The sequence below is a fragment of the Sinohyriopsis cumingii genome, chromosome 6 (assembly GCF_028554795.1).
Source record: "Sinohyriopsis cumingii isolate HCF-2022 chromosome 6, ASM2855479v2, whole genome shotgun sequence".
In the NCBI taxonomy this organism is placed as follows: Eukaryota; Metazoa; Mollusca; class Bivalvia; order Unionida; family Unionidae; genus Sinohyriopsis; species Sinohyriopsis cumingii.
Window position 1 is genome coordinate 136244999 of NC_142966.1, and position 72089 is coordinate 136317087.

The 72089-nt window shown below is 36.4% G+C and overlaps 1 protein-coding gene across 1 annotated transcript; it reads left to right on the plus strand.

Moving 5' to 3' along the window:
* The first annotated feature begins 5249 nt into the window (after positions 1–5249).
* On the plus strand, positions 5250–16860 carry LOC149798065 (heat shock 70 kDa protein 12A-like). Its single transcript, XM_089963148.1, has 6 exons — positions 5250–5356; positions 10563–10603; positions 10865–11167; positions 12980–13204; positions 14206–14356; positions 14663–16860. The coding sequence occupies exons 3-6, from the start codon at positions 11003–11005 to the stop codon at positions 15724–15726; spliced, it is 1605 nt and encodes a 534-aa protein (XP_089819274.1). The 5' UTR covers positions 5250–5356; positions 10563–10603; positions 10865–11002; the 3' UTR covers positions 15727–16860.
* Positions 16861–72089: the final 55229 nt, after the last annotated feature.

Below are 72089 nucleotides of genomic sequence, written 5' to 3' on the forward strand. Positions count from 1 at the left end.
CTTTAAGTTATGCTCAGATTTAATTTGACAGGATTTATTTTTTTAAATTATTATTTGGAATAACATGGTGCTAATTCATTTTTTCGCACTAAATCCCCATTTTTTAAATATTGTGAATTCACTCAATGACATTTTGGATTATATTATTGTGATACATTAAGACTGTTAGCATATAAATACTATTCAGCACTTTCAATATCGGAAATCACTCTGAACCCGGCTGGAATTCATTCGGAACACTCCATAATTGTGTTACTTGTGATAGAGGAATTAAGACTACTTGAGATTTATTTCACAGTATGGTACGTTCTTTTAAATTTTGACTTTGTATTCTGAGGAACTACATTACTTGTTCAATTTCAAAAAACGTGTTATTTTCGCTCTTTTCTGTAACTTAGTTTAAGACAGTAGAATCGTAACATGTTATTTTTTGTGTGTTTTTAAATATTTGTTTCTTCTTCTTCACTTCTTAGTAATAATCATTGAATTTCAGCTTGCTGTTAGATTCTCCCCTTTGATTTTCTTACCCTTCTTTGATTTACTTACAATTTACAATTTAATGTTTTGGCTTTCTGTGTTACTAAGGCTCTTTCTTATTGCGCTATTTACATCCTTGAATCTGTTATAGTCGGCAAATATCATATTAAATTCCACATCATTTATTCTATTCATCCTTGGCATTAATACCGTGTTCTACCTTGCCTTTAACGGCTTTTGAACCAACAAACAAAGGCTCCTAAATCAAATCATTCGCAATTCCGTTGATATTTAGTAGCCCACAGATAAATTTTGTTTGTTTTTGCTCTGATGTTGTCTGTACATGGTGATACTGTATACAGTGGTTGCGATGTTCAAAACAGTGGCAACCATGGTATTTTCTCTCCCTTTCAGATACAAGAAACAGATAACTTAGGCTCCTATTTAATGCTTGAAAAACGAGACTCTGTGTCGGACATATCAGAAGCATCGGGTATTGTTTTATTGTCCACAACATTGGACTTTTATCATTTCTTGTTTGCTCTTTAGCATCTGAATATATTTATCCCCTTTAGCCCACTAGCACTCCTTTATTGGCTTAATCGCATTGTTCTGTTATCTTATGTAAATAGATTTTGCTGTCATGGTTGTTATGTACATAATGCTTTTTCTAGAGTTATCACATGTTCTGTCAGAAAATCAATTGTAAACTGACTAACAAACGGAATAACCAATTGTATGGTTTCTTCTATACACTAGTTAGTTGCTTAAAAGAATACTGTATAATTATCTAATGCAATACTTGTTAGATGAGCTTTAGATTGTTTCAAAAGAATAATGTAGCCAATTCGAAAGTTTAATTTAATTGTTATGCATATCTATATTCTGGTAACTATAGGCAAATGACTGTATCAATAGTATGTGTAATTTTTGTTTATGTCTGTAAATTGCAATGATCATAGTAATAGATAACTAATGTTTGCATATGGGTATAAATTTTGTTTCAAGATAATAAGAGTGTAGATTGCGCAGGATCTAAAATTAGGTGTTTGTGATCAATATTAATAATAAGATTGATAATAAACCTGTTTATTATTTTGGTATTATTTCAGGTGGGTTGTTTTACGATGTCAGGTATTTGAAAAATGTCACCTAGTGAGTAGGAGAAAATGAGTTTTTGGCCCGTATGCTTGTATATAACGTGAGAACTGAACAATTGATTTAATTTCTATTTCGGATTCTTATTTCCTATGTTCTTGTTGTAAGATCAGTATACAATGCATTTAATATCGTGTTTAGATAATTTGAGAGGAGACATTTGTGAATTTTTGGAACTACACAGTACAGATTGGACTAAAATATTATTCTGAGACTATTTTGAATGTATTCGAAGGAATTCTTGACAATATCATTGTGACATACCAGGACTGCTGGCAGACTAGTACATTAGAGGAACTGTAATTTATTCGGAACGTTCTATTCTTGAGGACTTGTGATAGAACTTTTGGGTATTATTTTGGTTTTAATTCATAATACTGTAAGTTTTTCTTAAATTTTTATTATATAAATTTCATAATTAAAATATTTGTTAAGTTTTACAGAACTTACTGTTTGGCTATCTGTAATTTAGTGTATGACCATAGAGTTGCATGGTACATGGTGGTAATTAGGTTACCATTTATGACTGTAAATTGTATTTATGTATTATTTTTGTTTAATGTGTTTCTATAAATGGATTTCCATTTTTGCTTTCCTGTGTATACTGGTGATAAATAGTTATTACAAAACTTGTATGAAATGTACAAGAAAAGATGGAAACCAAATGCAAGTATTTAAACAAATAAATTAGATGAATCTACCACGGTAATAAAGTTAAGAGATAGGGGTAAATTTGGAGGACATGTGGGTTTTTTTATAAAAAAATAGGAGGCTTGTAGATTTGTTAAAACAATTTGGATGGTTGAGGATTTTTTTTAAATTAGAGGGTTGGAGGCCAATAGTTTTTGCTATTTTGAGTGTTCGTGGCCTTGTGCTAGTATAATGCTTTAGGTTTTTAAATTTATAAGGTTGTTGGAGGATATCAAACTGGTTATGCTACACCTTATATGTATCCACTAATCATTTTGGCAATTTTTGGAATGTAGACACTTCGTCAGAAGTATATTACCAGCGGCGGCCTTAGTAAACGAAGGGCCCGATTTGGATCATTTTGGCGTGGCCCCTGGATTTACGCGTGCAGCCCCCCTGTGAACATGGCACTTGGAAATAAACTTTTAAACAAGTTTTATATTATATTGAACTTAATATTTTCTGAGACCGTGTTAAGAGTACTTTCTCTCAATAGAGTTGTTTTAAAAAATTATTAACGCATGGGGCCCCTCTTAACGCGGTGCCCGATTGGGCCAAATTGGTCCAATCGGAATAAGGCCGGCCCTGTATATGACAACTGTAGTTATTAGTTATTGTTTTTATGAGGCAACTATGTTTAATAATGATAATAAAAGCTAATTCAAAGGAAGAAAACAAGGTGCTCCACGTGCAATATATACCTATTGCCATAAGCGTGGAGTAGAGTAAGTGACTGATTTGAAATATCAAAATGACAATGAATTACACGCTAATTCTGGACTCTAACATATTGATATTTTTGCAAGGAACATTGAACAATATGTGTGATTATCGAACAGGGTCTCCGCAATGATGTTGTACAAGCATAATTTGGTTGATGTTTTTAGTTTATTGTACTCGAATTTCAAATTTAAAATAGAGGTTTGCTTCAAATTCACATATATTATTACTTACAGTTTCAGGAATTCATACTTAGATGAAAGCTCATAAATTTGCTGACACGACTTATTTATATATTAGATTATGCATAAATTTATTGCATCATCATTATCATCATCATCATTACCATCATACTACTTATCTAATCTTTTCTATTCTCTTTCTGCGTCTTTTTTTTAATATTAATAGTATCAGTAGTATACCCGTTCTTTTCTAACTGTACCTGGAAGTAGCTGTACACATTTTCAAATATACTGTAATAATTTCAGTTCAATGTAACGTCACGTTAGTTTTTTTTTAAAAACTACCAAATATTGTCTCCATATTGCCAGAAAAATATGGACATATCAGATTTAATCTAATCAGTAATGTAAATAATGTAAAACTCCAAATTTAGCTATTTTAGACGAATATCAACAAATTGAATTGTACATTCAGTGTTGTGCATCCTCATTATCATAGACATCATTAATGCGCGCGCATTGGTTGTTGCAATCACATGACCAGGTATACATGACAAGGGACTCTGTAGTTAAAAACAAGAGACATTAAATGGGAATTATAGTGAATTCAAGCAAGGAATCCTTGGATTATATTAGTGATTCAACAAAAGACTGTGGGCGCATCAGTGCTGTTCAGGCCAATGGTTCCTTAGTACATTAGAGACTACGTATCACTACAGGCACATCAACTCCTTCAGCGTTGGAAATTATTTGGAATACCACAAAATAATTTTTTTCATTAGGACTTGTGTTAGACATTTTGGATTATTAGGGATTTCATTCGCAACACGGTCTTTTTAACACTGAACATTATACCAGAGAACACAATAAAATTGGCATCAAACACATACAAAAAACACAATACTTAAAATAACTAAATGAAATGTTATTTCAACTAAAACAACGTTTATTAAGATATGTTTTCATATAAGAAATATATTTACATAAACCGGTTTCAATACCAATTGTGAAATAAATACATATTTCCTTATATTTGACTAAATCATCCAACATGGTTTTACAACAGAAACTTGAAAATGTAAATAAAAGTCATTTTCGAATGAACTGGCATTACATTTTCATCAATTATGCATCAATGGGTGGCGATTTTAACTAGACAATATATCATTCGGTCATAATTTATCCTCATGTGACCACTATCAACGCTGGTCCGATAAATCAACATCACCACCTAATCCGTGTTTAGCATTTTTTAATGAATATGCGATATCATCCCTGAAACAGCAAGTCATTATTATTACATGTGGGGTTGATTTTTCAGCCTATATCAATACCACCGCTTACTATCAAATACCGCTGAGCACCCCCGAACATAATACAATTAATACTTGAACACCGAAAATAAAACTCAGTATACTCGAAACAGCTAGATAACGTGTTATTGCACTTAGACGACGTTTATAAAAACATGACGTGATATACCATTTAATGAGAATAGAAACAATGGAAATAGCTATTTGTCTATCAATCAACTTATTGATTAACGTCCAGTGGTTTGCCTTTTCGATTGCTTTACTAGCGTCAAGGAAAATGGAAACACGGGACTACCCAAAACTGAAAGTCAGTTTTTCCATAGGCCTTAATGATAATCTTTGGTGAAATAAAATATTTTCCATCCTAGTCAGCATGCGCATTTTACAGTGTGATTAAGAACGAAGTCATATTGTTAACTTGACGATACTCAATCCAGGTGCTCAGTTCCATTTAAGAGAGATAACTCTGTTGGAACTAAACACTGGCAAGAGTTATTCATCACACCATATGCATTTTCAACGTTGTGCATCACATTTTTTTAAACAAAATAATAAAAATAGAAAATTTCATAATGTCACATGTTGCCAAAAGACCTTTTTTCTTAAGCCTGAGAAAAAATATAGATCTTACATAATGCACCACTCACAGCTATTGTTGTTGTTTATTTCTGAATAGAATGTTCTTACACGTTAAGCTCCGCCCGCCCGAGGTTGTTCAAGTGTGAAATCCGACAGGGAATAAACATAATGCCAAGAGCCATTTACCTTTAACAACCAGGATCGAATCTGGATAGACGATACATGACTAAAACATAGGTAAAACATTACCGATTCATTATGTACCTAAGTCTTTGTGTTTCTGAAATCGAACTACAAGTCTTTTATATAATCACCCATGATTTCGTTATTTGTAGGACGTGGAACTAACCTCAGCCAAATGTTGAAATTGAAAGTAGGAAGTTGTGGTCTGTGCGAGTTCGTTTGCCATTTGAATTTAGCTAATTCAGTTTGATTTAATCTTTAGTATAGAGTTGCCTGTCAAAAAGTCCTTTCTTAAGCAGAAAGGTCACAATGAAAGCCAGCTGAATTTACTTTCTTTTGTATTTGAATATATCTAGTGAATCGTATGTAAATCTATAGACACAATTTACTTCCTGTTCTGTCGTCGTGCCTATGTTCTAATTACAGTGCATCATCATCATCATCATCATCATCATCATCAATAACAATAACAACAATGCGCAATTGCATTCATTCACCGTCACATACCCCGGTGATTTTTACTGCATATTCACAAACACCTCACCCAACCGTCTGTATTCAGCCCTACACCTAGACTGTGACGCTTGGGCCATTGTGCAAATTCCTTCACATTTATGTAGATTCTTCCTGTTGTGGCAGCATGCTAATAAGACTGTATGGTCTTAAACTAAGTAATTGAAAAGAGCGAAAACGAACTTTATTTGTAAAATTCAATAAATATTTTTTTCTAGAATACAAAATGAAAATGTAACATTAACTGACGGTGTTGCAAATTGAATCCCTAATAATCAAAAAAATGTCTGACACAAGTCATAATGAAAAAATATATTTTGTGGTATTCCAGATAATTTCGAACGCTGAAGGCGTTGATGTGCCTGTATTAGTAATAGTTTCTAATATACTAAGGTACCAATGACCTGAACAGTATTGATGCGCCAAAAGTCTTTTGTAGAATCACAGTAATATAATCCAAGGATTCCTTGCTTGAATTCAATATAATTCCCAGTTAATGTCTGTTTTGTTAATTACAGAGTCCCTTTGTCATGTATACCTGGTCATGTGATTGAATCAACCAATGCGTGCGCAATAATGATGTCTATGATAATAAGGATGCACAACACAGAATGATGTACAATTCAACATGTTGATATTCATCTAGAATAGCTAAATTTGCAGTTTTACATTATTTACATTACTGAGAGGTGGATTAAATCAGATGTTTCTATATTTTTCTAGCAATATGGAGAACATGTTTAGTTATTTTTTAAAAATGCATCGTGACCTTACACGGAACTGAAATTATTACGGTTTATTTGAAAAAATTTACAATAATTTCCCGGTAAAGTTAGAAAAGTACGGGTATAATAATGATAATAATAATAATAATATATTATTATTATTATTATTATTATTATTATTATTAAAAAGAAGACGCAGAAAGAGAATATAAAATAATAGATAAGTAATAGGATGGTAATGATGATGATGATGATAATGATGATCCAAGGAATTTATGCATAATCTAATATATAAATAAATCATGCCAGCTAATTTGTGAACTTTCAGTCTAAGTATGAATTCCTGATACTGTAAATAATATATGTGAATATGAAGCAAACTTCTATTTTAACTTTGAAATTCGAGTTAAATAAACTAAAGACAAACAACTTAAATTGTGCTTGTACAACATCATTGCGAGGGACTCTGATCGAAAATCTCACTTATTGTTCAATGTTGCTTGCAAAAAAATCAGTATGTCAGAGTCCAGAATTAACGTGTAATTCATGATTATTTTAATGTCAAGTGAGTCACTTACTCTACTCCACGCTTATGGCAATGCGTATATATTGGATACGTGGATCACCTTGCTTTCTTCCTTTGAATTTGCTTTTGTTATCATTATTAAAAATAGTTGTCTCATAAAAATAATAACTAATAACTGTAGTTGTCATATACAGGGCCGGTCTTATGACGATTGGACCGATTTGCGCCAATCGGGCCCAGCGCTCACAGGGGTCCCACGCGTAAATAATTGTTAAAAATAAATCTATTGAGAGAAAATAATTTTAACGCGGTCTAAGAAAATTTTAAGTTCAATATCATATAAAACTTGTTTAAAAGTTTATTTGCAAGTGCCGTGGTTGGGTGGGGTGGGGGCTCCACGCATAAATCCATGGGCGCCGCCTAAATGATCCAAATCGAGCCCTTCGTTTGCTAAGGCAGACGCTGGTAATATACTTTAGACGATGTGACTACATTCCTAAAAATTGCCAAAATGATTAGTGGATATATCTAAGGTCTAGCCTAACCAGTTTAATATCCTCCAACAACCCTCTAAATTCCAAATGAATTCCAGCGGTGTTCAGCGTGATTTCCGATATTAACAGTGCTGAATAGTGTTTATATGCTAACAGTCTTAATGTATCACACAGATATAATCCAGAATGTCATTGAAAGAATTCACAATATTTCAAAAATGTTGATTTAGTGCGAAAATATGAATTAGCACCATGTAAGTCCAAAGAATAATTTAAATAATAATTAAATCTGAATATAACTAAAAGACTGATTCCACTTCATATGTTAAGATATGAATGTGAAACTCTAAGATAATCAATCATGATATAAATACCTAAGACACAATCTAAGAACTAGCACTAGGGCCGATAGCCCATTTCCAGAACATTCGAAGTTATAGATAGAAGTATAAAGAACTCTGTCATCCGAATGGAAATTTCCATCAAGCTGTAAATAGAAATATTTCTAGAAAATTATAAATTCAGAATCAAATTTGTATCTTAGAACTCAAGTTAATTAAACATGTTTACACTGCATGATATTAGACATGTTGGGCAAACACCTACCCTTAATTATGGATTAGGGTCAGTCGCACAATGCAAATTATATAAACATAACAAATAACAAAGGATATAATACAAATAGGAAAGCTGCATCTGTTGGCTGTTTTGAATGCTATTTTAATATTCTATATTTAAATAGAAACCCACACCACCATGAAAGACTAGTATTAAGAATTGATATACTCGTTCATATCTAACTGCGAACAAAAATCGCAGGTTATACATTTCATTATATGGACCATATTTTGCACCTGATATTTACACTATTTCTAATGATCAAAAAGCATTTTGTTATATTAACAAAAGAATAAAACAAGGACCATTTAGTCCCAAGTTCATCAAACTTGAAATGTACATGAACATGCTCAAACAGTGAATTCTTGCTAATAGCGACAACGATGAAAGTATATATTTTGAAGAGTAACTCTACAATTTTAGCATTTTCAAGTAAGAAATATCCGTGTACAACAATCAACTATACTTTTTAATTATTATGATTCAAAAGGTAAATATTCAAAGAAATATCTGCAAAATCAGATAAAGTTTGTGAATTTTGAAAACACACATATGTCTGTTTATCTCTCTCTCTCTCTCTCTCTCTCTCTCTCTCTCTCTCTCTCTCTCTCTCTATATATATATATATATATATATATATATATATATATATATATATATATATATATATATATATATATAAGTCGTATAGAACTATTGCTTGTGAAAATTGAGTTCCACGATGATTACATTATATGTAATGTTAATAGACCAAAACGATACTATTCACAGATTCAGTGTCAACGATAAAAATGAAGGGGACTGAACCGACTTTTACAATATGCCTGTATCATTTTAGCATAAAATTATCTGATGCAGCTACACGTATTATGAACTTTTGTCTACCATTTAAATAACCTGTACACCAAAATATATAATTACACGTGGTATTAAAAACTGTATAAACCTTTCTTGATTGTATTGTCATTATCAATCCAACATTTATGTACAGTGTCCAGCAATATATATAGTACGACGTGAAGCAGAAATTGACGATTTGGACACGATAATTTAATGGTAACAGATCCCTTTGATAAATGAGATCAATGGCTAGAATTGCTTTTTAGTGTATATCAGAAAAATAATATTTTGTTTCCAATAAACGATTGTTAGAATTCAGATGAAGTGAATAATAGAACAACCACCTTGACAATGTTAGCATATAGTGGCAAATATATTGTAATATCTGTACGTATGTTTGTGAAAAAGTAAAATTATGTTAGAAAAACTCTTAGGGAAAGTGTTTGATCTCTAGTATTCTTTGATATTAAAGATAAAAGTTATATGGTAAATGTTGTTTATGCAAAATAATAAGATGACTGGTAATGAGACGAAAACATTTAAAAGTTAAAATAAAAAGAACATAAAAACGTTTCTAATTAGACTGGAATATCCGTTTTATTACAAAGTTATATAAAACAAAGAGCTTACATATCCTAAAGAGACGGTATTTTATGTTCTTGTTCTTTAGACATGCTTTAACTTGGTTTGCTATTGTTACTCTTGCAAATGAACTATATTTGTTAATGCACACAAAATTTTATCTACAAAAGGTTTTTAACCCTTTTGATCTTATATCAATTTTGTACGTGAAGTTTATTATAGTCCTGTAAAAGCATAGGTACTTTTAAATCTACTTCTAAAATTCCAAGAAAATTGGCATTATCTGTAGTGGACATTACGTTTGCTTCTATTACTATTGTATTTATTCATTGGTTGGCCATTTAAGATTCCAACAGACTTTGGTTGGCACGTGACCAAACCATACAAATGTTCATGTATATAAACATTATGAATAAATTTGGCCATGATTTATCGTATTCTCCATCATTTAGAACTTGCTGTCATTGATCCGCGTCGCTTCGCTCACTTGTTTTCAAAGCTGACGTCAGTAATCTTTTTCTTTCTATAATAATCTTCTTCTTGCTATAATAATCAAGCTTTGAATTGTGGGCTTGGTCATGATGGTATATGGACTGTGCTTGCAGGATAGGCGATGTGTGCCATTTAATCGTAGACTTGGTTTTGAATCTCCATAGAGTTATATATATGTATGTGTGTGTGTGTGTGTGTGTGTGTGTGTGTGTGTGTGTGTGTAAACGCCCTTACGGTTCGGGGTCTTCAAAAGTAAGAGTTGGTGGGGATGGGTTCAGGAGCAGTTTATTTTATTTTTTTGTGCATTTCAAAATAATCTTTGCTTTTGGAGTATTTTGTCTGAAGAAGCATACACAGATGAAAATTTCATATACAAACGTTTTTTGGAATTGGTGTATCTATTATTATTTTATGTTAAAATGGTTGCTGTACACATGCTTCAAGTAATCTTATCTTTCTTTATCTTGCAGGTTGATTTGTTCACCCATGCTGTAGCTTAAACACAGAAATGGTAAACACTTAAATTTGAATTTTCGACTATATACCGTAAAAGGAGAATAACACTTATTGTAAATATTATGTTTTCTTATGCCCTTAAGGACGATGTGATATGAAATTATAGCGAATTCGACAAAGTAATACTTACTCGAGAATATGAACTACATACATACGCTATATGTTATCTATATTTTATATATCGAAACAAAACGGTAACACGATTTGCGGATGAAAGTAAAACAGCAACAAACACTGTATTTTCTTCTATCCATAGGCATCAAAAACTATTTTTGTTGCCGCAATAGATTTCGGAACTACTTATTCCGGCTGGGCGTTCTCGTTCAAACACGAGTACGATACAGATCCAACGAAGATCGGTGCAAGGCAGTGGTATGGGGGATAACTCGTATCGATGAAGGCCCCGACGACCGTCTTGATAAATCCGGACGGAAGAACGTTTCATTCCTTTGGTTATGAAGCTGAAACCAAGTATAGTGAGTTAGCATCTGAGGACAACAATGAACACCAAAGATGGTATTACTTCCGTCGCTTTAAAATGATGCTGCATGGAAAAATGGTATGAAGACACCAATACCACCAAATCATCAAGGCATATTTAATGTCAATAGAAACGACAACAATAGCAACAATAAAAAAAAATCACTAACTAAATAATAATAATAATAATAATAATAATAATAATAATAATAATAATAATAATAATAAAATAATAATAATAATAATAACCATTCTTCTGCTGCTGATAATATACAAAATTGTTGTCAAGGTACAGGTCATTTTATAGATATGATCAGGTGTTTTAATTTATCGGGTGTCATATTATTAGAAGTAAAAAAAACCAGATTACTATCAAAATTGTCGAGAAACAGAGTGTCTAGGATGATGACAAACTGACGTTAAATGACGCATGTGTGACAAGACGCAGCGGACGACATCAGCAGGGCCGTGCCTTCGGCTTAATTGCATTTGTCCAGGTGAAATAATAATACTAATAATAATAATAATACTAATAATAATAGTAATATATTAATATTATTATTGTTCTTATTCTTCTTCCTGTTATTATTATTAGTATTATTAGCACTAGCAGTACTTGTAGTATTAATTCTCTCTCTCTCTCTCTCTCTCTCTCTCTCTCTCTCTCTATATATATATATATATATATATATATATATATATATATATATATATATATATATATACATATATATATATATATAGAGACAGACAGACAGACAGACACAGAGAGAGAGAGAGGGGGGAGTTAGAACAAACTTGGGAAATAACACTATAGTTTATATTATTACCAGTTCTAAAACCGGTGTCAGTATCTTGTATCGGAAAATAGTCGGTTATTTGGAGGCTATTTTAATAATAACTTTGTATGTACCTGATAATATAATAATGCATTGAAGCGTTTCGTGTTGAAATCTATGCAGATCATGCCTGAGCTTCATTTTATTAAAATCGAACGTTGTACATCATTTCAGGCTACAAATGGAGCTATTTAATATGAATACCAATTTTCTCAGCTTTTAAAATCTCCCTGAAATTGAAGTTTTAAACTTTTATAATTATCTTTAAAAGATAACTTTTGTTATTCAGTTTTACTTTTTCGTTTTGAAAAGCATCATAATTTCATGTTATGTCAGGACAAATTGAATGATAAACATTAGAAAGAAACATTTATATAACCATGTTTTCCATTGTTTTTCTTAACCGTTATTCTCTCGTACTGAAATGTTCGTTCTGAACATAAAGGTTTTTGTGGGTTACTGAGACTCAGAATAAATCACAGGATGCAATTACAGGCAGATGCGAAGTGGTTTCTCATCGTCCTTTCCTTCGTATCAGTAGGATATTGATGGGATACAATTATTAGGCAGTATGCGTAATCAAGTTTTGAAAGTCCATGGACGGCTGTACCAATAGATGCAATTTTAAATAGCTCGGTCAACTGTGCTTCTGTACAGGGTCTACATAATTCTTCGCGCTGAGGCAAGCCTATTGACAATTGTTGTGCACTTTCTCTCCTTATCATTACATTTTTAGCAGCGGTAGAGCTCCATCTCTAACAGCTTTTGGATATTTTGAGCATTGCTCCTTTTAAGAATCCTGCCACACAGTGCAGAAAAACTCATATACATGTTGCGTGCGTTATTAAGTCATGTCTCAAACAACATAACTAACTGTTGACTGACGCCTGCTCATAGCCTTTAAGGACTTCTAAATGTATGGATCAGAAGTCTTCATTTTTCATAGATCATAGTTCTATTAATTGAAAGATACAACCTTCCACCAATTTCCTAATGGTATTAATTCAGCCTTTATTTCAGAAATCACATATACAATTATCTCTTGTACACAGGGATTGGATAGAAATGTAAATCTAGATGACGAAACACAAAAATCCTTGCCAGCAAAAACAGTCTTCTCGCTTGTTATTCGTTATCTGAAAGATGACATGTTGAAAAACAGCAAAGATCGACTGTCAAGTGGGCACATCACAGAAGATGAGATCACGTGGGTCTTGACCGTGCCTGCCATCTGGACTGATGCCGCCAAACAATTCATGAGGGAGGCTGCAGTTGAGGTTGCTTTAACAAACGCGTATCAATTTGAACTATTATCAACCTATTTATAGCAGTTGAATATTAAAGTACTATGTTTCTAGAATACTGATTCTAATATAAAGTTTTCATTAAGTTCCAATAATTTTTATGAAATTAAATCATATTGCCATTGTTATTTTGTGACATATATTGCGTAAAAGCTTACTTATTACCGTGATATCCACCTGTACGTCTATTGCCAGGTGATGATCGTACAATCTAGAGTAGATGTCATAAGATCAGAACTTTCGAAATCTATTTAAAATGTTGAATTATTTGTTCCACGTATTGATCGAAAGTACTTATTTGTTACTGAACATTTTCTGTTAAGTTGTGGAATGACAAGGGACAATACTTCGCATGGCTATGAATATATTATTATTTAAAAGTAAAGCAAACATTTCCGATCTTTGATATTATCATACAGATGAGAATGATCAACTGATCTATTTTGTAGATACTAACAGGGGCGGGTCAAAAAATTACGGCTATGCTCCATCACGCTTTTCTGGATCAGACACTGACAGATTCGTGCGTTTAGCGATCGTGTACGTCTTTTTAAGCATTGTGGTCGGCTGAGAGAAAGATCTGATGAAAATTATAGTAGGACCAATTGCAGACCTCCAATCTGAAAACCAGAACGATATAGCATATTATCAGTAGTTATAGATAAATAAAGTTTTGATACATTTCAGCCATTTCATTGTAAATGAAAAGATAATTTTTTGTATATGGTTAAATATTCATGGTTGTCGTTGCAAAACAAAATTACGAACTACATAATGACTCAGACACAATTTTAATCCAGTATACACACTGATTTATTTCCCCACACTACTTCAGTGACTAGCTTTCTGTCCAAGCATTAGTTTACTAATTCTTGTGAATGAAAGGGGCTACAGATAAACCTCTCCATCCAGTAGAACAATTCGATATAAATACATTTTACTTTTGTACAAAATTCAATAATTGTCTTTCTCAGGCCGGGATTAAAAACGAAAGCCTGAAGATAGCACTAGAACCAGAAACAGCGTCCATTTTCTGCCGCCTTCTCCCAGTACAAAAGATGGTCGAAGGAGGAGGAATGGCTTCTTTTAAGCCGGGATCAATATACATGGTGCTGGACGCAGGAGGTTAATTAATCGCTTCATTATATTTTCATTAATTTTGCGTTGCTTCTATATTAAGCTAATATTTTATAGTAAAGCTAATATTTTATAGTAGAGCTAATACTTTATAGAAATCTGTAATAATATACTTTTCTTTCATTTATTCCATAAAAGTAAGGTTCGAAGATAATTACGTTTTGACACACTCTCAAAATTGTAATGCAAATATTTGTAACCAATACACAGATCATGAAATATTTCTCAAGAATACTTTTTGAAGAAAGTAAATATGTAACGCAGCACATTTAGATTTTTATGTATCTTACATAGGTGGAACCATAGATATCACCGTTCACGAAGTTTTGTCGGATGGAAGACTGAAAGAGCTTCATAAAGCCAGTGGTGGAGCATGGGGAGGAACTCAAGTAGACGAAGCCTATAAGCAATTTTTAATTAGCCTGGTTGGAAATCCAGTCTTCCAGCGCTTCCAGCTTGAGAACAAAGAAGACTATCTGGACATATTCAGAGACTTTGAGATAAAGAAGAGAGATATTGCTCCGGATAGCAATAATAAAGTTACAATTCGATTACCGTCCTCACTGAAAGAAATCTTTGAAGATGAATCTGGTGAAGATCTTCGCACAGCCATTTTGCAGACAAGATATGCCAACGAAGTGTCCTTGACAGGTGACAAGCTTCGCATAAATGCCTCCGTAATGAAAAGTTTTTTCTCTAATGCCATTGAAAGTACTGTATCCCATTTGAAGGAGCTGATGAAAGACAAGATTGTCCGCAGCGTATCTAGCATTCTGATGGTGGGAGGGTTTTCTGAGTCCAAGATGCTTCAACATGCCATTCGTTCCAGCTTCCCTAACCTCAAAGTCGTCATACCACAGGAGGCAGGATTAGTGGTTTTGAAGGGGGCAGTAGTTTTTGGCCATAGTCCATCTTCTGTTTCACACCGTGTCTGCAAATACACATACGGCGTTGACAAATCAGTTCCGTTTGACATTGGCAAACATGACATCAGGAAGCGAAAAGAATACGATCATGTACCATATTGTAATGACATATTTGATAAGTATGTTGAAATAGGCCAATCTTTAGCATTAAATGTGACTACTACAGAAAAATCTTACATACCGACGTACGAAAGTCAAAGTTCCATTGGGTTTAAAATATATGCCTCAACCCAGAAATCCCCAATGTACGTCACAGATGACGGATGTGTGAAGCTTGGATATGTCGACATTAGTATTCTCGATAAAAGTGTGCCAAGAGACCAGAGAAGTGTTATTTTCTCTATGACGTTTGGAGGTACAGAAATCGAGGTTACAGCAAAGGAGGAAAGAACAGGAAATGCTATAAAGGCAACTGTCAATTTTCTTGGTTAAATTGTAAGTGTAGCGTATCTTATAAAGGACCTATCTTCATAAAGGTAGTAAAATATAAGTATAATCATGTTAAGGACATCAATGAGCAATATAAACTGAAGGTGTATTCAAACAAAGGAGCCATACATGTTAGCATGTTGTCTATAATTAACATTATCTTCTATATTATTTTCATACAGCAAAGAATTATCGCTGAAATAGTATCAGTATGTGTATTTAATTTGCATTGTTAGTTAGTTTTTATATCTTTTTTATTTCCTTATATGCTATTGATAATGTAACATTATATGTCGGACTTTACCTTGTCCAAAGTCAGATTCATTTTCTACTTAACCTGAATCACTGATTTTTCTAAATTCTGTAAACACCTAATACATACATAAAATATTATCTACGTATATATGTTTAATATTAGAATCATTATAAATAGAAGTAAACATATTTGTTTGGGTCTGGGTCTATGTTATTGGAATTCCCTTATAAATTTACCTGGTCTACCGAATACATTTCCACATTCTATATTATAACTGTAGTAATAGACTTTTAATTATAATTAAGATTTTATCTTGTAAACATTAAGAGCTTTCTATAATTTCTTTATCCATTAGGTAATAGTTTTGTTTAATAGAAAATGCTAATTTTGACCTGACGTGAAGCAGAGGAAAATATTGTCTTGTTTTTCTAGAGATTAATTATTCGTGGTTTAAGATTTTAGCAGAATCAATTGTATTATTGTTGATCCAATAGTTATTTTAGGCTGGAATTTATTTATTCAAATTATTTAATACAAGTGGTTCTTATCCGGAAATACAAAGTGCTCAAAAATAACATTCTTGGAAATAGAGACTTGAATTATAATGAAATTTCAAATAAGGCTTTATTTTTAGATTGTATTATTGTGCTACAATAAAAGACTCTAGGCATATCATCACTACACGAACCACTACAGTCACATCAACAATTCCAGTGTTGGATTTAATCTGGATTTCCACTAAGGTTTACTCAGAACATAAATCATTAGGGTGTATGTCCTTAATTTTAGTATTATTTGGAATTTAATTCGCACTACCGAAAGTTATTTTTACATTTTCACTTTGTATTATAAGGAAATAAATTGTTTATTCAATTATAAAAGTTTGTTGTTTCTTACTCTTTTCTATTACTTCTTTTAAGACTTTAGATTCGTAATAGAATATACTTATTTAATTACATCAAAAGAAATGTGTAAGACCATTTTTCCAGGTGGTTCTCACAATCAGTTCTTGCGGCTTCCTACAGAAACTCTTCCTCGTTCATAGTAACAAAAAGAAAATAGTTTTTGTTATTACTAAATGATTGCAAAATAATTTGTCTTTCAGTTATATAGAAACTGGAATAGCAACTAAAATTGTGGGACTACTCGGCCAATAAAGAACTCGGCCTACCCTAATTGGCCCATTATATACTCAGCCTATCGGTCAACGATTTATACAATAGCAACACGGATGTAATGTTGCTTTTGTTCAACTGCCATTTAATGTTTTTAATCTTTGTACTTATTTGCAACGGTCATTAATTTGCATTAGAAATACAAGGAAAAGATCATAATCCCAGATTATTTAACTTATATACAGTATAATCAACATTTTAAAACTGGTACACAGTGTATTTAATTTGTAGCTCTCCGCTCCATGTTCATGTGAACTTACAACTAAATTAGGGTACTCTTTCTCCGTCACTGTCAGCCTTTAGACACTCCGCGTGTCGCAAATCAAACAAAGACTGCACTATTGCATTGTATAAAAGATATAAGATATGTATTTCATTCCTTATAAAGCTGATATATGATTGGTCAGATTAGCGCCACGTGTCCCCATATTCCTGTTTGCTTTATAACTTGAAGCAAAGAGTCATTTAGAAGTTTATGCGAAGAAGAAGCCGGGGCCTTAACTGTAGATATATTCTGCAAATATTTTAAATGGAACATAATATATGGCTGACAACTCAGCCTAGAAATCAGATCTAGGAGGCTCTAAAGGAAATGCAAAATTCATAACGTATTATAGAAAAGGTGCGTTTAATTACTGGGACGTGATACAAACTGTAGACATATTGTCCTTTCCGATATTGTTACAGGACAAGCTGACTTGGTGATTAGCGTGGCAAGCGAGTTCTTTAAGAACAATGACACGATTTGACCACAGTGGCAGGGAGTGTTAATCATTTTGATTCGCCCGTGTGAAGAGACATAACACAATCGGTTGTATTGCCAGTTGATCACATTTGTTTTCCTTGGTTTCAAGCTAATGGATGTGAACTACTTTATTAACAATGTCTTGGGTGACTTACGTTGATATTCCGTTTCTGACGACTTTTGACAGAGTTGTCTGCCATAAACGACCTCTAAAAGGCGTGCAATGGAAAGTGAACACTAGCAGTTATATTTGTTTATTCCTTGAACAAAGCTGGATGTAAAGCGTCATATGACAAGTATTCTAATGATTTTAATAATAATTAGACTGATGACTTTAATAAGATCTGACTTTAACGATTTTTTTACAGATTTGTGTCTTTCAAACGACTTAGAATAGACACCACACATGCTCGTAAACACTGCCATATTCATTGCTTTGTGTTTGACTTAAACGAAACCTGATTTGTTAACATTTTCCTCTGCAATGTGTGAGATAAATTGGATGATGAGCTAATATTGATAATAATTTACAGAATTAGCAACCTTGAACAATTTGAAATAGTCACGGAATCCCAATATAATTGGACACGTAGCATATTTGTTTAGTTTTAACCAAGTTTCCTAAACGCTTTATTTCAGTAATATCGATTGAATCTTTCCTCCAAAAATACAAGTACAATCTGACGGCCAATTTTGAATACAATTTATTTTCAAGCAAACTGACTTGTATGACTTGGTTCGAGATGGAATGTTTAGGTCTTAACTGGGTGATAATTTTAGTCATTATATATGTTACCATGTTTGGACAGACAGACAGACAGATATATAGATAGATAGATAGTCCTGTATCGGAGATTTAGAAAACGAAGGAATACACTTATAGCGACTGACGTTTTCGCATACAACATGGCTTGGTAGGACACTTTTTTACGTCTTGGATCCGATTTTTTACAATTCTCAGCAGCCTGCAAACTTTAATTACGAAAGTCCTTACTATTAGTAAATATGTACATTTTGATACCTTTATCTATCAATATACAGAGTAAAATGCAACAATTTATTTCCATGATAAATAATACACAAATTCGTGCAATTTTGCTTTTAACTCTTGTGTCCCATATGCATCCTAAGTGGAAGCTTCCCGTCCGATTGGTAAGTCGATTCGTAAAGGCGGTTCGTCTAATATATGCAAATTAGACTATTGTTACAACAGAAACACAGATGATGGTGAAGATGAAGACGTTTATATGCAATTCAACCAGCAAGACCTGTATTATACGATCACACGGAAAAATGTGGACTAATAATCATTATTTCTATAACATAATAACGAAAATAGCTTTGCGTTGGCATATGCACACAATTACACTCTGAATATCCCTCTGCTCTTATCTACTCATAGTATTTAGGTATAAATATATGGCATATGATACATTTTAACAAGTTTATATTGTAAATCATACAAACAACTTCTATCCGTGTTAGTCAGTTATTATACCAAGAACCCACTGTACCTTTTGTCGTTTTGCCCGTAATTTTTCCATCGCGTTGATTACAATGTCAATGTCACCAAATGTCATGTAAACAAGGACGCTTCTTTCATTGCTTGGAACACTCTTGTATAGAATATCGATTGTCACCTTTCCAAGCTTCATACACCCCTCGTCCGCCACGTACATAGGTGTTTTTTTTTAGTTTATGCATGTATATCAGATCCTAAGGCTATTTGATATTCCCTAACCGAAGTGTAAGGTTGTTCTTATGTGGTCTCACCTAATGAAATAGACTGGCCAACTTCGACATACTTTGCCAAAATATCTGTACAGTACAGTTCATCTTCATACTCAGTCCGTTTCTTAACAACGTGTATTTTCATCAAAGTTTTGCGTGACGTGCCAACACTGTAGGTATATTTGCTGACACGTTGTGCAATGGAGAACAGGCTTTGACCGAAAACAACAGCTCCCTTAAGGACTATCAGGCCAGCTTCATGTGATACGACAACCTTGACATCGGGAAGGTTAGACTTAATTGCGCCTTGAAGAATCGTTGATTCGGAGAAACTGCCGACCATAACAAGGCTGGAGATGTCCCGGATTCTGTCATTCATCGTCATCTCCTTCAAATGCGAAACTGTGCTTTGAACAGCGTCGTCAAATGCGAAACTGTGCTTTGAACAGCGTCGTCAAAGAGATTTTTCATCACCGAAGTATCTAAACGAAGTTTGTCGCCTGCCAGAACCATCTTGTCGGCGTACCTAGTCTGTTTGATCAATGACGAAGATCTTCTTCGGTTTCATCTTTAAAAAGCTTTTACAAAGACGATGGAAGACGAATTGTGCCTCTGTTAGTGTTGTCTGGAGCAACATCCATCCTTTTTACTTCAAAGTATCTTAGCATGTCAATGTAATCTTCTTTGTTCTCACCCTGAAAGCGCTTTAAGACAGGACTCCCAGCAAGGCTAATGATGAGTTGCTTGTAGGCCTCTTCAACTTTAGTCCCACGCCAAGCCTCACCACTGGCTTTGTAAATCTCTTTAAGGCTTCACCCAGGCAGCGCTTCGTGGACAGTGATATCAACAGTTCTACCTGAAAAAAAAACAACGTTTGCATTTATAATAATATAAAAGAATTCCTTTATGTAGTTGTTGTATGTGTCTAATAAAATATTTAAAATACTGGAATGATTTAAAAAGATGAGATATATTGTATAAATTTAACTATCAGATATAGATATAGTGTATGTATATTATAAATGGTCCTCTCGTTTTCTGTTTCTTTGTTTATGTATCAGAATTATTTACAGTGGTCATGGGGTATTAGCAGTTTCTCGTGTACGATGCAATACTAAAATGTCGAAGAGCTTCTCATTTATCAGAGCCTTGAACGCTTTTCAGCAACATATATGAAAAGAATGATATCTTAAATGACTGCAATTAACTACCTCCAGCATCTAGCACCAAGTACTTTGAGCCAGTCTTAAATGAAGCCAGTCTATCTCACTCATTCATTTTTCTACTGGAAGAAGGCGGCAAAAATGGACCCTGTTTCTGGTTCAAGTACGATCCTCAGATTTGTGCTCTGAATTCCTGCTCGATAAAAGAGTTATATAAAAGTATGTATTCAATTGTTGTAATAAAGAGTAAACTACAATGTCATATTGCAGGGCCTTGACGTTCTCTCCACTCCAATAGTCATTTTGCTTTCATTTGCTGCAGAAAATACTAAACACCTATAAATTAGAAGAAAGGCATACTATTAATAGTATTACTTTTACAATTTTTTCAAGAATGGTTACAGTGTTATAATAATCAACCATACAGTTACACGAAACCAAATGAACATGTTAGTGTATCATTCGTACTGGTTAGAAAACAAGAAATTAGCATAATAGTTGAACAATTATAAATTTCACCGAAACCAAAGGCAAATTATATCTTAATTGGTAAGGTACGTTTCTGAACTAACCTCATTAGCGGCTTCCCTCATAAACTGTTTAGCTGCGTCGTTCCAAATGGCCGGAACCGTTAACACCCTCGTGATTTCATCTTCGTTAATGTGACTAGTGGCTAATCGATTTCTGGTGGACAACGAAAATATAGTCTTTGCTGGCAAGGATTTTTTTGTTTCATCTTCCGGTCGGCATGTAAATTTATACTAAATTTCATTGTCTTCAAAATTTTAGGTACTTGCATAATCACATAAGAATGAATCCTGATAGATACTCAGAATAGAAAAAGACTTATAAGCTGTTCTATTCGCAATACGAGCTGCGGGGTTCGTTATGGCCATTAGTCGCCTCAAAACAATACTGGTTGCCAGTAAAACGGAAATATATTTTATGTAATAAATACAATCGTACTCGCTCGCCCGCTTTCTTCACCAGCCGGGAAGTTTACATATAATGCAGTTTACTTCTTTGGGATAAGGTATTCATTGAATACATTTGTACAAATCTATCGTTCTACGATCTGCATGACATGTGCCCTATAATTATGTTGTCAACACATTTTGCAAATTCGCCTTTCCACAGTAATATGAAAAAGGCAATGTATGATGTATGCGTGCTGACCTAGCCTGACACTATGATGATTGTTTGAAACTCCATTAGACGTCTTCTGGCATTTTACCTGTAATTTCCTCTTTGCATACTTTCTGTCAATTTCTTAAATCATCATAAGTCTTACTGAATCGTATCGAACTAATTTAATGTTATACTTCTCTCTCTCTCTCTCTCTTACAATACCTTGCTTTCATTATGAAGACGAACTTAACCCCCATTGAGTTGAGTCTTTCTATAGTTATAATATTAGGCTTCGTCTTTCTATTATTTGTAGACATGGTTAATTTAGTTATATGAAAAACGCCCCTTTTCACTTGTGGTTTCGGTACATCTAGGTTTTGAAGAGCGTCTGTTTTTAAATGATGGTATGTCTATTATGCGCCAAGATTTTACAATACCGAAATAATAGTGTTGGTGCAAAAGCATGTAGCTGGCATGTGATCTCCAAATAACAATTTTCATTGTTTTCTGCAGCTTATAAAATCTGTAGCTTTTTGTACACAAGATTATGTATACATACAAGGTAGCCTACGACTGAGTTAAACGTTTTTTCGCTAATATGAAACATACGAATGCATCATCTATTCTTAGTATTAGAAGCAGCAGTAGTAGTACGAGTGGTATTTGTATAGTGTCTTACCATTTTCCCACTGAACATCATCTTAAAGCGACAGAAGAAGTACCATTTCTTATATACCGATCTGTTTTCCTGCGATGCTAATTCTGCGTATTTGGTTTCAGCTTCATAGCCGAAGGCTGCCATATTCTTGCCATCTGGCTTTATCAAAACTGTCGTAGGGGCCTTCAGTGAGATGTGTTGACCCCCAATTCACCTTCTGTCTGACTAGCCTGACACTGGACATCTGGGTAGCTTGAATATGCACACTTTGAAACAAAGAGAAAAGTTGTAGTTTAGTGCATGTATATGGAAAGCTTTTGATGATGTATGTATTTATCAAAAACTCATATTATTACATTCCAAGTAAATTAGATCTACTTTGTCATACAATATTCCTAATAGTAAAACTGAAACAATTATGAAGATAACCATTGATGTTTTGAATACAAAATGTGGCAACTTGTTAATCATTACACCATGATATAGACATATAGCATGATGTCCGATCCAGTCACATTATCCTGACGCCAGACCGACCAGTCCTAACACTAACCTCTTAATGCTGAGCACCAAGCGAGGCAGCTATTAGTACCATTTCTGTAAGTCTTTGGTATGACTCGACAGTGGATCGAACCCACCACCTATGGCGGACGCTCTAACCACTAGGCCACCGGAGCGGTTTGCAAATATGGTGAAGAATAACTGGATAATTTATTATGTATTTTGTTATGAGGATCTCTGCATGATTTCCAAAGTACACAGTTATGCTTTCTCAACAAACTGGATGCCATTGACTGCTCCCTTGCTGAATAGCTAGGCAAATATCATGAATTTAATTCTGACACGCTTATTGCAATTGTGTAAAATTCTGGAATGACCTTACCATTTTACTTTTAAGATTTAGTTTTTAAATTTATTTTACTAATGGTCAGTTACATATATATATATCAGTGTTATCTGCCTGATGTTGACTGGAAATCATATATGGACCAGCTTTACATTTTTTTAACTATTTTAGGAAATGCTGCCATTTTTTAAGGATGTAACATGTATACTATAACACTGAATTCTATATAATATTATACACAACTGACTAAACAACACTATAAAGAAAATGTTAGTTCAATGTCTTCAAATAACACAAAACATTTAATTTGAAGCATTTAGTCCAGAGTTGCCAAGCACAGTTTATGAATTGCAAAGTCACATTAAATGAATATATGAAGTGTGCTGCTGGGACAAATTTGGGATGTTCTGTGCATGTTTAAAAAATACAATACTTAGACACTGTGAACCGTGCAACAAATGTCGTACAACTAAATTCACCCTAACTGAGTTTTGTCACTAAGATGTTTGACACATTCTAAAAGTCATCATTAATGCATGTGTGTGTGTGATTTGGATTTTTAATGTGCCTTCAATACTTTTTAAGTCATATCGCTACCATTGCTGCAGAGTGGCAGTTTTATTCATGTCTAGCACTTGTGCATCATGCCGCAGACATGTAGCATGATGTCCCACCCAGTCACATTATCCTGACACCAGGCTGACCAGTCCTTACACTAACCTCTTAATGCTGAATTCGAGACAAGGCAGCGGCAAGTACCATTTGTATAAGTATTTGGTACTACTCAGCCGGGGTTTGAACCTGAGACCTCCCGCATTAGAGATGGACACTCTATTTAAGCCACCGGAATGATCCATGATTAATACACCATGATTAAACACTCTGACGCTGTTATTGCATAATTCACAAAATATCCCATGAAATAAAACACAAATGAAAACCATAGAGTAAAAACGAAGATTTCCCACCTTTAATAATATTACCAGCACAGTAATTACACATATGCATGCATACACATAGACTTGTGTGTATTTCAACAACATCACATACAATGAAACTTAAGAAATAATAAAATTAACAATAGAGTTACCTCATTCTTGATTTGTCATGTTTGATAATAAATCAAGGACGATAATTATGGAAAGATAATGAAGTATCTAAAGCTGATTCTGCATTCTATTCAAAGGAAGGAATCTTCATCTTCACAATCATCTCCGTATTCTTAATATTGCCTAAAATCTATTCATTACATCTAGATTCTGTTAAGTAATGGAATATGATAACATCAGCTCACCCCATCACAACGTGTCCTAAATATTCAAAATTAACATTTATACTGCAAGTAAACCATGTGCACATGTGCAAACACACGCACCTGTCTGTAGTACAGTACATTGTGATATACCAGATAATCATTGTCTGCAGTACATTGTGATATACCAGATAATCATTGTCTTCAGTACATTGTGATATACCAGATAATCATTGTCTGCAGTACATTGTGATATACCAGATAATCATTGTCTGCAGTACATTGTGATATACCAGTACATTGTGATATACCAGATAATCATTGTCTGCAGTACATTGTGATATACCAGATAATCATTGTCTGCAGTACATTGTGATATACCAGTACATTGTGATATACCAGATAATCATTGTCTGCAGTACATTGTGATATACCAGATAATCATTGTCTGCAGTACATTGTGATATACCAGATAATCATTGTCTGCAGTACATTGTGATATACCAGTACATTGTGATATACCAGATAATCATTGTCTGCAGTACATTGTGATATACCAGATGATCATTGTCTGCAGTACATTGTGATATGCCAGATAATCATTGTCTGCAGTACATTGTGATATGCCAGATAATCATTGTCTGTAGTACATTGTGATATACCAGATAATCATTGTCTGCAGTACATTGTGATATACCAGATAATCATTGTCTTCAGTACATTGTGATATACCAGATAATCATTGTCTGCAGTACATTGTGATATACCAGATAATCATTGTCTGCAGTACATTGTGATATACCAGTACATTGTGATATACCAGATAATCATTGTCTGCAGTACATTGTGATATACCAGATAATCATTGTCTGCAGTACATTGTGATATACCAGATAATCATTGTCTGCAGTACATTGTGATATACCAGATAATCATTGTCTGCAGTACATTGTGATATACCAGATAATCATTGTCTGCAGTACATTGTGATATACCAGATAATCATTGTCTGCAGTACATTGTGATATACCAGTACATTGTGATATACCAGTACATTGTGATATACCAGATAATCATTGTCTGCAGTACATTGTGATATACCAGATAATCATTGTCTGCAGTACATTGTGATATACCAGATAATCATTGTCTGTAGTACATTGTGATATACCAGATGATCATTGTCTGCAGTACATTGTGATATACCAGATAATCATTGTCTGCAGTACATTGTGATATACCAGATAATCATTGTCTGCAGTACATTGTGATATACCAGATTATCATTGTCTGCATTACATTGTGATATACCAGTACATTGTGATATACCAGATAATCATTGTCTGCAGTACATTGTGATATACCAGATAATCACTGTCTGCAGTACATTGTGATATACCAGATAATCATTGTCTGCAGTACATTGTGATATACCAGATTATCATTGTCTGCATTACATTGTGATATACCAGTACATTGTGATATACCAGATAATCATTGTCTGCAGTACATTGTGATATACCAGATGATCATTGTCTGCAGTACATTGTGATATAACAGATAATCATTGTCTGCAGTACATTGTGATATACCAGATAATCATTGTCTGCAGTACATTGTGATATACCAGATGATCATTTTCTGCAGTACATTGTGATATACCAGATAATCATTGTCTGCAGTACATTGTGATATACCAGATAATCATTGTCTGCAGTACATTGTGATATACCAGATAATCATTGTCTGCAGTACATTGTGATATGCCAGATAATCATTGTCTGCAGTACATTGTGATATACCAGATAATCATTGTCTGCAGTACATTGTGATATACCAGATAATCATTGTCTGCAGTACATTGTGATATACCAGATAATCATTGTCTGCAGTACATTGTGATATACCAGTACATTGTGATATACCAGATAATCATTGTATGCAGTACATTGTGATATACCAGATAATCATTGTCTGCAGTACATTGTGATATACCAGATGATCATTGTCTGCAGTACATTGTGATATACCAGATAATCATTGTCTGCAGTACATTGTGATATACCAGATAATCATTGTCTGCAGTACATTGTGATATACCAGATAATCATTGTCTGCAGTACATTGTGATATACCAGATAATCATTGTCTGCAGTACATTGTGATATACCAGTACATTGTGATATACCAGTACATTGTGATATACCAGTACATTGTGATATACCAGATAATCATTGTCTGCAGTACATTGTGATATACCAGATAATCATTGTCTGCAGTACATTGTGATATGCCAGATTAACTTTGTTAGTCCAGCTTAAACATTTTCTAATAATTCATCATCCTTCTGCTTTGTATACACACGTGTGATGCGAGAAGTTTACAAAATGGCATCCTATGAAACTATCCAAGTATTGTTGAAGATTTATGACCATAAATCCATAACTGAAAAGCGTGGCCATGCAAAGTTAAAACACAAACCATTTAACTGGGAGGGAATACCACTGCTTTTTTAGCGGTGGGAACGTATTAAATACTGGAATATATTTACCCTGTAAAAAAGGTACAATATAGAAATATCATTAAATAAGATCAACTCTTACATCTGTGAACTTTTCTTTCATTGCTGTTTTCACCACTTGCAGTAACATATGCTTCAGCAACACAGGTCATTGAAAATACACGTATAATATTAAAATAAATTAACATAACATTGGATTGAATAAGATAAAATATGTACTTACCATAGTCTTTAATAACACTGGATTGAATAAGACAAAATATGTACTTACCATAGTCTTGAATAACACTGGATTGAATAGGACAAAATATCTACTTACCATAGTCTTGAATAACACTGGATTGAATAAGACAAAATGTATACTTACCATAGTCTTGAATAACACTGGATTGAAATAAGACAAAATGTGTACTTACCATAGTAATAACACTGGATTGAAAAAGACAAAATGCGTACTTACCATAGTCTTGAAGATCTTATCCCTCCAAACTGATATAATGGAATGGACTGTTATAGACCCTGATCTATTCGCGAAGTTGGCAGAACACATAAATTGGCTGTGTTTGTGAATGTCAGCAAATCTGCTTCCATACGTTATTCAGGCTATTCCTAATGCAAACAGGCTTCATAGGGTGGGTGGGTGTGGTATTGCCAGATATCATGTATAGAACATAAGTGGAAATTGTTACATTATTTACTAAAAAACAATGACAATGAAATGTGCAGATAAAACATGATTTGTGGAAAAGATATTTATAAAACCTAAAATAGGCAATCTGATACTGCATTTTATGTCCCACAGATAATAACAGGTAGATAGAACTGAGTGACTGCAGCGTAATTATAATGTTGCATAAGGACTAAACAAAATGCAACAAGTGTTCCATTTTGCATACACGGGGCCTTATATACACCACAAGTGGCCACTATCACGAGGCAATATAATGGAGGCTGGCATATTTGGTCTATGGTGAGTCAATTAGATCATGTGTAGGGAAGAGTTTAAACTTATTTTATTTGCTTATATACATTTATTAACATTTCATGCACTGATGTTAAATATTTATTGGTTTTGTTTTATTTATGACATCTGAAAAATTTGGGTCAGTCTGTTTGTTGGTGCTACAATGACGTCACTGGTAAAGACAATGGGTGCTTCATAAAGCAGAATTAGAAAAGGTCATTTATTGCCACTAGTGGTTGACATAATCTTAAGTATTGGCAAGCCTCAAAGGAATTGAGTCAACCAAGAAATGAGAACAAAGAATAGTATCATAGCGTCATGATTAGGTGTCCACCATTTCAGTTTAGAAAGATGAAAGAAATATTCGCTGAAGCTAAAGTTCACTAACATTGTAGTGGACTGCATTTCAATTAGGCAAAATAGAAAGTCGCATTTATTTAAGAAAAAAGATAAATTTAAAATAAAATGGTCTGAAAACATTTTGGATGGTTAGAGAATGATAAACTTAGAATGTCTCAAAGATCATGTTATTGACATCCCAACTCATTTTGCTTTCTATCAGAGAGCCCAGGTGATATTAGAATATAGTGGCCATACTTTAACCTTGCAAACTGAAGTCATAAATTGGGGACTAGTTAGAATGTATGGTGTATTTGCCACAGTGACAGTAGCAACATTAAATTGAATAGTCAGGCTGTCACACAGATGTACAGAAGATGCTTAAAGATCAACTTGCTGGGTTTTTAGAACTAAGATATCTTTTATTTACAAACAGCATTTGCAGAAAATTTTCAATTTCTCAAAGTCAGAAAAAAATCCACTTCCCTTGCCCCTCAACGGATTATTGATAAGTGTGAGTGACATTTCAGTTTCATTGTATGCAGACTCCATATTGATGCACACTACTTCAAAGTCTGCGGAAAAAAACCGTATTGAGTTTTATTTTTATTCTAAGTTATTCTTTCATGAATTCACTCTTAAGTGCAACATGATATTTTTGATTGAAGTAAATAGGATATCATTATTACCAAAATGTATAGCCATTTCTTCACAATCATAGATGGGCCTCGAGGGTTAAGTGGTCTAAAGCGATCACCAGTACGGATCATTGCCATCTCACCTCTGTCTAGGTGGGTTCGAGTCTCGGGTTCGGGCAATGTGGGTATGTGATAAAGCTTGCCAGTAGCTTCCCGTAGGTCGGTGGTTCTTGCCGGGGTTTTCATGGGTTATTCCTCTCTCATTTATACTGGCCGCCATGTATAGCCTATCTTGTACTGACAAATCGCATTTAACCCTACAACAACAATCACGATCAGAGTACTAACCCCTACCCACCTGTACTTATTTGTTCATCACTAAAAGCTCTTAATTTGCCTACGAGTCGTTAACCTATGCAACGATATTACTTTGCCATGAATTATCTTTCCAAGATAGTTACTATAGCAATATTTATTGGACTTGGGCATTTAAGGTTTTACGAGAGGTTGCTTTATTATTCTACACTGACGTATCACAGTTATCTCTTGGCCAGCAAGTAGGTCTCCGCTTTTTTCTGACAGCGTAAAAAAGCGACGGTCAAACTGTTGGTCTAGGTTATCTCGTTTGCTATGCCAAAACGAAATGAAACAGCCACAGTGGGTCTTCGAAACGTGTATGTTATTGTATTAAAAAGTAATCAATACAAACTGTAATTGGTGCATTATGTTAGAGTTTTAGTTTCTGTTAAGCTTATAAAGTTGATTATACATTGGCATTATACATTAATAATAATTGTAGCAATGATCACCGTGAACATAGTTATAACACCCTTAATGTCTCCTTGAGTGCATCTAGTAGCAATGTTCTTAAACTCAGCAATTTAGTTTCTATTAAGGTTTTACACATAAGTCATTTAAATATTCAGTGCATTCATAGAAAGATAGATCAAGCGAAGTTATGGTTAACCTTTCCGAATAATAACATACATTTATTTGGACTCTCAGAAACAATGTTAACAGAAACCCAGGTTGAAAATTTCTTGTATACCAATGGCAATGACAAACTTTTTCGTAGGGATTTGAAAGCAGGAGGAGGTGGGCTCCTTGGGTATGTTAGAAATGGTACTGTTGAGAAAAAGAAGGGAAGACCTAGAAATGCAGGAAATATAACCTACTTAGCTGGTTATGTATACAGACCCCCATCATCACATGCTGACTGGTGTGAACTTCAGATAGATGAAATTTCAAATGAAGAGAAATAAATTTACATTCTAGGCCATATAAACAGATACAATCTAAAGGATCAAATAAAAGTGAATTCGATGGATTTTATTTCTTCGTTGGTATGGAGCATCTAGTAAATGAACCCACCAGAGTAACATCTACCTCTAAAACACTTATATACCATATTTATATCAACACAAAATAAAACTGTTTTGGAAGTAATGGATTCAAAGATTAGTGTAAGTGACCACTTTGAAATTTTTCTAACATGTAAAGTCGATAACAAATGGGGAAAAAATAATATCCATAAAACCATTACTTATAGATCTATTAAAGACTTTGATAATGTTAAATTTCTGGAAGATATGAAACAGACTCCATGTAATACAGGCCAAATCTTTGAAGATATTGATGTTTTTTGATACTTGGGCGGATCTTTTCATAAAAACAGTAAACAAACATGCCCTTTAAAACACACAGGATAAAGAAAGACCACCAGCCAGGCTGGATCTCCCCAGAAATTGTAGATGTAATAAAGCAAAGAGACCAACAACTACAATCTGTGTGAAATCAAGTTGAATATAGAATTTGGAGGAATAATGTTAATTAAATGACACGTCAAGCCAAACAAAACATTTCAAAAAGTGCTGGATGAAAATAGAAATAACCCTAAAGCTATCTAGAGAGTTTTTAATGAGTTTGGTGCAGGGAAATGTAAGAGTAAAACTGAAATTGTATCCCTCAGTCACGAGGGCATTTATACCGATAATCCAACTGACATCTCAAATATTTCTAATGACTTTTTTGTTCAAATAGCTTAAAAACTTGAAGAACCCAGAACTTCATCTGATCATCTGGAACTCAAAACATTTTGTTCTAAAAATACCAAATAACAAAACGTTTGAAATTCCTGCAATGATTCATGAATTTGTGTTGAAATATGTTAAAACACGGATGATTGCAAAGCTACAGGACTTGATATGATTGGACCAAACTTACCAAAAGTAGTTGCACCTGCAATAGTAGAGACTATAGCTTTTATTTGCAATGAATATATTAGGTCTAATAAATTTCCACAGACATGGAAAACTGCCAAGGTAACACCACTGCACAAAGCTGGAACAAAAGATGATGTAAATAACCACTGACTCATCTCGATCGTTCCTTGTCTTTCTAAATTACTTGAAATAAACATGTACATAATTATTTTCTCAACTAGTTGAACACTTATGATATTATTCATAACAGTCAGTCTGGCTTTCGACAGAATCACTCATGTGAAACTGCACTTATATCTTTGATTGATAAATGGCTAAAAGATTTAAATAAAGAAGAAATGGTAGACACCGTTATGGCTGATTTTCTGTAAAGCGTTTGATCTTGTAGTCATGAAATTTTGCTTGAAAAACTAAAAATCTATTAGTGCAATGAAAACACCCTAAACTGGTTGACTTTGTACTTAACTGATAGAGTACAAAAATATCATTAAATGGTCAACTTTCTAAAAGTAAAGAATATTAAGTGTGGAGCACAGCAGGGCTATATCCTCAGACCTCGGTTATTCATTCTATTTTATCAACGACTTACCTCTTAAGATAGGTACTTCATTTTCTTCTAATGACCTATATGCAAATGATAACTACACTGTCTGATATGGGTAAACCCAAACCTGTACTTGAAAAAAATTTACAAGATGCTCTCAACAGACTTAAGGATTGATGCAAGGAAAACAGTATGATCATAAATACTGAAGAAAAAAAACAACAAAAGCCCTACTAGTTACAACAGAACAAAAACGAGCAAGGCTGGATAGAGACAAACTCCAGGTTCTATCTGACAATGTGAGCTTTAATATGACATATCATGATACAATTCTTGGTTTTTCGTAGATAATCATCTTACTTGGTATGTTCACGTTCCGCATATTTCAAAAAAATGTTTTTTCTTATCTTTGGCTACTGAAGAAAATTTTAAAAAATGCATTCCTCTTCAGTATAGGGTCATATGTTATAAAAGTTATATTCAGCCATATCTGAGCTATTGTAATGCAATTTGGGGTAATAACTCTAATTCAAATATAGCAACACTTGTAAGACTAAAAAAAAGACATGCCGCTTAAGTATAGATCAGTGAATTGACAGTTTCCAAGATTCAATAAATAAGATAAACATTTTAACGATACATGAAAGAATATTTCTTAGAAATGCCAAATTGATGTCTAAAGTATCCAGAAAAGCCATTCCTGTCTATCTAAGCAATATCTTTCACCAACGAGATGCTGATAGTACTCCAAATTTAAGATCCATTAGAAGTTTTAAAATATACTTTATACCAAGGCCAAAGAAAGAATTTTTTAAAAGAAGTTGTAAATATACTGGTCGACTGGTATGGGACAACATTCCCAGCGACATAAGGCAGGCTCCTACCGTTTCTTCTTTTCATAATCGACGTCTCAAACGGATGAAATCTTAAGACAATTGAATAGTTACAGTAATAAAATATCGCCTGCTTTTCTGTACTTTTGCATTATGTTCATAGTTACTTTTTCACTGCAGGAAATATTTTTGTTTTTTGGAATACGTTTATGTGTTCACAGATGCTTGTGCATATGTTATAGGCATGATATTTTGATTTAATGTCATCAAGTCTGATTTTTCACATCATGTTGTATGTACTGTATATATTGTACAATATATTGTACATAACAGCTGTCACGAAATTGTGTACGATTTATATCAATATGTATATGTGATCAAAAATGCCGCGTACAGCGTCACCCGAGGGTGGTTTATTTTTATCGGCTCTAGTTATTTCGAAATACTGAGCGCGACTCAACCCATGCTACGTGTGCAAATTGCCTGCAGTGAACACCTAAGTACCTGGCTGCGCATATCTGTCACAGCTAGTATACATATAGAGCAAATTCTCTATAAACAAATTGCACTACCACGAGTCTTGTTAGGAAGCTTACCTCTTTACAGGAGCAAAGGAAAAAGCGCACGAAAGAGTTTCTCCCGCTAAACCAGGACCGGCATGGCAGGACAAACGATAGTGATCACTAGTACTTCTAACGACTTTTGTTCAAACCAATAACGAAGAACAACCCCCCCCCCCAAAAAAAAAAAGAAAAAAAAAACCATCATACCGGAAAAGACATGGAACGAACAATTACTCTGATTCAGGATATCGGAAAATCGAAAATCGAAAAAGCAGGATAAACACGGAAACGTACATGGACTTTGATTCAGAATAATGGAGTGTACCTTGCAAACAACAAATCAGAATGGAATGTACATGGAACGAACAAGGACTTGGATTCAGGATATTGGATTTTGCTAAAAATATTGTTAAATACTTCTTGTGAAGTATAAAGGAAGTTCTAAAGAAATGGATCTAGTTTCATGACTTTGGAATTGAAAATTACTTAGTATTCCTTAGGGAGTATACCCCGCATAGCACAGACTCTGCAACGGAGCCACACCCAGAAGACTCAGAGAGAACCAGGAAAACAATGGTGCTTAAAAGGGCGGAGCCAAATAGACAAGAAAACGAACTAGCATGAATTAGTAAGTTGGTTATAACTTTCAATTGGCCAAAGTAATACCTGCCAATTATTTCCAAATCCGATTTTTGATTTAATAACTCAGATAACTTGGATTTACTTTGGAATTGCTTAAGGGAATAATTCTCCTTTTTAATTTGTTATAGCTCGATATAATTTTCAATCTCCCGAAGGAACATTTACCAATTTTTTCTGGTATAATAACTTTGTCATTTTAACATACGACTTAAAACTATGAACTGACAATGTATAATGAATTAATAGATCGCTATAACTTTAAAAGTTATATAACAACTCAGATAATGTGGTTTTACTTACGGAATAACTGTCTCCTCTAATCTATTGGAATTGTATATACAACCATATACCACGAATTGATTTTGAAGTTCTACGGCACAAACAAAAACAAAAACAAACTTAAAACATAATGTTATTCTATGGCATAAAGTGAATACAAACACAACAAACAAAACATATAAGCAACACGCACGCACAAACAGAAAAAAACAATGCATATTAGACACCTTATTCATTTAATAATTTCGGATTAAAGGAACAACCTATTCCAAAATGATATACAGAAATGAAAAAATAACAAAAATACAGGAAGTGTTGGGTTTTATGCCTTTTAGGCGCTCAAAAGAGGAAAATCCAGAACCACCCCCACCCCACCCACCCCCCACCCCGTATCTAATAAAACAAATAAGACAAAACACTAAATTAAATACTCTTTCCTAATGGAAAAATCAAATTAGACCAAACAAGTGCTATGGCACAAAATATACCAAACCATTAATACATAAAATAAACAAATAAATTATGCTAAGGCATAAAATAGACACAAGCAACATGCACTCATAAATAGAAAAACAATGCAGTATAGACACTTAGACACTTTATTATTTTATCATTTTGATCTGAAGGCAAAACCTTTTTTTCAAACATGTTAAGCCTTAAATAAGGAATAAAAACAGAGATGAATTTGACCTAGATAATGCCGTCCATACACAAATATGGGGACAATATACAACATCAACACAACGAACAACACACATTGGACTTTCCTGACTCTGGCAGAGTCACTATTATAGCAAACAAATAAGCAAATAAAGGGGAAGAAAACTACCTCAAAGTCTCCTAAGTTCATATGAGAAAATGGAAATCAGGCCCACTGCCAGTCCAGGCAAAGGGAAGATGGTACATTTTCTCCAAACCTCAAAGGGATAATTAAACCAATGACATTTGACGAACAATTAAATTATTTTACTATTTTATTATTTTATGACACAAACATTTATAACAAATTGGTGGGTGGACAGAGAACCATAGCATACAACACTATCTGGAAAATAACCAGGATGCCACTTCTATGTCCTAGCCAACGATATGTGTTGGGATGGGACTAAGAGGTGTTAACACTCTGCATTGTGTACTCCAGCCATAAGGGTAAGTGTTAAATTTATATTTCATTTTATATGTGAAGCTTATTCAGGTTTTAATGTCAGATCGTGTAATGATGCATTTACTACTACGCAGATTTGAAATGTTGTGAACATTGAATTGCAAGCTGCTATTAGAGTTACATTCATTAGCATGTATCTCAAGATTTTTCAGTACTCATTATTATGACCAGTTTGGTTTTATTGTAGCTGTTCTGGACTGTCTGAAGTTGTTCAGGGCTGTTCAAGGTTGTACAGAGCTGTCTGAAGCTGTTCAGGGCAGTTTAGGGCTGACGGTAGCGGTGTAGAGCTGACTCTATCTGTTTAATGCTGCGTGATGTCTATACGTACGTGTCTGTACACGCGACGAATTTAGACGTAGCCAATACAAGGGTGATGTATCCTGTCTGTACGTATGTGTATACGTATGTCTGTACATGTGATGAATCCGTGAAGGGTGTGATCGGCCGATACAAGTGTAGGCCAACACAAAGACTCGGTGAAACTGTGTGGTTCATGAGTTTATTATTCATCCGACTGTTCAAGTGTCAAGAGGCGTATGTTTGTTCCAAATGAGGTTTCAACTGAGTACATTTTCAACTGCATGAGATTATCTTGAATCTTATTTGTATTGTATGAGATTATGTGAAATCTCGTTTACAATGCATAATATAGGAGATTATGTGAATCTCACTTACAGTGCACAATATTATTTGAAACATATTTGAATTCCTTAAGATTATTTGAGTCTTAATCATATTCCACACGTGATATTATGTGAATCTCTTACATTGCTTAATATTGTTTGAAACATATTTGAATTCCTTGAGGTTATTTTCGTTTTTCAATTTGTGAATGTTTGTGTTGGATGATTGGATCAATCGTATGTTGAGAGCATGACAGAATCATTGTATTTATAACATTTATACATTTTTATTAATTCGTTTTATAAATTTCCATCGTCCATCACATTGTCTTTGCGCTATTCATTTAGTCCAAAACCAACTCGGTTTATATCATGTTACAATACAAATGAAAATAAGTAGCAATAAAAACTATTAGGTTTATTTTAGTGCTTACTGGGAGAGTTGGTAGGTATCTGTTTATCAAATGTTTGCTCCTAATATGTACCATATTTAGTAATGATTAAGTAGTACCCATATTTCCCCTCATACATCCAGGAGTTTGTTGTATTAAACAACGCATGTGAAGCGTAAGCATCCGTAAAAGCCAGATGAATCACCATACAAGCAATAGCAAAAAAACAGAATGTGTTAAAAATTATATCACTCTGAGATATCGTATTCTTTCACAGTAAATTAGTTAAGTTATACATTTCATTTGTTTCGGCATTTATGATAACATCCAACACACTTGTTACAAGTTCACATCCACCAAGATATTTTGTATCCTAGTTACTAACCCAAAAACAGCAGAGCAACAAATCGGCATAGGTTATGTTGCCGCTTCTGAAAGGAAGCTAAAAGGTTTTATTTCAATAAACTCAATGCCGGGCATAATGCAAGTGACCTTTCAGAAACTGCCCGAATTCCGAGCATTAGCCATGATGTTGAAGTCAGTAGCAACCACATTTCCTGACTGAGTAGGCGAAAATGATGCGTTTTTGTCGAGTCCAAGTAAGATATGCCAGTGGTTAGCAAATCTCCATGAAAAATCAGATTAAATTGTTCAATTACAGAGATGATAATCTAACCCTTTGGCTTACTGTCTTCTTGTCAGCACCAATTCAGTAGATTTCGGGTTATAGAGGCCAGTGTAATAAACTCGTATCTGGATTGCTTCGGTTATTAGGTTGGAACCACTGCATATATAAAACTCTAAACGTCACATCATACTTACATCCGCTCTATTCTCCAAATAAAATGCATGTAATGCTTTGAAGAGCAGAGCAAAAAAGAGACAGATAACACTTGTTTTCTTCAGTGCATAAGCGGAGTTGAACAAATGGAAAAGTTGCATATTTAATAAATTATAAAGGTTATTAAGCTGAAGAGAAACAACAATAAATAAAGCGGAAACCACCATGGGACAACATCTCAGAACTGGGGGGTGACTTTCCCAATCGCAGTATGACGATGTCTCCGACCACCACTGGGGGACTTCGCCTGACATTTACGATGAGTTTTTCATGGTGCAAGTTCTCCATGGGGTGAACTCTCCACGACTCGTATCTCCATGATGCAAAAAGTTCCAGAACTCCCTAGAATTCATTGCAGGTTAAGTAGGCTCACCTACCAACAATGAATGTTATGGCACCAAGCAGCAGGAAGGGTGAACAGACCATTTTGTAGAAGCGTCCAAACACCGAAATAAGCCTTCCTAAAAAAAGGGATTAATAACTTTAAAAATTAAAATAACTAACTACATCGAGGGTTCTCTCCAAGAGATCCTCAAAGAGTTTCCCTCTTGTGGGTTAGTCCACTTTATTTCTCCGACCGTAAACTCGTCAAAGCGAGTACATTACAAAAACGAACCAACTTGAGGTCGCACCCTTCCTGTTGCTGTAATTAAATCATTATGTTGTAATAAATAATGGTACATCCGGAATCTCAAACTTCAAGGATATATCGAGAACGATTAGAAGCAATTAAGAAATTTCTTCCTGTACTCATTCAGGAAAAAACCTAGAAACGCAGCAGGAAGCACAAAATGAGTACGAAGAAGACACTAAAAAGCTATTTAAATCCGTTACTTCAGCTACTGAAATAGTTACAACTGTCATCAAGGAGGATATTCTTCCAGTATCAAAACAAACCGCAGCGCAGACTGAAAAAATATCAGCGAGAACTAAAAAAACAAAGGATTTTACGAGATCTTCCAACTAATATAGCTGCAGCTCAATCTCCACCTATCGGTAAAGAAGAACTTACACTTAAACCTAAAATAGAAAGAGGAAATATTGAACTGATTAAAAAGTCTAAGGAAGGGTTTGTCGAAAATATTAGAAATACTAAAAGAGAAGAATTACCTGGAAGAATATTACTTAGTATATTTAATAAATCTAATATTTTAAAACCCGGTCATGACAAAGTAAGCGATGATAATCTTACTAAATGGATATATCGCATATATAAAAATAAAAAACAGGCCAATGATGCGGATTTGGAATATAGAAGTCTTGATGAAAAAGTAAAAAGACTTTATAGAGAGAAGCTGGAGCAAATAGAACAAAAGCAACAACAAAGACTACAACCCCCCCCCCCAGTATGAACTTCCTCCACCTCTGCAACGAACAGAACAACCTCCTTCACCGCAGCAAGATCCCTTACAATCCCCTGAATCGTAACAACAAATAGAACTCGAAAAACATTCCAAGAAAATGTTATCACAACCTGTAATAATGTTTACCGACGAGGCTCTTGATATTTTTATTGACCGAGATAAATTAATCGATATTGCTGCGTATCTAGAGAAAGATATCTAAAACCTGAATATTCTAAAATGATAGATGATGATAAAAAGTGGGTTCCTTCAATATATTTTGCCTCTAAAAACTCGAATATTAATATAAAGGATCCAGAGTACGTAAAATTTAGACGGGATATAAGTGACAAAATATAACGAGATACACGACAATCTCCAGGGAAAAAAATGGTGCTACTGGCAGTGGTTTGGGAAACAATCTTGATTGTTCTGATAATATCCTCAATGACGTGTCACGGTTAGAAGTTCTTATCGGGGGAAAACGTGCCGGAAATAACTCACCAGAAATAATTAATGAAACAGCTCATATTTGTCGGCGATTATTCCAAGGTGGTATTATGGATATCGTGTTTACCGAGAACTTATCGATGAACTCGTTGATGATTACAGTGACTAGTTGTTACCATGATTAGATAAATGGTAATTAAAATAAGATGATTTACACAATAATCATCTAAATCCGTACCGGTCAGAGCAGTAAACTCACGATTACCAATCTACAGAGCAACTTACGGAGATGGACTTGGTGATGTTGTTCAGGAATTATTTAGAAGGTTAGCTCCAAAAGTAGCGCCTGTTGCAAAACAATTATCAATGAAAGTTATTGATGTTGTTCGTGAAAAAGCTCCTGGTGCAATTATCAATGTTGCTGGTAAGGCGTTCTCGGCGATCAAAGATAGACTAGCACGATTAATGCGACGAAAATCACAACCACCAGTAAAACTACCAAGTACTGAAATTATGTCCGCAGACGTCAGTAAAATAATAAATCAAGCTGCATATCAAAAACTGGTGACATTAGCAGATCAAGGAATAGGTGAACCAGGGAATAATACTTCAAGCTTAATATCAGGAAGCGGAATTTCCCGAACGCGGTAATCCACGTGTTAAACGAAAACATTTATAATAAAATGTTCAAGCGCATGCCCGACACAGCATTTGACATGGAAGTACCTGTCCTTAAAGATGAGTCTCTACGTGATTATCAGTTTTATTATTATGTCGCACGATTACCAGATCAACGTGGGAGAATTGAATTACAAGTTCATGACACAAGTAGATATTTTCTACCCGCTGAGGATTTTATTGAGGTAGCAGGTAAAATTGTAAGAACAAACGATGCTAATTACGCAGATGCAGTACAAGTTGGTTTTGTCAACAATGGTATTATTGCATTATTTGATAGCGCCACAGATATGATTGATGGAAAAAAAATTTAATCGATTCAGAAAGATTTTGATGTTGCTACAACAATAATTGGTCTAACAAGATATTCTGATGATTATACAAGATCAGCAGGTCCCACAAAGATGTTTGTAAAAGACAATACTGCTCACCCCGATGATAATCCGTATAATATAAGAAGACCAAGAAATTTTGCAGGAAATGCTGACGTTGATGTGGCGGCAGTAGTTCATGGTTCTAATCCAAATTTCAACTTTGGATTTTCTGCGCGTAAAAATATGTTGCTAGGAGCCAACAGAAGTTTTTCATGTACAATTCGACTATTGCATATTTTTGGATTTTGTAGGAATATTAGAAAAGTTATTTTTGGAGCTAGACACACGGTTGTTTTGGTAAAAAAAGGGTGATGATAATGATGCTCTGTGCAGACCTGCCCGTGATGCTGGTAAAGTAGTATTAACAAAATTTTACTTGTGGATCCCGGTGATGACTCCAACGATCGCAGAAGAACAAAAATTACTTTCTTTCATGGGCACAGGTGGTAAATCTTTGTTATCATGCTTGAAAACAAGCACGGATAGTATACAAAGTGATACTAACGGTCAGTTTGCATGGCATATAGCATCACAACAAGGTGTTTCTGCACCAGGGCATATTTTTATTGCGTTTCAGAATTATGATCGTTTAAATAATCAAGAACGTACTCATATGATATTTGACAAACTAGATATCATAGATATTTCTTTGCGAATAAACGGACAACAAGAATCAACAGAAAATATACAACTTAATTATGAACAAAATCATATAGGACGTGTATATCATCGTTTGATGTCATTCATGGGACGTGATCAAAATGTGGATACCGGTTTGCAAATATCACAACATGATTTTAGAACTTTGTATCCGATTTATTATTTTTCATTGGAGCATCTTGATCTATCAAAACAATCTGTCGTTGATATACATCTCAAAGCAACATTAAATACAGGTGGTGTTGATTACAAGAGTAATCGCGGTCATACTTAGTGACAAAGCCATGTTACTTGAAGGTGGTAGCGGTCGAATGAGAGTCGTTGATGCACCAGTAGAAAATCTATAATCATTATTTAGAGCGTGACAAGTATTTATCATAAAATGTCATACAATCACGTTAATGTCACTCTGACTCCAGGTCAGGTCAAGAAACTTCAATCAAATTCAACAAAAACTGCGGAACAAAAATAATGTTAAAACAAGATCAGATTTCTAGTGGTGGTCCAAATAAACTGTCACTAACCAAGAATCAGATTAAATACTTCAATAAAGCACTAAAATCAAAAACTGGAGTTCAACTTGTTCTTTCTCCGAATGCCATTAAAGATATGGTGAAAACAGGTGGTATTTTCCCACTTCTCGCAGCAATACTAGCGTTAATAGCTGCTGCCGCTCCAGCTGTCAAAAAAGCAGCTGCGTTAGGTGATGTTGGAACCGCTGCTGGAATGGCATTAAAGAAAGCACCAGGAAAAGGATATAAAAATAGGATCTGGTCTTAGATTACCAGGAACTTACCTGGGGAGAGGCCTAAGATTACCAGGAACCTATCTAGGAAAAGGTCTGAGGATTCCAGAAACCTAAACATCACACTGATGCCTTGATGTTGCTACACGATTAAAAATAAAAAATTTAGAGGTGTTTTTATGCGAGATTAATTACTGAAACAATCGAACGAACTCGAAACATGTATTATTAATCTCGAATCAAATTCAGGACTCGGTACTCATTGGGTATCATACGCGGTTGATCCACGAGGAATCGTTTATTTTGATTCGTACGGGTTAGCTCCACCACGTGAGTTTATCAAGCATGTTGCACCGCTTCACGCATGAGTTTGGTATTCAACGCTACCCACACAAACAATGACAGATCCGCCAATATGCGGCCGTGAAGCAATTAATGTATTCTATGCTATATCAAAATCATCCAAACCGCCAAATAATGTCGTGCATGATTATGCAAGCAACCGATTCGTTTTAAACGGATCTTTGATCTTATATAATGGTTGATATTTACGGAAGAAGATCTTCTTCTGCCGGCGTTAAAAAAAAGAAAGATGACATTGGTCTGTTGAAGTACGCGACTAAAGATGAACTCGCTGATAGTATGAATCTTGCTGAAGTTGACCCAGATGAGGTTGTTATTTTTCAGAATCGATATAGTAAACTAAAAGCTAGCAATATCAGGTGGAATGATACAGTTCGACGAGTACTCGGTGCGGTCACGGATGACATCCCTGTATTTACTGACAGCGGAAAAATCAGGAATTCAAGTATATCATTTACAACTATCAGAGATGAAATTAGAAGAAGCGTTGCTAATCGCTTAAAAATATCTGTGACACAATGACAGATGAACTCAGTATGAACGGAAATAAAATAGTGGTTTTAAGAGATCCAACATCCGACGAAGACGCAGCAACAAAAAAAGATGTAGACATTAACTACAGCACCGTTGACGGTAAATTATCCACGTTGCGAGCCGAGTATGACGTTCACGTAAACTCGTTTACAAGTCTCCATAGAAATTTTAGAAAACTTAACGAAACCGCACATGAATTTTTTTGGGAATCCGTTGACCATTGACGCAAAACTATCTGATATTAAGACTAACATCGACACAACCAAAATAATCACTCGAAGATATCAAAAGTAACATCGACACGATTAAAAAAACAAAGGAAGAAATCGTAGCGGGGATTCCTGATATCGTTCACAAAATTAGTCTGAATAAAATTCCATCCGGAATAACTCCCGGGCATATTACCAACATAGTATACACAGTATTATCTGGGTTCTCAAAATGGTCAAAGAAAAATAAAATTCTTAAATATACCTCAACAGTCACTAGCGTGTACAGGTTGTCTGTGTTCAGTGCTGCAAAATTTGAGATATTTACAATGTATCCATGGCGACATTCCACCGATAGGTTTTCCGGGGTTGTGTCTGTTGTATTAAATAATGGAACCGAAGAAGAATTTATACTGGACGCAGCTGATAAGACATTAAACGCAGCATCTTACTGGTGGTGTTTGGAATTTGTAGCTGAAACACCTCAATTATTTACTGCATAAAATAATAATGAGTACCCCAATTGATGATGCATCTCAATACAAGTACAATCAAGCACGTGAATGGCAAACATCGCTGAAAGATATCGTCGAACAATATACGGTAAAACTAAAAAAATATCGACGACGATTAGTTATCGTCGACGTGATTGTTTATTCAGAAGCCGCTGCTGTTGCTGGAACCGGTGTGATATTATCAACAATGACAATGATGGCACCAGTAGCCGTAACAATCTGTATTTCAGCTACAACAACGACTGCAGGTGTTCTTAATATCATCGCAAAAAATATGTACTTGTACGAATGAAAAATTATCCGATTACATGATAAAATTACACACGGCGACGGTCGCATACTCCAAATTATCTTCGTTGTTATCAGCAAGTCTCAGTGATGGAATTATATCTGATTTCGAGTTTTCATAGATGATTAAAATATACGACTACGCTGGTATTAAAGGTACGAGTAATAATAATGACATCAGTAGAGCTACTCCAGCAGACCGTGACTAACACAACTCCACCAAAAACAACGATCATTACCGTAAGTTCGACTAATCCTGAATTTAGCATAAACTTTCCAACTGCAATTCCAGTAAAAGAAATTGCACTAGCACACTTACGAGTATATCATAATTGGCCAAACATCAGATCGAAATCATTTAATGGTACACCAGCAAATAATTCGCTTGTATTTGCTAATAAGAACAAACCCGATGGAACTCCCGATTGGCAGGTTGCTGGAATACCAACTGGTAGTTGTCAGATTGAACAAATCAACGATGAATTTCAGCGTAGAATAAAATCAATAACGGGAAAAGAATCAAAAATAGCAATAACAGTCCGGGGCTCCGAGTGGCCGAGTGGTCTAAAGCGTTGTCCGTTACGGACCGTTGCCATCTCACCTCTGTCTGCGTGGGTTCGAGTCTCGGTTTCAGCCAATGTGGGTATGTGAGAAAGCTTGGCAGTAGCTCCTCGTGGGTCGGTGGTTCTTTCTGGAGTTTTCCCGGGTTCTTCCTCCACCATTAATATTGGCTGCCATGTATAGCCTATCGTGTGCTGAAAAATGGTGTTAAACCCCACAACAACAGCAACAACAATAATAACAGTCCATGAACCAACACTGTCTTCTGCAATCGAAAAAAATTCTCCTGATTATGTCGTAGATATTTATCAATCATCGATAAGATCCGTACTAGGTTGGCCTGAAATCCCGCCAGAGTACCATGAACCACCAGAACCGAAGTTAAATGATTTTATCACAAAGAAAAATATATTTACTGAGCTTCCAGAATACAGAAAAAAAATTATCCATGGTTGTACATTGGTACACATTTTGATGATGTAAGACGATATTATATATCATCGGATGGTACAAGACTTCCTATGATAGACAAAAATATATATAATTACAAACCTGAATCTCCTACTGATCCATATATTGATGAAGAATTTATTAATGGTTTTTCTGATAAAATGAAATCTGATTATTTATGAATCTTCAAAATTTATTTTTAGGTATTATACAACATTACAATAGTGATATAATTCAACAAATAGTTTCAACAATAGAACATTTATAACAGGTTACATCACATCTTGAGTTCGTTAATAAGGTTATTACCGAAGAAGTAATTTTAGAAGGTAGCGAAATAGTTAAAAGAATTGAACACAAAATTGGGGAGGAAAAACAATAATTATTTGGTACTGGGGCTGTTAAAAGTGGGGCTTTTATTATTATTCCAAAAATTAAAGAGGAAAAAACAACACTTAAAACATTATTTACTAATCATTATAAGATAACTGACGCGGATGTACCAACGTTCATATTACCAGGATTTTCCACAGACGAATTTAAAAAATCTCTCATCGATCTTATCAATAAAAACTTTCCTAAAATCGTCGAATCATGGAGAAAAATAGCCCCACGGACTCATAATATTCTTGGATACAATAGCGAACCACACAGAGGCGGACGTCACGTCTCACCGGGAGTAGTTAATATAACATTAACGATCGTGGTTAATCTAGTTTTTGACGTAGTCGATGGCAGCTATCAAATAGATCTTGGAAAGTCGAATCACGCACAACAAGGATATATTTTATATACGTTCACACGACAAGTTCCCCTGGAAGTATAGTCGAGCAAGACCCAACTAATCCTGTTTATCTGCGGTGTCATAATACTATGTTAACACGAATAAATTTTAAATATACAGACCAACTTGGACGCTTAATTGATCTATGGGGATAGGAATTAATTCTAAATCTATATGTAAGATCTTCGATCTAAGATCGTAAGATTTTTGTCGTATTAATCTTTGATCAGAAATATTTTATCAGAAATATTTCATTTTATCAAAAATATTTTATATTATCAGAAATATTTATTTATTCTGAAATATTTTATTTTATCAGAAATAATTTACATTTATTCTGAAATATTTTACTATTATTCTGAAATATTTTATATATTCTGAAATATTTTATTCTGAAATTGATGGGGTGGTTGGTACTTAAAATTGTGTAAATCGATCAGATTGTTCATTCTGATGGGGTTGTTGATACTAAAAATCGTGTAAATCGATCAGTTTCTTAATTCTGATATGTAGTTAGGTACTCAAAATCATGTAAATCGATCGCTTTTGCAAACAATACTACAAAAAATATATTATTATTATTCTGAAATATTTTTTATTGTTCTGAAATATCTTATTATTCTGAAATTGATGGGGTGGTTGGTACTCAATATTAACAAAGTCAATCAATTTTGTCATTCTGATGGGGTGATTGGTGCTTAAAATTATGCAAATCGATCAGATTTTATGAGAAAAAAATATTTCAAAATAATAAAATATTCCAGACTAAAAAAGTATTTCAGAAAAATAAAATATTTCAGAATAAAATATTTCGAATAAAATATTTCATCATAATAAAATATTTCAGAATAAAAACATATTTCAGAATAATAAAATATTACACTTGCTCGGTCGCTTCACGATCTGACATAATTTTTCTTCATTGTCTTACACGAGCATTAATTGTTTTCTTTGCCTCGTATTCACGAGATAACGCCAGTCTATTTTTTTCTACTGTGGCAGAGAGAGAGGGACGAATTCCTTGACCTGATCATCTTTTACTGCAGCTAGTGACTGGAACATCGCGCCTGAATTCGTTATATAAACTTGGTTACAGACGGCAGTGTGATTCCGTTCTCATTTTTACTTTGTTCTAAAAGTTCATAATCAGAAATGATTTTTTCAGGATTCAGTTCATCAGATATATTAATACCGCCTTTTTCTAATTTTGTAATAGCAACAATTATATCATTGATATTTTCGTGATTCATTATTTATATATATATATATATATATATATATATATATATATATATATATATATATATATATATATATATATATATATATATATATATATATATATATATATATATATCTTTAAAGTGTTCGATATATGATTTCTTCAGCAATAAAAATATTCCCATATAAACTCTTAGCCTGCCACCACATTCTAGCAAATTCAGAAGATACACATAAGGACAATACAACCCTCATATAAACTCCTAGATCGCTACCGCATTCTAGCATGTTTAGAGGGTACACGAAACACAACCCCTATGAGAACCCCTAACCCGTCAAGCAACGGTCTAGCAGAGGCTCAAGAGGGCTTGTTTGGTGAATGATGACTCAGACAGCACAACATATAATCCCCATATAAACTCCCATCCTGCCACCACATTTTAGCAAGTTCAGAGGACACACATAAGGACAATACAACATATAATCCTCATATAAACTTCTAGCCTGCCACCGCATTCTAGCAAGTTTAAATGGCACACGAAATATATACAAACTTAATAATGTATAACTTATTTATAGGACAGAACAAACATAAAAATCTTAATTAAGGACGGCACAACACGTAGTATATACATATTTATAATAAGTACGGCACAACACTTAGTATTTATAATATTTACATATGTACAGCAAGGACAATACAACATATACGGGGGCCTTCTCTACACTCAACAGATTTTGACACATCCCAAGTAATCAGCCCGTGGGTGATACAAAACATGTATCCACCACTTGGTGACGTGGTGGGAGGGTGTTTCTTTTCTGTCGAGTTTCGAGGCTTTAGCGGAGCCCCCATTTAATTATAAAAAGCGCAAATAAGCGTAACCATAGATAGATAGATAGATAGATAGATAGATAGATAGATAGATATACGTTTCAGAAATTATTATATAGTTTCCAATAGTTGCCTACAGTTACGGTTTCTGAATAGATCTTAAATATTTCTACATTAAAACAGCGGTTTCTGAATAGGTTGTAAAATATTTCTGTATTAAAACAGCGGTTTCTGAACAGATCGTAAAATATCTGCACTAAAACACAAACAGCATGTTCTGAACAGATCTAAAAATAACTTGCTATATTATACGATGTAACCACGTTTATTTTACTATTTTGTAACTTAGAAACCATAAATATCCTTCTACGAGTATAATTCTGTTAAATCATTGATATTAATTACGACGTAGATGGTTAATTAACTAATTACGACCATAAAAATCACAATCTACAGAGAAATATATGTTTGCAGAATTATCTCCCTTCGCTCAAAGCGGAAAAATAAGTAGTATGTGAGTTCAATACAGACCCAAAAATAAAAAAAATTAAATAAATAGTTAATAAATATATTTCGAGGTAATTACTTGCTAAAGATGATAGTTTATCTCCCTAACAATAATAGATAATAATTTTTTGTTTATATTCTTTAGAGAAAGCAGATTTGTATATATTTTCCGCGACTTTTTGTACTGAATACGGGTGAATATCAAAATATTTGGCAGCTGAATTTATTGAATGAAAAATTCTCTCTTCACCGGTCTCTGTATTGTAGGATTTAATCCTCCTCCTCTTCATTGTCCTATATTTACCAGTCCCTCCTCGTGCAGAATTCTCGCCCTATGTAATAGCCTGAAGATTGGATAAATTATTGTCGGTTTTCACACCGTTGATGTGATCGATCAGAAGACCATCTTTGATCACTCCGAAGAAACACTCGTTTTGTGAATCAATGACAGAAATAATTTTTCTTCCCAACAGCAAATCCTTGATAACCATGATTGTTAACGGAACCAACTGGTTTTTTCAACCCACAGTTTCTAATCACACCATCACGATTTGCTTCGTAGTTTGTTATTGTAGGATGCTTTATAAACTCGTGGTTCATATTTTGCTCCATTTATATAATTATATTATTTGTGAAAATCATAATTTGTCTGAAAACTTAGATAATCCTCCACGGATTTTATAGAATTGTTACTGGTTTTATATTTTTATCATAGTATCTATTAAGCTCGCGATATTTTTTCCACCACAACTTGCGCACAATTGTGTTTTTCCTCGCACTCCGACACCACATCGCAGACATGGTATTGGTCCTAAGCTTCCACTACGAACGTTCTGCAAGTGTTGTCCGCAGAATTCTTTTTTACAGGATTTATTACAAGGAGTCAATGAACCAATCAACAACCATTTGCTTCGAGACATTATATATATAATATTTCAATTTAAATATTTGTTTGAAATATAATATGAACGAATTCGATAGGTTATCCAGAATCAAGCCTTGAAAAGCAGATAAATTTAATCTCGACAGAATATCTCCTGACCTACCGATGCGAGATCTGGTTGATCAGAAAAATAAAAGTTTGATTAATAAAATTCACGACGCCAAGAAAGAATTTTACACAGATGGTGCATCTCATGTATGTTCAGTGTTCAAGATTATACGCAACAAAGATGTCATCGACGCTACTATGAATGACAAACGAGCAGCAACTATCATCAACTATCTTGACAATCGAAAATATCATTTCAGAATAAAGTTTGTCGTGCTAACAAAAACAGATGATTGGATTATTCGTGACATCGTTTCCTTCTGGACAAATGTGTGTCTTGGCATAATTGCTAGTTCTGACTTATCCACAAGTAGGGCAACATTTCCGGAGTAGACAAGCACTATTCTGTTGAAAAACGTGCGTCATGAGATGTTGTTGGTAACACGTAGGGCTAACAAACGTGCGCCGACAAGCTGACCAATGTACTCATTTTTGTCCTTCCTCAAGGCAGGGTCAAGAGACTAAACATCCTGGACATTTCGATAAACAATGCTTGTGTTCCTCTCGATTGTTATAGCTATAGTCACATTTTTCACAATAATACCGTATCCCAGGAATGCAGTGATATTGATGATGGCATCGAAATGTTCATCGTGATGATAGACGTGAATGTACTTTCCATCTTTGAAATTTTTGCCTCGAAACAACAAAGGTCAAAACACTTCTTGGAGGTGTACTTTCAATGTGTATCGTGGAGCTAAGACGTCTTGCAATTTCTGCATTTCAGGAATGACACAAGGTATTCCTTTTGACAGGCCAGTTTGCTGAAAGATGAGTTCTGCTTCTTGTCGTTGTTTGGCTCGGTCCGATTTTTGAATAGTTTGCCAGGCTCTTCTGCCTTGTCGTTCTTGTTGGCATGCGTTCGCCCCACCACGAGGGTACGTGCTTAACACATCTGGTCTTGAAGGTTGTTAATTCGAACAATGCTGCGCTTAATGCTACATAGGTCGTCCGCAAATAACACCTTTTGCGTCCGGTCCCTTTGGGAAGTGAAATGTGAGCCATGTACAGTGTCTCTGTTCCATCGGTGATGTGAAACTTGTCGTTCGACTGCTGGACGTGTTGAATGATGACTTTAGAAGGTGTCAATTCTGATGGTCTGCTAAATTCGATTCAGACGGGAGACTTCAGGCTGTCGTGATAAATGGAAAGTGTCGAGCGATCGCCTTCATTGTCTCAACCTTGCTGTTTCAGTGTGGTTAACAAATAATCCCACAGATCGGTGATTATCCCCTCGGCTTTCTACAGTGATACGTCGGACTTGAAATCTTTAAATTTCATCGTGTACGTGTGGGCCGTGGTTCTAAATTTTCTAGAGAAACGCTTATCCGTCTATCGAATGTGGTAGTAGTTTGCAGGGCCTACTGGGGTGGACTTTGGTTTGACGTAGAATCTTGGTCTGGATTCTGGCTCACTCATGTCATCTTCAAAATACCTGGCATCAATTTTAGCCATGACTTCAGCTAATGTGCTAGGAGATACGTCACTTTTCTGCCTCTTACTTTCTTCTTCTTTCTTGGCGAAATGGTACGTTCGTTTCATCTTGATTAAAAAAAGTTCAAATGCCTACATTTTAAACGCCATGACCCCCTATATATCATTGTCAGGCCAGTGTCTTCACTATATAAATGGTCAGTGACTTTCCTCAAGGGGCCCCGAGTGGCCGAGTGGTCTAAAGCGCTCACCGTTCCGGATCACTGCCATCTCACCTCTGTCTGCGTATGTTCGAGTCCAAGGCTCGGCTAGCGTGGGTACGTGGGAGAGCCTGCCAGTAGCTTCTCGTGGGTCGGTGGTTCTTTCCTGGGTTTTCCAGGGTTCTTCCTCCACCAGTTATACTGGCCACCATATATGGCCTATCTTGTGCTGAAAATGGCGTTGAACCCCAGAACAACAACAACAACTTTCCTCAAAGCATTTACTGTACTCTCAATCCTACCAGAAAGATGGAAGAGCCAACACAGATCAAACTTCTGATCAGAGCTTTGCGAGGTGTCATACGAAGGTTTTCTTTAGAGAAGCCGACGGACTAATCCCCCTCCTTTCGAGATAAAAGTCAAGATACTTGCTTTATATGTAAGAAGAAGGAGCATTGGTCTTCAGAATGTCCACAACGTTAAAGCAAGACGAGCGTCAAAAGAGACGAATGTCACGATACCTGTTATCATTGTCAAGAGAAAGGAAATTGGTCTTCAGACTGATTTACGAAACAACATGAGCAGGAGAAAGAGAGGGTTTCAGAACAGGAAGAAGAGGTACCCTACGAAAAGGAAGAACCCATACACGTTCAAAAGGAGAAGAACAAAAAAAAAAAGACGAGAAGAAAGTGAGAGGAAAAACCTGTGACAGTGAAGAAATTCAAAACAAGGAGAGAGTTAAAAGACACAGAAGAAGTCCATGAACTTTTTAAAGTGTTGTGTTGTGTTGTGAAACTGAATTGTAATTTTTTACAGAGAATATACCAGAAAGAAAAACGTGTCTCTTGGTTTTGATTTTTAAAAGAACCTACATTCATGCACACACACACGACCATCATGGGTTAAAAAGGGATCTGGGTTTTAATTGATTTTGGCAAGCATGGAGTAGTCTCTTTTCGACAGAGATGGGTTGCCTGAAAAGGACCTCTTTTTTAATTTAAAACAAAAACAACAACAAACTGAGGAACTGGACGTAATGAGCTTTATCTGCCTTATCCTTTTGCCACGGCCAAGGCCTACTTCTGGACCTGTTGCTGTCGATGATTTGGTAGAAATCACTAGCGTTAGTATCTCAGGTGTAGTAGGTGTGTGGACGGGATTGGATTGTTTGGCCTGGGAAGGTATTTTTCTTTTGCGTCAGATTAAAGAAGTCAGATACATTTGTTTCTGACTCCTTAACTCTGCCAAAATGCCTAAACGTACCGTGACCGCTTAACTTTCACCCTCCTCATTCTCTCATAGACATATAGTGAATGTGACGTCACAGGTAGTTCTCTTCTGATTGGAAGACAAACTCTGCGCTGTGACTGAATTAAGGAACACGTGTTAGGATTGGTGAAAGAACTCAGTCGGTTTCGATCCGCTCTTCCACTATAATTATCCCCGGTTCACAAGATGTGGACAAATGTAGAATCGTTTACCCTCAATGATCCTCAACCCGGACTATCCTATGTATGTCAATTCATCATCGTCTTAGTTTCCGGTCCAGAGGTCAGGTGAAGTTTGAGGAAGAGAAGAAGATCCGTGCGATGCCCTCTATGTTAACTGAATGGTGTTACCCAAACAAAGCAAAGGCCCTTTTCAAGGCCACTCCATATCCTAGAAAAGATTTGCTCTCTTGCTTAATTTGTTTTAGTCGAATGTATAATCTTTTGTGTGATTGATTTATGTTGATAAATCTATGTTTGTGTGATTGATTTATATTGATAAATCTACGTTTGTGCCATAGGTCTATCTCTCTAACCCTGTCGTTTGTGTGTGTGTGTGTGTGTGTGTGTGTGTGTGCGCGCGCGCGCGCGCGCACGTTTGTGTGTATATGTGTGCATGTGTGCGAGCGTACATTTGTGTTAATATATATGTGTACGCGCGTACGTTTTTGCATGGATGTATTTGTCCATAGAGTCACGCGTATTCAGGTTAACCCCCGATATTATGTCCAATATAGGTCAACCACTTACAACATTGTTGCCAATCTCCAGTACCATGACGTCACCCCTGCTCAATTCCTATTATCCGTATATAGTCCCACCCCTTTTATACTTTTTGTCCGTATGGTACAAAGACCCTGTCTGTAATGCTAATTCCCATTGTCTCTATAAATCTTGTTCATATAGTACAAACCCCCCTCCCAAATTTAACACAGAAGTCCCATTGTCCGTATAGTATCCCCACGCACTACTTCAGATGGTGTTTTTATGTACAAGACCTTTAAATGTCCCTACTAAACAAAATAATCTTAAAAACTTGACATAATCGAACATTCCGATAACATGCGCGTGCCGCTGTGTGTGTTAGTGAGAGAGAAAGGGAGACGGACAGACAGACAGACTGAGAGAGAGAGAGAAAGAAAGAGAGAGAGAGATGATCATGATGTTGAGTAGACACATACAGACCATCCATTTAGGGACTGATCATTTAATTGGCGGGATGAGTTAGAGTTAATTTGAAACCTCCGCTCCACCAATAGCTTGAAAAAAGTCTTTTTCTGATTAATATGAAATAGAAAACCTATAACATCTATTATATTTAGTTGTTATATATATATATATATATATATATATATATATATATATATATATATATATATATATATATATATATATATATATATATATATATATATATATATATATAACCCAATGCCACCGTTTTTCATACATTTCGCCATTCTTCCAATCTAACTAAAGTTTGGAAAGAAGGAAATGATTTGTTTAAAAATGCTGTCTGACATTAACATGTTCTTTATAATAATCAAGATGTAAGGTTTAAAACATTACTCAAAATACTCCACTTAAAATCAAGATGTGCTACCCCTTAATTTAGTCAACGAAGTCGCTCATAATTCTGTTCTTTTCCGGAAGTGTTCCAAAATTAGTGATGTGATACATTCTACAAATTCCATTAGTGGCTGATCTAATAATAACAACATTCACACGTGGCGCACAAACCGATTCGTGTGGGAATGAAAAGAGGCAGGCCTTCTGTTTGTAAACGGATCTGATAAGAAAAGCGTGCATTAGTTACAAATAAGACAATGAACATTTGTGATCAGCTGGAGTGCTCAAATAATGTTAAGGGTGAACTTGGGCTGAAGACAATCCCACATTACGCGATGTTTGCTTCGTACGTTTACAACGGGGACGACCTCAAATCGTGAGTTCAGCGCTCAAACGAAATCAGCTGACCCTCCTATTAACTTGTACATATGTGAATAATGCCAGAGTTTCCCAGTACAAGAGAGAAAATTACATGCCTCATAAATTAATGAAACGTCGATATTATCTGGTTTTAATGGAAGCCAACGATGGTCAGGACCCATATCTTTCAAGATTCATTATCATTAAGATGGTTTGGCATTTACGACATTTTGCACCTAAAGGGTCGGATTGAGGCCTTTGGGGGCCCTGGGCAAAGACAACACAGGGACACATAGATATGCTGCCTTGTCCCTAGATATGGTTACAGTAATATTAACAACACTCCCTGTGAAATCAGACGATAATATACGGGGCCCCTTGAGCCTCGGGGGCCCTGAGCACGTTGCCAACTTTGCCCTATGTATAATCCGGCCTTGTGCACGTAACAGCGGCATTCGGGCTTTAAGTTGCTCTCTCTCTCTCTCTCTCTCTCTCTCTCTCTCAGTCTGATAATTTGACAAAATTTTATTAGGAGGTCACTGAAAGTTTGACAGTTGTTGGCAAAGAGGGGTGGATAAAAAATTGCCTAAAAATTGTTGACATAATTAATGGACGTCCCCTAAGTGTATTCCCCCCCCCCCATGTGTTGTTTGTTTTTATTTTTAAAATAGAATTTCGATCAAAAATGTATTTAAGGTAGATTTTTGACGGGGTATTTTGAAATCCCTAGTGTTATCAATAGGGTTGTTCATCCAAGTAGGTTTTCATCACCTAACTCGAAACCCCTTCCCTAGACTTTTAGTTGATCAATATTCAAGTGTGTCAAAGTGTCTATACATGCTGTGTATATTTCGTCTGACAAGTGTTGTAAATCGTCAGGAGTGGATAAGACCATAAAATCCAGGTCAAATTTTAAACGCCGAGCTTGCGAATATTGGTTATTTTCAAACCCACTGATAACTGCGCCACATCTATCCAGGTTTTATGCGACCAGAACCTTTCTGTCTGCCAAATCTAGACATATCTTCGGAAGTAGTTTTATGAATACACTTCAATTGGATTGGCTTTGGATTTTTTCCTCAGGCATAGTGTACCAAATACGCTGCGACAGAAAGGCCATTAATATTCAAAATGTAACCTTTTACCCTTCCGCGGCCATAGCATTTCATGTGACGAAAGTTAGTTCCAAATTTAGTTTTCGTTGGCGGAGAATTATGTCTGCGGTTTCTTTCTAAACTTGACAGAAGAAGTCGATGATGTTCCAAATGGTTTATTATGAGCGCGTTAGAGACTGGTACAGAAGTAGTCTCGTTCAATCATATTCTAACATGATTCTAACATTGGTATACCAACGGAGGTTCGCACACTGAGCTGTTAGCAGTATGGGTCGTTCATTTATTTTTCCTTTCCTTACTTTCTTTTTACGTCTGGTAAATGCAGCATCTGTGCCAGGGAAAGTAACCTTCAACTTTACCAGAATTTTGATTGTCCTCATTTAAAGCGTTGCCATATAAATACTTTTATTACGTTCTATTGTAAACAAACAATGGACGCAGACTCGTGCACTTTTGTTTGATTTTATTTGTCTGTGGATGAAGTAAACCAACTGAATGAACTAAAGCAGATGGTTCGTGGACTGCCACATACCAGCTGATTTTGGCACATTCCGCGTTAACTTTTTTGATACAGTGTTTCGGATTTAGGCTAGATATTGAGGCCAGACAGGGTCCTTACAAAATAACATGCAATTGACAAGGCATAAACTGTCTTCTTTAGCTGATAATAAGAATGGCAAAAAAAATATATATACTTACAGTTTTATATCCTGAATTTCCTCAAAATATACTTTCTTAATTTTGCAAATCCGAATTACATGAGTCATGTCATGGGTTCTCAACCTTGGCTACACCTTTCGAAATTGTACTGTAATTTCGAAAATATTCCACGTGCAATTACATCCTCCCTATTGCACTCAAAACGAAATAAGCATTATATTCCATAGCGTCTTTTTGATAATTGCAATTGAAAGTCTTCGTTTTTTTCCCACATTATGATTTCAAACAGTCAATGGCAGAGGAGAAACACACTTGCAGATGTCAACACGCTGCTGAGTCGCTGCTGAAATCCGATGTACTACATATAGAATTGGTACATAAATCCAGTCCATAACGAAATTTCATAGACACGACAAAAATACCAACATCTATTCATTCCAGATCAAGTGGAAATGTTGTTGCAATGCGCATTCAGTCACAATATGACTCCAAATTTCAATTTTAGATAGACCAAAAAGCCATTTTTTTAAAGTTATATCTAGCGCTCTACTAAGTTCAAATTCATCTGGGCGGAGTTATGTGCACATTAATACTGTTGTTATTGTGTAATGATGAATCTGCGCTTGTGTATTTAGTTTAGAATACGGCATACATTCAGTTACTTTGTTTCGTGTAGTGTATTTTTGTTTACATAATTAAGCCTTAGGTAATATAAGAAAATGAGTATATAATAAAAAGGTTACTGCATTTGTATGGGAAAATATGAGCTCGTTTTCTCGGATAGATATACTTCACTCCCACAGCCGTGCAGTATTTCCATCCGAAAAGCTCATTCATATTTTCCCATACAAATGCAGTAACATATAGGCTAAATATTGACTAGACGTGTTTATTGCTTCTCGAACAGTATTAAACATGAGCAATGTTTCAGTTTTGGTGAAAAGTATTTCCTTAAATAAATAATAACGTTCATGTTGTATAGAATCAGAATTTAATTGTTATTTTTATTGTTTTATTTTTATTTATATATCGTAATTACCTTTAGTAGCATCATTGTATTGTACTGGAAAAGTCCAAGGTGTAAATAGGAAATCTGAAGGTCGGAAGCCTTTTACAAATCATGCGTCCGATATTCCAGTAAGGACAGACTAAAAAAGTGTCGTAAAAATATAGTCTATCAATGATTATTTTTAATTGACACACATGGCACTATACAAAGAAAATTAAGAATATACGTCAATGGAAAGAGGGAGCTAGATGTGTCCAACCTGTAACAATAAAATACGTGTTATATTGTTACAGGTTGGATCAAGAACACCCCCACCCCACCCCCGTCCATCTTAATGTTTCTTTGTTCCGATCCCGGTAATGCAAGGTTGACATTAAGCTGGCATCATATAGGTATTTGGATATCAAGCATGTTGGTACAGAATGCTGGCTGATTCGGAACAGATTACAGGCTAATTCGGAACAGATTACAGGAGGGTTTGGAACAGATTACAGGCTGATTCGGAACAGATTACAGGCTGATTCGGAACCGATCACAGGCTGATTCGGAACATATTACAGGCTGATTCGGAACAGATTACAGGCTGATTCGGAATAGATTACAGGCTGATTCGGAACCGATTACAGGCTGATTCGGAACAGATTACAGGCTGATTCCAACTAATCATCAAGCTGATTCAGACCATGTGAAATATTATAAGAAAAGAATGGATCACACATACCTAATTTAAACAGTTATTACTGATTTCGTAAACAAAGCAAGAAAATGTAACTTAATGAAAATCAGTTCAGTTAATAAAGTCAAAATTGATATGAGTTTATCACATGCAGATTGGTTTTAAGTTAAGGACATATATATCAAAGAATTAAAGTGATGACGTTAATATAATGTTTAAATAAAGCGGCATAAATCAAATCATTGTTAGTAAATTTCATAAACGAACTGATATGTTATGAATTAAGTGGAAATATAACATAACGTTCATTACACAAAGATTAGTAAAATCTACTTCATCTTTCTAAAGAGATAAAACCATCATTCTTTGTTATGTTTTAATTTCTTTATCCCCATTATCACGAGGTCCGCAACTTTAACATAATAAAACATATGATATTGACATATGACATTGACATATGACATTGTGCTAATTGGAAATCACCCCAACATAGGTGAGGCAAGGGATCGCGCCCCTGAGGCAATGTTCTGTAGTGGTGCCCTACTTTGCTTCCCTAGAACAGTCTTTATGTCAGTTGCCAAACAAATACCCATATAGACACTGGCAAGACAAAAGTCTTAACATGATCAGTCTTTTAGTATATGATTTTATCTAGTAATACCTAGTACATGTAGTACTGCATGCGATTTTTATTTAGTGCTATGTCCTATGTGGTACAAAATTCACTATAAGGAGAAATTTTGGTTTTTAGTGTACCAGTTTTATTTAGTAATATGTCGTAGAATATTTGTTAAAAAGACTAATTCCTTGTTTAGTATACATGTATCATTGAGTAATATGTAGTACAATATTTATTATAAAGATAGCTTAGGCGTACATACAAAAGTCTTGATGTGATCAGACCAGTATATATAGACGAATAACATATAGTGTATGTTTTATATTTCAAGATTCTTTTCGCGAGTTTGTGTAATTTGCATGAAATTAAATCATATAGTATGAAGTGAGGGAAAGCAAATAACAAATAGTGCTTGAAACAAAGATAAGCAAAACATATTTCATCTTTCTAAAGATATTATACCGCCATTTTCGTTTTCATTTTCTTTATTATAATTAATACAAGGTCCACAAGATTAGCATGGTATATGCGTATGATATTGACGTTTCCTGTCTGAATTGCTAAAAATACCTGGAAATAATGAAAAATATAATATTTGAAGCATAAGCAAATGTTACACTTAAATTTAAGACGAATTTTTATAAGATATCACATAAACATATGTATCATGGTCCCAATTAGCCTGTAATATGGTCCGAAGCAGCCGGGTCCGATTAAGCCATGGTCCGAATTACCCGGTACCTGTTGGAAAAACGCGTACCCTCTCTTTTGGACTAACGTTAATAATTCAACTCCCACTGGAAACCCATACAAACGCTATGATATTAAAAATTCAATAATTCATAATCAGATAAATTTGTCTATATTTCTCAGCATTGACTCTATCCTTTTTTGTAGAGAAAAACACATTAGCAGCTGAATATTTATTTTTCATCTATAACCGTGTCGGCCTGTTCTGCGCGTCAAGTAATTATTATTATAAATAATACTGATCCACTACGGTATTTATAATACCGTAGTGGATCAGTATTATTTATAATACAGTAGCGGGGTTGTAAAGAGAATCATACAAATAAATACATTATTTTAAACATAGAAATGTTTACCTTTGAACAGTACTGCATCTTATTCCAAGAATCTAAATTTTGCAAGTTGTCTCACACTTACTTTATCGTCTACTAGTAGTGAAGGGGGATACCCTAGCGACAATGGGAATTAGCATTACAGACCCCCCCCCCCCCCCGGGACAATCTGGCGACAATGGAAAATTAACATGGAGAAAAATCGTGGGACAATCTGGCGACAAGGGAAATTAACATGGAGAAAAATCGTGGGACTGTTGAGCGACAAGGGAAATTAACATGGAGAAAAATCGTGGGACTGTTTAGCGACAAGGGAAATTGAACATGGGATTTTTTGTTTTTTTAAAAAAAAAAATAAAAAAAAAAAAAAAGGGTAGGCAATCGAAAGTCATTCTCTTTTCGAGAAATGTGGGTGGCCCTGAAAAGGGCCTTTGGGTTTCTTCTGCTTCTAGTTTCTTCTTTTTCTCCACCAACTTCTTATTTTCTCTCCTACACTCTTTCTCTTCTTTTTTTTTCTCTTCTTTCTTTTTCTCCTCCTCTTCTTTCTTCCTCTTCTCATTTTCTTCTTCTTTTTCAATTTTTTCATTCCATGCTCTTATCCTTATCCTTTCCTCTTCATCCTCCTTCTCCTCCTTTATTTCTTTCATCACACCACTTATCATGTCCTTTACTTTTCTTAAGTTATTAATCTCCATCTTTACTCGATGGGGACTATAAGAATAGTGGTCTTCATTTAGTCTCACTAGCATTTGTTCCATCATGCCCAAATTGTCCAGGACGTCTTGCAATGTTTGTATTTTATCCAGGTGGTTTGAAGCCATCTTCTCTGTAGAATGGTTTGAACGACGAATACTGTGGGTTCTTATACGAAAAGCGCGGACGTGATGGAAAACATCCCCCTAAGACATAAAATTGATCTTACCTGGATCATGACCAAACAATGCGCGGACGTGAAAGAAAACATCCCCTACTTTTCTCATTTCATATGATCTACTATCCACATACGTGAACCATCAATAAAGAAACCCCAAATCTACTATTTACACACGCAAATCCTTAAAACTAAATCCATAATCTACTATCCACACAATCGTACGTGAGCGCTTACAAACACAAACACACAAACACATACCCTCACACAAAAAAAGAGCCAGTGTTTATATTCACACTACTCTACCTACACACATTGGCAAATTGATTGTTATTTCTTGAGTATTGGGTAGCCCTGAAAAGGGCTGTTTTTTTTTTTTTTTTGAACTCCAGATGCACCTATCTAATGCTGGCACCTTCCTGGTCTGGCGCCACACACGCATCTTCTTCCCCAGTCTCCTTTCACCTTTTTTCTTGGGAGTGTAGAGGCGGGATATGTGGCTTCAGAATCCCAATTTTCTGTCTCTGGGATTCAGAAATTTTCTCTCTCCTTTTCCTCCTCTTCTTTTTTTCTTCTTTCCTCCTCCTCTTTCATCCTTGCTTCTTCGACAATGGCCTCCGCGGCCAGTTCATTTAGTATGCGCCTGGCATATTCCAGGTGCATCTGGAGTTCTAGCAGTTTCACAATTCTGGTATGCATTGTTTTGTCAACGAATGAACAGGGTAGCTAGACTGCCCAGCGAGTTTCAATTTATAGTGAAAGCGCGGACGTGAAGGAAAACATCCCCCTAAAAACATAAAATTGATCTTACCTAGATCATGACCAAACAACGCGCGGACCTAAAAGAAACACTCACTCACTTTTTGTATACTACCCATTCATATTCTAAAACTTTTTTCATTAATCACTTCAATATACTATTCACATACGCAAAGCAATTCAATCAAACCCCAAATCTACTCTCCCCACACCTCAAACAGCAATAAAAATGATTTTAATCTACTATCCACACCAACGTACGTGAGCACTTACAAACACACAATCCTATACACAAACACATACCCTCACACTATAAAAAAAGAGTTAGTGTTTATATTCACACTACTCTACCTACACACATTGGCAAATCGATAGTTATTTCTTTTCTAGGGTATTGGGGTAGCCCTGAAAAGGGCTGGGTTTTTTTTGTTTGCTATGGCAATCTTTTAGTTTCTAACAATGCGTCGTCCTCTGAGGATAGACTTTCTGACGATAGGTCTGCTTCTTCGGAAAGAGAAGAAGAACTCTTTGGTGTCGATACGATAATCGACAAAGCCTCTGTCAGGTTCAGGTTCCTGCTGCTGCTGCTGTTGTTGTTGTTGCTGTTGCTGCTGTCTCTGAAGTCTGTACTTCTCTGTCCATTCTTCTTTCTCCCTGTTCACTTCTTCTCTGAAGAGCTCTTCTATCAGGTCTTCAGTGACTTTTAACATTCTCACATTCTCTATCTCTTCTGGCTTCGGTATCAGACTGTGTCTGACCCTGTGAAAATTCACGTAGGCTTCGTTTAGCTTAGCTAGTTTGGAGCACATCTTCGTAGGAGGATGAGTCGACAATGGATGGGTAGACTGGAAACTTCCCCGGTTCTTAAAGTCAAAGCGCGGACGTGAAGGGAAACATCCCTCCACGGTTTTCGAGCCGCAACGTTCAGTGAGTGTCATGAGAGGGATAGAGAGAAGTGAAAGAGCATGAATCAACATTCTTATAGCCAAACAAAAGACAAAGGCATTTTTTCATAACACAACATTTTTTTATTCAAAAATCACTTAACACTAACCAACAACTCTAACATTTTTAACAATAATCCAACAATATAACATCAAACATTTTTTCAAATGACAAACATTTTTTTTCAATTTACACTCTACTTTAAACAGGGCTGACAACGTTGTGAATGAAATTGTGATTTCCATTGTTGGAAGTCATTAGACCATTGATGGACACTACGTTTCCTAGCTAGAGACAAAAGATAAGCATAATGGTCACAGAACCATCGATCTACTTTCACATCGTTTCTAGAAGATGAACGAGGATCAAAATGAGTCACTAAATGTTCTAAGGAATAGCCCAGGCTGCGATGATGCAGAAAATACACACAATATTGTCCACACACCAAGGAATCTGTGCCTTGTAATTTCACATTATTGAATCGAGTGGTCTGAGCATTTCTTCTCATAAAGTCAATGATATCGTCTTCCAAAGGGGGCAATCCGTACGAATCGAAATATTCCACACATCCTTCTTGAGGAAAGTAGACGGCTACCCAGTGGGTTCCAGGGAGATGACTGTCGTCCGTGTTGATCACGTAAGCTAGATGGTCTTGAGGTTTGCGATGAGGGAGTTCATCTTTAGCACAGACGACAGGATTCCAAGAAGCCGTATACGTACTGTGGTTCAAAAGGTAATAAAGTTCCCAGGTATCCATTGATTTGTGTGGTTTTTTTCTTCACAGGTAATGATAAGGCATCAATTCGATCCTGACTTTTTGCTTGAAAATGTCTGACAAGTAAAAGGCGTTTGGATCCGACTTCTTATTCTGGTCCAAGAGAGATTCGATGCGACGGCGCTCCAGAGACGTTAATGGAGGAGAAGAATGTTTATCCAAGCCTTAATACCACTCGTTCAACACGAATTCTATCTCGATGACACCCCAAGCTTTGTCCAGATATTCGTCCAGTTTTTCTTCTTGCCTCAACATCAGACATTTGTCGTGTTGAATTTGACTGGGATGATCGTTGTGACATCCATAGCACTCTTCCTTGATCAATTCTTTCATTACATCTGTCAGGAATGTAGCAAAACAGGAAACTAAATGGGCTTCTTGTTCTGGCCATCTTGACTTCATCATGATAACTTCTTCGTCTTTGTCTTGGGATTCTTCTTCCACAGTTTCCTCACATTCCATCTTCAAAGTTTCTCCACTAGGTAAAGAGGGATAACAGTCTTCCATAGCTTCTAATAATCTAGAATGACTTCTCCCAAACTGTTGATTTCTAGGGTATTGTCAAATTCTGCATATAGGAGGTCGTTCACTGTGTCAGGTAGAGGATTAGTAAACTGAAGTTCCACACGAATCTGGCCGGATTTTATAGGGTGGAAATGTCCCTCGTCGCTGCCTTGGTCTGGAGTGAAATCGAAAGCCCACAAAGCATAGCCTCCTACATAATCCTCGTACGTAATACCGTGACTGGTGTTGGTTCCTAACTGACCAGTGGCTTCGTACAGGGACAAGTACGATCTCAAATAATTTCTGTCACCAAACTTAGGTTCGAAAGGTCGGATACACAAGGTCTTGCCATCACGACTGACTTCGATTTTGGACACATTGCAATGTTGAAACTCAAAAGGATTTTCCTGGTAGAGTCCGTTGAAGGCTGAATTCTTGACCATACCAACGATCAAACGTTTGGGTAACTGTCCTTGGAATAATTGATCTTCGATCATGGATCGCTGTCCAGCAGGAATGGTGAACGTTTTCACTTCCACTCTTCGTATCGGATACTTGGCAGTCGTTCTGCTCAACGTTTGACTGACGTCGTTTCCCACTTTAGGTAACACTTCCACACGACGCACGTAGAGTCTGGCTTCTTGGATGATGGTTTTGTAAGTGGAACCATCAGCAGCCATCAAATGGAAAGCGTCACTGCTGCGATTCAGTCTCAAGCGGATATCCACCCCGTTCAGCAAATACTTTTCTTGTAACCACATGTCTAGATGCAAGCGATCCATCAGTTCTAAACTACGACTTAGATGAATTTTCGCTCGTCGTTCTACAAATCCCGTTGTATTTTGAGCATCCCCAGCAACTGTAAGGCTGTTGAACCTACCCGCTTTGTCAGGTTTCCATACCACGCAGGCATCCAGATGAGTGTTCTTGGCTTCTTTTCCGTACGTCAAGAGATTTTCCAGGTAGGCACGGTAAGGGTAAGTATCCATGCTGCTGCTGACCAGTTTGTTATTCAAGTACAAGTCCACTTCGCTAAACAAGGAATGCATGAAATTATTGATGGGAGCTACAACATCATCATTGTCTATGTTAGCGTTGGGTGGTTCGATCATTTTCACTTTCAAGTACAGGTAACTGCTATTCAGATCGATGTAATCTTCGGGTTGTCCTTTGATTTCAAACTCGATGGGAGCGGAATCCGTCAAAGAGGAGACGGGATGAAATTCCACCCATTGGGATTCTTGCATCGTCATCATGGTGGGTGGCATGGCAAACAGATCCAGTTCCGTCTTGGAACAAGCGCAAGACTCTCGGTGCATCATTTTTTACCGTGTCTCAATACCTTAATAATCGAAAACGTCTAAGTCTCGAATGGTTCTTCTTTTCTTTGTCTTTCTAGCTTGAAGTCTGGTGAAAGGGTGTTTTCTTCGTCGTCTCTTTCTGCCTTGTCCTTGCTGAATGCCTGACTCGGTAGCGTGCAGGGCATTTATAGGTGTGTCTCGTCGGCCTAAAATGTCTTTACCCGTTTGCAGCAAGACATTTTTGCCTGCCCTCATGAAGGCTTCTTTAGGGTTTTGTTTGTCGATGATGACATTTTGGAGAAATTCTTTGCCTTGTGTCAGTGCCGCATCTTTCAAGGCGTGCAATCCGCGTGTCACCATCGGTTTCAACACCGGGGCCACCGAACGAAAGGCCGATTTTAACATATCTCCTAAACCGTGTCCTCGCTGTCGAGCAACCCCTCGGTACACTGGATACATAACTTACGAGTCGTCAGAAAACCGTTTTCGAAAATGGAGTTTCACCGTGACTTTTCCTTTGGTGAATGAAATATTTTGTCCCAAATCTCCTTTTATAGTAATGTTGGCCGTGTCCAAGTACGACTTGCTGACAGGCAAATAGTGAGGATGTACAAGTTCGCGGTGGACGTGGTAAGTGTTTCCACCTTCCTCGTCAGCGTTCGTGGCAGAATCCACTTTGAAAGGAATGACACGCAGTAACGGTACGGAGGTGTGTCCCACCACGTTGTACTCCACCACATCGGAATACACGAACATCAAATTCAGTCCTTGGTTCAGTTCTACTGGGGTACGAAATAACTTGATAAAAGATTCGTTGTCGTAAATGATGGGTAATTCGTTTTTCTCGAGCATGATCCTTCTCATGTTCATGTCTCCGCCCAACATGTCATACAATTCAGGACAAAATAAAATGGACACGATTTTACTCCCGTCAAATCTCATCGAGAAGCGACGAGCTGCTTTGTGGTATTCCATGGTGACACTTTTTTTTACATGCTCCAAAGCTTTCAGAAACACGCCATTAAACCTGGTGGCTATGGTGCTGACCAAATGTTGACCACTAAAATAATAGCCTGGGGGAATGAACAAGTGATAGGTGGTGTACTTTTGATTTTTTGTGCCAGGGGTTTTCTTGTCATATTTGACATTCTTATCCAAGTACTCTTGCACTTGCTCGTCATGAACTTCCACATCAAAATTATTTTGATTGGGAAGGACATTGAGGACTTGGGTCGGGTGAATGATTTCCACTAAAACCACTTCCCAATGGGCTTCGTGATCTAAGGGGATGGCCTGAGGTAACTTGGCCGTGTAACAGCACAACGTGTTGTGGGGAAACACCTCCATGGAACTGTCACTGGGTAAGGTTAAGTAAAATTGGTTTTCGTGACTCATAATTCCAGAGTTCTGTGGCTGTCCAAGGAGTTACTGGACGTCAGAGGCGTGTCTCCGCCCAAAATGGGGTTGTTGTTGTTGTTCGACTGGTGACTGACACTGGCACTGGATACAAGGTTCCCGTGGTTCCCGTTCGAGGAGAATTTCAGGGAGGGATTGGGAAGCAGGTAACCGATGCAACTGCTCAATAAAATGGTCCACAATTGTTGGTCTCCTTGTTGCAAACTCAAATTGGCGATGGCTGCCCCGATGACACAATACACCACGAAGATTTGGCAGAAAAAGACGATTTGCGTTTTTGGCACACGTTCTCCGCACCACACCCACAAAGGTTGTTTTTGTAAATCTTGCAGAGAAGAACTAGGTGAAGAAGTGGTCGACGTAGCTGCGTCTGTGTGAAAGGGCATGATGGTCACTTCTTTTTATAGTCGATGACTTGCGAAGCGTCGATCCAAGAATCAAAACTGGGTGGATATCCTTTCCAACGTACTTTGACTTCTTTGACACGTCGTTTGCCCACTTTACGGGTTCTGCGTTCGAGAATGCTTTCGATGTCGTACACGTCGTCTTCTTTTTTGGTGACACGTTGTAACTCGGGCAAATAAAACGTTCCTTTGAGCACTTCTCCGTTCATGTCTTCCAATTTATAGACGGCAGGATGACGGCCATGCAATCGTCCAGTGACGCGAAACAATTCGGTCGTCCAGTTAGGTAAGTAACCTTTGTCGAAAGTGCGTTTGGTTTTGATAATGGGCACCCAATCTCCTACGGTCAACTCTCCACTTTTCTTGGGCACAGCCCTCGTCGGGGACGTACCAAACAGGCGCTCAAACACCAGCACTTCGTTGTCGGGAGTCACTTCTTGCGGGGCACGTCCGATGCTTCGATGGTAAGATTGGTTGTACGCTTGCACCAGGTGCGGTAAGATGTTGATGTACTTCAGAGTGTGGTGATGCGTAAAATATTTCCACATGCGTTCTTTCAAAGTGCGTTGAAAACGTTCCACGATGCTGGCTTTGGTTTCGGGATTCTCGGTGGTAAAAAAATGAATGTCACGTTTCTTTAATTCTTTTTGGAAAGCTTGGTTCAGAAATTCGGTGCCTTTGTCCGTTTGCCATCGAAGAGGACGACCGCTTTGTTTCAACACCCGTTGCAGGGCTCGCACTAACTCGCTGCTCGATTTGGAAGTCAAGGGCACGACCCAGGCAAATTTGGAAAAGACGTCGATGACACAAAACAAATATTTGTAGCCACGATTGTAGCTGGCCAAATGAGAGACATCGGCTAAATCGGCTTGCCATTGATGATCGATGCCTTCCACTCGGGTGCGACTTCTAGCAAACTTGCGTCGAATGGGTTTGTGTAAAGTGTAGGTAGCTTGTTCTTGTAACCATCGTTGCACTTGAGGTAAACGGAGACTTTTCAGTCGAGTTTTGGCAGCACGATACAATTTTTGAACTCCTGCGTAACCTGCAGGATGCGAGGGATCGTAGTAAATGCTGGCTAAGACTTTTTCCATTTTTTGTGTTGGTTGGTGTGTTAATATGGCACCCACTCTTGGAGGATGCTACTCTTTTTCTCTTGGGGTATTTTCTTGGATTGCAATGCTTTGCGTGTGCGACCGGCAATAGGTGTCGAGGAGGAGGATGTCTGAGCGGGGGATATCGGTTCTTGTTTCACTTCTGTCTTCACTTCTGTCTTCACTTTCTTTTTCTCTTGTGATGAAGAAGGGGCGGCCATCATCTTTTTAATCCATCCAATTCTGGAGGTAGGTGGTGTTGTTAACTTGCGTACTTTTTCTGGTGGAGTTTGAAACCCTTCTTCTTCTTCTCCTTTTTCTGTCTTGGTCACTGGTAGTGTTGGTACTGGTACTGGTACTGGTGATGGTGCTGGACTTTTCATCAAGGTCTTAAAATCTTTCAGAGTGGGTAGAGCTGTTTCGTCTAAAGCTTTCTGGTGAAAGAGTTGCAGTCGTTGCAAAAGTTGACCGTACTTTTGCGATTTTTCTGTTTCGGACAAATCTTGGCGATCCATCAAGGACTGCAGTTCGTGTTGTAACTGGGACATCTCGCTCAAATTGGGATTGGGAGGTAAATGCGGGGTGCGTTGTTCTTGCCAACGATGGTATTCCATCCATCGTTTGTAAGGCACTAAAGCTAGTTTTCGTCCTTCCATGGGGTTGTCAGGGGTCGATTCTGAGATCTTGGGACTTCAGAGGGCCTTTTTATCTTGCTCCCACCAGTCCTCCCAACATGGTTCCCAAGACTCCTTTCAGCAAGGGACCTAACAAGAGGGGTAAAATGCCTCCACGTTGGACCAACATCTTCTTCTTTTGACGAATGGGAATTTTCTTTTGAACCATTTGGCGAAGAACGTGACGATGTTTGCCTAAGCATTGTTTCAGATGTTTGGACAAAGGGATCGTGCCTTTCAAGACGTTCAAACAACATTCGCACACGGTATCGATGACCTCTTTGGAGGCTGATTGAATGAGTTTTTTTCGTAGGGGTGGAGAAGCTTTGGACAGGACAGATAACATGTCCCCATGTTTGACTAAACGAGGAGGTAGTCCTTTCCTTTTCTTTCCTTGGGGTTGTTTAGAAGAGGAATGTTTTCTGGAGGGTGACATCTTCAGGAGCACCAAAAACACTGATATCCCCGACTTGGACACAGGCCTTTTTTATACTGGAACGCGTCGCCACTGATTGTCTTTACGTCGTATCAATTTGAGGACAGGCATGACACGTCGTGCAGGGGTACGCAACGGACTAAATCGAGCCAGTTCTTGCTTGGACAAATCCAGTAAACTTTGTAACATGCCCGATCATTCTTGAACTTTGATTTTGGGAGAAGGTACTTTGTGAACAGCAGCCACTGCCACTAAATTGGAGGGTCCTGCCACTAGAGAAGTTCTTTTTGGGGTCATCAACGGAGAAGTTCTTGGTGTGATCAACGTCTCCAAGTACTCTTCAGTTCTTGGTGTCATCAACGGAGAAGTGGATGAACGTGAAGCTGCTGGAGACGCAGTCACCGCTGTGGCAGGTCGTGGTTTGCGAGTGTAAGGTTGCGTCCTGGCCGAAGAAGAAGTGCCTCTCTTGCGACTAGTTTTCTTCTGTGGGCTTTTCTTTTTCTGGGGCCTTTTCTCTGTTTCTTTTTCTGGGGGCTTCTTTTCTTTTTCCGGGGTGGCGTCTGGTAAGAGGAGGGTCCCGCCACTGGAGAAGTTCTCCTTGGGGACCTGGTCTTTTTCTTCTTCTTCTTGGAGCTTCGTTGGACTTTTTTCTTGGGGAGAAGTTTGGGGGCATTAGGATCCCATCTTAAGAGAGAGCGAATGATGACCCCTCCTAGACTACCGCTCCCTCCAGGTTTCAAAATGATTTGTTTTTGGTTTGAGTGTCGATGCGGGGATCGGCCAGTTGGACCAAAGAGACTTTGTTTCGATCGAAAAAGCGTTTGGTTTGATGAGGAATCTGAATGATTCCTTGGAGTATTTGACGTGCCGTCACCGTGAACCATCGTAAGACTTCTTTGAGACTAGCTTCTAAGACACGAGCTCGGATTTGTGGATTTTTTTCTCGACTGATGCCATACAAGGCACGAATCAATTTGACGGGAAGATGCGACTGAAGGGACGTCATGTTCAAAATGTGTGTGAGACAGACGAGAATGGTCTGAGGTTTTTATAGATTTTTTTATGTGGAGTGAAGTTAAGTCGAGAACGGAGACGTGTACAGGACAGGCCCTCCGTCCTGGCACCAGTGGTGAAACAAGTGGGTACGAAATCGCAAATCCTCGGAGGTCGTAGGTTTCAAATCGACGAGTAAATAGGCGTGTGGCGTTTGAGTGGCATCGTCGTACGCCTGAGTCAGCCAAGGCGTTCCTAACTGTTTGGCTAAGACTTGCACTTGCGATTTATCTCGAGGGCTTTTAAACAAGACCACGTAATGCACATTGAGACTGATGGTGCGATGGGCTTTACTTTGTTGAAACAAATTTTGGGTGATGTAAACGACACTGGCAATACGGTGATGCCCTTTGCGCGTGAACCACAGTTTAATTTCTTCTTCGTCTTCTCCTAACATGTCGTCGAAAATGACCAAATGGGTTTGACGGGAGTCAGAGACGATGCCGTCGTCTTCTTTAGGAATGCCTTCCACAAACACGATGGAATCGCCTTGACTTTCTCGCAAGAGGCTGTACGCCGATTGCCACTCTTTGTAACACCACACGATCCGCTGAGGTGGTCGATCGATCAAATGATGTTTATGTTCGATCAAACGTTTGACGAATTCGGTTTTGCCTGAACCTCTAGGTCCAGCAATGAGCATGTTAAAGAGATGGCGAAGATACAAAGCCTCCCAACTGGCACGATCTAAGTGTTCGTCGATGACTTTGACAGTAGAGGAAGAGGGAGCAGAGACAGCAGAGGTAGCCATAGTGTGAGGAATGTCACTTGTGACACGAAAACAAACAAGACAAGAGTTTATATACTTTTTTTCAGAACACGTTTATTGAATGTTTTAAACATGAATACGAAAGACAAAAATACATAAAAGCCAAAGGCTTAAGTACAAGGATAAAAGGCACATGATAACCATCAACGTGGAATAAAAACAAGTGTCTGTACAACATGTTTTGGGTAAAGTTCTGACCAGTTCTATAGTAGGGGGTAAGGTCACACAAGTGTCCTCCCGAAAGGGTCTTTCAGGCCTGTCCACGACAGTCCTGTCCTGGGTGACGGGTTCTTCTGGCACCGTCACTAATACTGGTTGAAAAGTAACTTTTTTCCTTGAACAACTCTCGTGCATACTGGGCCACTTCTTGGGTCCAAGCCTCAAAATCCCATTCTTTCCAGGCACGGACATCTGTCCAATGGGGATGTAAGTCATAAGCTACACACACATCGTCATACACGTCTTGGGTAGCTAAAAGTTGACGAATCTTTTTTTCCCGTAGAGGTCTTGAAGTATCCAGATGAAACCGCAAGGCTTTGAGCAAAAGGAGTTTTTCGTGACCATTTAAGGCCATGGGGGTGTGGTAAGTACTGATCGTAAAGAGTCCACAAAGAATCGGCTGGTAAACGAAATCCCAGAAAACAAGTCACTAAGACACACACCACTTGTCGACCCAAATTGAATGGATACAGTTCTTGTAATAATCGATGGTAATGATCCACGGTTTGAATATGGTCATTGAGTTCCTTCCACGGAATCTGTTCAATGATATGTGACATAATCCGTGGCATGGCAGCCTAATTTTATAGTCTCTTTGTTTCGGAAGCAATAAAGGTAATTTCTAACTAGACATGTTCGTTCTCCAGTAGGGAATTTAAATGTTACATACTGTAACCGAAACGTCAGAGTTTGTCTAGATGTTTCGTCTTTCGCTAAGCAGATTCCACGTAACAAATGTTGGTAATCCTTTAACTCGTCTTCCTCAATGCGTTGCAGTAGGTGAATCTCGAAGTAACCAAAATTACGAACGTCTAGTTTATCATTCACAAACTGAAAGTGTTCAACAAGGTCTGACCACTGAAAAAATTTCTGACGAATCAGTCCTCTTATACCATTCAGGTACCAGTGGTTAAAGATCTGGTGACGTAACGGATGCAACTGTTCTTTACGTTTGACTTGTATTTTGACCAGCTCTCGGTAAATCCTTTCTCTCAACTCCTCAGGCAAGCCCAAAATGTTCTCTTGTAAAGTATCCATAAGTATATACACTGATTTTGGAATCCTTGGGTGGTGGCCAATAGCCTCGTTTACCTTTGTGTCTAATGTAATATCCACTCATAATCAGTCTTCTTATACTTTGGACCAGAGCATAATTTAAAAACGGTTCAATAACTTTGCGTTTGCGTTTCACTTGTATTTTGATCAGTTCTCGGTAAATGCGTTCTCTCAACTAAACAGGCAAAGCACGAATGTTCTCTAGCAAAGTATCCATGAATAGGTCATACTAAATCCTCTTTTGTCTGACACAAGAAATGTACTGTTTGCACAGACATAGTTTTAATTCATTGTCGAATCGAAATCGTTTAGTCACTAATTTACACATTACAATTCGTTCAGAAGTTTCCTCTTTCACTAAGTTGACATTGTGTAAAAGATGTCGGTAATTCGTTAACTCTTCCTCTGGAATTCGATGCAGTACGTTTACGTTGTAGAAGATAGAATCATCAATAGCAAAACCAATCCTTTTTAAAACCAGGGGGTTGTTGATCAATGTCTGTCCAATGGAACACTTTCAACTGAATCAGTCCTTTTATAGCATTCAGGTACCAGTGCTTCAAACACTGGTGACGTAACGGATGCAATTTTTCTTTACGTTTCACTTGTATTTTGACCAGCTCTCGGTAAATGCGTTCTCTCAACTCCACAGGCAAAGCACGAATGTCCTCGTGTAAAGTATTCATAAACAGATTATGGTAAGTTACTTCAATGTCTCGGTCCCACTAAGGGTAAGTAATGACAATTCGGTGACCATCGAGCATGTTCTACGTAGGCCGAATCTTGCGGTTCCCAGTGGTGAAGTGACACACCGCAACTGAAGCACTTGACTTTATCTCCTTCGCCCAAGTAGAAAAATCCGGCTCTGGCTAATTCTTCGGGGGTCGGTCCTCCCAGATACTTAGGCCATTTTCCTTTGAACGATTGAAGACGATTTTCAAAGTCGCAGTATTCCGACAAACGCACAGGAAACGAATATTCGTCTTTCACATCTTCGTTTCGATGAGGG

What these genes read in the sequence shown, in the direction of transcription:
- LOC149798065 (XM_089963148.1), top strand. Translation starts at nt 11,003, where the DNA reads ATGAAGGCCCCGACGACCGTCTTGATAAATCCGGACGGAAGAACGTTT. An exon ending in TGATGCTGCATGGAAAAATG is followed by an intron (nt 11,168 to 12,979) that starts GTATGAAGACAC and finishes TCTTGTACACAG; the next exon opens with GGATTGGATAGAAATGTAAA. An exon ending in TGAGGGAGGCTGCAGTTGAG is followed by an intron (nt 13,205 to 14,205) that starts GTTGCTTTAACA and finishes TGTCTTTCTCAG; the next exon opens with GCCGGGATTAAAAACGAAAG.